The following is a 68,506-nucleotide window of genomic DNA, read 5'->3' as shown; positions in this document are numbered from 1 at the left end:
CCCAGCCCTGGCTATTACAGCCATTTGGGGAGTGAACCAGTGGATGGAAAATTCTCTCTCCCTCCCTCCCTCTCTCCCCTCCCCCCTTTCTGTGAAACTCTGCCTTTCAAATAAATAAATCTGAAAAAAAAAAGTGTATGCTGGAAGGAATGGTGGCTGTTGTTTTAATTTACAATGCTTCTATCCCCCCGTCCAGCATAATACCCAGTACATATTGAGCCTTCAACAAACGTATGTCAAATGAATAAATACTAAGACTACTGCTATTTCTAAAGAACTATAAAATGCCATGAAGCCAAATGAGAGGAAAATTTGTTGCACTGATAAGAGCTACTAAGGGAGCCGGCGGCGCCATGGCTCAATAGGCTAATCCTCCACCTTGCGGCGCCAGCACACTGGGTTCTAGTCCCAGTCAGGGCGCCGGATTCTGTCCTGGTTGCCCCTCTTCCAGGCCAGCTCTCTGCTGTGGCCCGGGAGTGCAGTGGAGGATGGCCCAAGTCCTTGGGCCCTGCACTTCTCCATGGGAGACCAGGAGAAGCACCTGGCTCCTGCCATCGGATCAGCACGGTGCGCCGGCTGCAGTGGCCATTGGAGGGTAAACCAACAGCAAAAAGGAAGACCTTTCTCTCTCTCTCTCTCTCACTGTCCACTCTGCCTGTCAAAAAAAAAAAAAAAAAAAGAGAGAGAACTACTAAGGAACAGAATAGGAGCATGAAAGAAGACTATTTCAAATGTAATGAATTCCTTTAAATACAAAGGAGTCACAGTGCCTGCTTCAGTGCCTGAGGGTGTATTACTAGGAAAGGAAATTTTGTCAGTTATCTTCTTTGTCTCAGAGTGTGTTAGGTATCCATTGTACATGTTTCACTAACCCTCACAAGCATGTATGAGGTTTATAATACTATTTGACATTTGAGAAACTGAGGAGCAGAGCAGCTAAGCAAACTGCTTAGCTAATGGAATCAGATGGTTTCCGAGCCCAGCCCTGCCTGTATGTAAGGCCTATGTTATCAACCACTGAATGTTACCCTTGGCTAGGAGAAAAGACTTAGTCGTCAGACTTCTGGGATTCAAACTGAGCAACATGTGTAATGATCGTTAAGTTATAAACTGTCTTTCTGATTTCCTCATCTGTGAAATACAGATATTAATAATGCATAACTCTGGGTGGGTATTCTGGTATAGCAGGTTAAACCACCACTTGGGATACCAGGATCCCATACCAAAGTACTAGTTCAAATCCCAGCTATTCCACTTCCAATCCAACTTGCTGCTAATGCACCTAGGAAAGCAATGGAAGATTCCTCAAGTAATTTGGTCCCTGCCACCCAATGTGGGAAATGCAGATGGAGTGCCTGGCTCCTGGCTTTAGTCTTGTCCAGCCCTGGCTGCCAAGGGCATTTGGGTAGTGACTAAGTAGATAGAGCATCTCTTTTACTCCCTCTCTTTTTCTCTCTCTCCCTTCCTGCCATCACTCTACTTTTCAAATAAACAATTAACCTTTAACAAAAAAGAATATAGACCTCATAAAGTTCTACCCAGGTTTAAGTAAGATCATTTATTCAAATCAGGAAGCTTAAAAAGAAAAGTTAATCTGAAGGTAGAATAATGATCACTAGAGACTGGAAAGGATATGGGGCTGGCGGAAAGATGGAGCCTGGATAATGCATTCCAAAGTACAGTTACATGAAAAGAGTACACTCTGGTGTTCTACAGCACAGTGAGGTGACCAGAATTCATAACAAACTATTATATATTTTATAGATAACTAGAGGAGAAGAGCACAAAGTTTCTGACCAAAAGTATTAAAAAGGAGATGAAATGCTAATTACTATGATTTGATCAGTACATATCATGTACACATATTGAAATACTACATTGTACCACTGAAATATGTTCAATTATTATGTTAATAAGAATGTTAAGAGAATGTTCAAAAAATGGAAATGCTAAGGACCCTGATTTGGTCATTATGCATTGGATACAATGTATTGAAGCATAACACTGCCCCAGAAAAGTATATAATAAAAATAATGCACTTAGAAGAGGGCCTAGCACATAAAGAGCTAGTAAGCACTCACTGCTGTCATGCACATAGAGAATGGTCAATTGTTAACCCAGAGGCAGAGAATAGCCCCTGACACCAACTACATGATTTTTTTTCTCATGGATCCACAAGTTATAACTATCAAGCAAGTTTGATAAGATTATCCAGAAAATAAACTACCCAAGGGGGAAAAAAGCGAACGAAACCCATAAAATGCCTTGATCAAGGCATTATTGCCAAGAAATCACTGTTAGTGTTGCTTAAATTTTTTTAAGAGAATGTTAAAAAAAATGTGATATATGGTGTCCGAATCAGTTTTACAAGGTTGAACTTCAACAAAATTAATGTTTACCATGTCTGGCTCAGGGGAAGTGATTTAAGAGGGTGATCACAACTTGGCAATGTAAGGGTAGATAAAGGAAGAGGGAGTTCCCCCACCCGCACTTCCTATTCTGAGAGTATTTACAGTCTGTGCCCCAAGTCTAGGAGTTCTGTATCTGCAGAGGCAGCCAACCACAGATAGAAAACACTGAAAAAAATTGCATGTCTCCACTGAGCATATAAAGTCTTTATTTCCTTGTCATAATTCTCTAAACAATATAGTTTAAAACTATTTTCATGGCATTTACTTTGCAATATATACTTTAAGTAATCTAGTGATGTTTTAAATGATGGAAGATGGAAGGATGTGCACTGCTTATATGCAAATGATGCCCCATTTTATATAAGGGACTTGAGCATCTAAGGATTTTGGTATTCACAGGGTGTCCTGGAGCCAATCTCCAATGAATACTGAACTTCAATTTTTTTTAAGATATTGTATATTACAAACTTTGCCATTGTAAATCCTTTCATTGCTTCTGAAATGTATGTTAATCTTTTTTGAAAAGGCCAACTAAGCTTCTTGCAGGCTTTACAACTAGCAATGTCTTTCAAAGCATCCCTTTGAAATGTAGCCATCCCTAGCTCTCATTTCTGTGGGAGAGCAGGAGCCTAACTGCTGGCTGCCACCTGACTGCAACTTGCAAACTTACCTCCTGTCATAAAGATATGACAAGTTTATTTTTCCTTTAGATCAAACCAATTAACTATCACAGATGGCCATCCCTATTTCTAAGTGAAAATGGGATGAACTGTGTGTGACAAGTGTTGCTATGAAGCACTTGGGAATGCAGGTTGTTTATCACGAGAGCGTGTGTGCATGTGTGTGTATCCATATATGGCTATACAAAAGGTGGAGATTTATTTCTCTTTCTGCAAACTCTTTAGATTATGGTTTAATAATTATTCAATAATAAAACTATTTCCTTTGTATAAAGGCCTTCTGGAGTGGCAGGTTTTGTTTTTAATTCTATTGCTCCAACAACAGTGAATTTAAGGCAAATTCATGGATGCTAGCCTCAAGAAACATATTGACCCCAGCCTGGACTGCTGAGTAATAAAGAACCATGCCTTCCAGAAATGGCCAGAGGGTTGCTGAGCATTGTGTTGGAAAGGAAATAGAGGTACTGGAAGATTTTTGGCTGTTTTTTTTTTTTTTTTCACTGCTAAAGAATATCAGTAACACACATCTGAAAGGGGCAGTTATGCTTACTTCTAGCGGGAAGTCTCAGACATGTGACTGGTGCATCCTTAAAAGTACAAATCAGAGTGTGAAAAGGGAGCTACAGTTGGCTATGTTCCTCCCTCTGGCCTCTGGTCCGGTATTCACTCCCATGTTGACACATCACAGGGATTGTTCAAGTGTAGTTCTCCTAAGACCTGGTCAAGTTTAGGAATGAAGGGATTCAAAGACAGCTTCACTGGCTGATAATTTTGCTATTGTCACCACTATGCTATAAATGCACTTTCTGCTAGTGGACAAAATATTCTCATCATCCTTATTTAACTAATTCATAAAATCAGGGGGTGTTTAGACTTGTGTTGTGGCACAATGGGTTAAGCCATTGCCTGCAGTGTTGGCATCCCATATAAGCACAGATTCTAGCCCAGGCTGTTCTGCTTCTGATTCAGCTCCCTACTAGTATGCCTGGGAAGGCTACAGAAGGCCCAAGTACTTGGGCCCCTGTCACTCATGTGTGAGATCCAAATGGAGATCCAGCCTCCTGGCTTGGGCCTGGCCCAGCCCTAGCTGTTGTGGCCACTTACATAGTAAACCAGTGGATGGAAGCTCTCTCTCTTTCTCTGTAACTCTGCCTTTCAAATAAATAAATAAAATCTTTAAAAAGAATTAGAGGGTGTTAGTGTAAATTATTTCTAACATCACTTGTAGGTCTAAGAATCTGTGATTTTAAAAATAAACTATATTTGGCAGAATTGTTATAAGCCACCTGGCTTGGTACAAAAGAGGTCATTGTGAAATGCTGTTAAGATAAAATAGCTGATAGATAGGTCTTTTTAAAAGAATGTTAGTGCTTATGTATCTCTGGCATTTTAATGCTTCATCTAATATACACATTTTAGATGATTACTAACCTTCAGATTTTCAAAGTGTTTTGCAATCATTAATGGGCTTCTTGAATGACTACCATAAGGAAGTCTTACCCATGATCCCATTAACAAAGCTTATTCATCATTATTCTCTAAAGTCAAGTCCTATATCAGCAATTTGGGGTCCAACATTCTTTTATCTTTAAATTAAAAAAAAGTATCACCAGTCTATTTGATTCAAATAATCCACTGATGCTTCAATTAAATCTGATTATACACAGATTAACCATATAGATACATCATGTATTTCCATATAAAGAATAAACAAGTGAGATATATAGATGTTAAATTATTCTAGTAAAATATAAAATGACTTAAGTAAAATCATTGTAGTAAAGTAGAATTAGGGTTGAAATACAAAAATAGAATTCATTCTTACAATTATCAGATCATCTTCACGATGATAAAGATACCCTTTGAGTCAACACTTGTTCTCCACATGCTCCTGACTCCCCTGGACCCTACAGATATTCACTGTTCCAATATAATTAACAGCTGGAATGAGAGGGGTAAGAAGTGCAATGAGTAAAGTCAACAAACAATTATGTGTCTGCCATGCCTCCACCACTACAGTATATTAGTGATACAAGAGTGATGTAGACAACAGGAACACAAAAAATAACTTAGCAACTGCTCCTGCCCTCATGGAATTAAAAAGAAATGAAAATTTGCTTAACACTTACCATGAGTGAGTATTATCTCATCCAAGCCTATCATTAAGCCTGCAAGGTAGCCATTAGTTATAGATGAGATAGAGATACTTTGTTGGCCATTCCTTGTGTAGTCTTAAAACAATAAAGTTGAAATCTTTACTTAGTATAGAGTTGGTCTTCTGCATATAAAGTTAATTAAAGATGAATCTTAATGAAGAATGGGATGGGAGAGGGAATAGGAGGTGGGACAAGAGGAGGGGTGAGAAGGTGGTATGAGGGTAAGAACCACTATATTCCTAAAACTATACCTATGAAATTTATATTCATTAAATAAAAGATTTTTTTAAAAATCTATACTTTAGCTTAAATTTAAGAGTTAGGAGCCAGTGTTGTGACACAGCTGATTAAGCTTTCACCAGTGACACCAGCATCCCATATGACATGTTCAAGTCACAGCTGCACCACTTCTGAGCCAGCTACCTGCTCATGCACCTGGGAAGGTACTGCAAGAAGGTCCAAGTACTTGGGCCCTTGACACTCAGTGGGAGACGGAGGAAGCTCCTGGCTCCTGGCTTCAGATCAGCGCAGCTCTGGCCGTTGCAGCCAACTGGGGAGTGAACCATCAGATGGAAGACCTCTCTCTCTCTGCCTCTCCTCTCTCTCTCTGTGTAACTCTTTCAAATAAATAAATATTTAAAAAAAAGAAAGAAAAGTTTATCAGGGCCATAGCAGGTAAAATCACCATCTGCAGTGCTAGCATACCATATGGGCACCAGTTCGAATCCTTGCTGCTCCACTTCCCATCCAGCCTCCTGGTAGTATGCCTGGCAAAGCAATAGAAGATGGTACAAAAAAAGCTTGGGTCCCTGAATACTCGTGGGAGACCTGGATGAAACTCCTGGCTCCTAGCTTCAACCTAACCCAGCTCTAGCCATTGTGGCCTTCTAGAGGGTGAATAAATGGATAGCAGATCTCTCTATATATATAATTATGACTTTCAAATAAATAAATAAATAAATCTTTTAAAAACAGAAAGAAATGTTTATCTTCTGATAGGCATAAAAGCAGAGTACAGTCAGCAATTATAAGGAAGTTTTCTATTAGTTTCCTCAATAGGGTGTGATATCATATCCTTAGAAGGAAGGCAGGGAATGATTGACTAGATTCGAGAAGTTTGGCAATGGTATGAAATACATGTAGTTCTTTAGGGTTACAAAGAATGGGTATTGTTACAAGCAGAATAAGGTACTGATGAATGGTATTCAATGGCTCAACTGATATTAGAATTTAAAGATATATACTGGCTCCACGTTATGAAGATGGACAGATTTTGCCCGGAAGCCTCAGTGGAAAAGTTTACTGTAGACTTGACTTGTGGTTGGAGGCTTGTTAGGGCTCATGTGCAAGTGAGCTACAGAAATGAAAGTGAGAGCTGAGAGATCTGAGAGCTACAGCTGAGAACTGTGAGTTGAACTGAGAGAAGAAGTTAGCAATCTGTAGATACTGGTGTCCATTCTGCCTAGGAAGGAGGGTAGAAAGAGAATGCCAATCTGAGTAAAGTTGAAGGGTCAAGTGGCTGGAGAGCTGGGTGAGGTTAAGCAGCGTGTGTTACGGGAGTGGGTATACAAGCAAGCTAGAACGTCAGGAAGCTCCCACCAGAAAGCAGGATAATAAAGGTGGGGAAGGTTCTGCAGATGTGACTAAAGTATGACCATTCCAGAGTGGAGAGAATGGGGATGAAAGTAACAGGAGCTAAGAAAGTTAGAAAAATGTGTGTAGAATGTGTTCTCTGTGTATCTTAATGATTAATTGACAATGATGGCAGAAATTGGGATGGATCAAAAAAACCTCTCATATAGGTGACAAGATGCTCAGTGAATATGGGCAGGTAGCATAGACACACTTGCTGTAAGTGTTGTACAAGGGAGCATAAAGAGTGCATAGTCATATGAAATGGTCCTGACCATTTGTTTTTTGCTAGGCGGGGAAAAGTGATACAGAATGGAAAGTAAAGGTTTGAGGACAAATTAGTAACTCTATTGAACCATAGATATTGTAGATATTGGTGGGAGACATATTGGAGCAAATTATCCTAAAACTTGTCAGGGGAAGCTATGATCTAGGTTGAGAGCCATGTAACATTTAAGGCAGATGTAGAGGGAAGTCCCTAAGGATCTAGAATGGTTTGTTTATAATAGAACAGAGGTGAGAGGAGATGCTAGCAAGCTAAACAAAGCAGAGAGCACAAAGCAATAAGCAGACCGGTTTGCTACTTGTCTTAAACCCTATTTGCATCATAACCCTTCTTTTCTATTTTTCTGGGCTTGGATTATCAGACCTCTGTGGTTGCCAAGCAACAGATAGAAGTCACTGGGTCTCGTTTTTTCTTTATCACTTTGTCACTGCCATCTATCCTCCTGGAAACCAACAGTAAATAAGGCCTGGAAGGACACGGGTCTGATAAGGGAAGGAAGTGACTTTCCCCTAAATGAGGTGCAGGAATAACCAGCTTGTACTAGCAGGAACCAGAACAGTATTTACAGGTCTATATTCTGAGGATGCTGAACAAGAAGAAAAAGGAATACATTTGGATGAGAGCAAGTTTATCAATCTGAGAGCACTCGTCATAAAGAACACCTTAGTAAGGATCCTTGGAAACATTGCCATAATGCTTGTTTATACAAAAAAAAAATCTATTTGAAAGGTAGAGAAACAGAAAGAGAGAGAAATGTCCATTCTCTGATTCACTCCCTACATGTCCATAGCAGCCCAGGGCTGAATTGGCCCAAGCCAGGAACTGGGAACTCCATCTGGGTCTCCCATGTGGGTGAAAAGAACTCAAGCACTTGAGCCATTACCTGCTGACCCCCGAGGTGCACATCAGCAGAAAACTGGAACAGGCAGCAGAGTCCGGGCTTGAACCCAGGCATTCCAAAATGCTGGTACCACCATACCAGATGCTGCCCCATAATCATAACTCTATGATACTCCAGGAGTTTTAGGAAAAGTGACTCACACTGAGAGAGTTGCATGGCAGATGGTGGGTGTAGGGATCAAAATGCTCAGAGAAGTGGGTTTGCTGGAGTAAGTCAGTTGTCAAAGTTCTGATTCAGATATTTCATTTATTAAAGTGACAAGGAATTCTCCGGTGAGGGGAACACCAGTATTACTGAGAAGCTAAGTGGCAGCTTTCCTTTTTAGGTCATGGTTGATGCTAAAATATGCTATCATAGAAGTAAATTCACAAATAACAATAGGGATAACAGAATTCAGGAATAATGGAGGACAGGTGGTAGTGGCATCAGAAAGCTACAGTTGTCCTAATGAGAGGCAAGACTGGAGCAGCAGCCAAAGCTCTTGACTCATAAAGAGCCTGAAAGATGGCTGATGGAATATGGTATCCCAATGGTAAAGAACAGATGCTGGACAACAAGGCATGCTCATTCTACACAAGGAAAAGGTGACAAGATGGATGACACAAGTCTAAGAACAGCATCTCAAAAAGCAATCAGTCTTTGACTCATTTCCTGACTTGAACTAGTTTACCAATCCAGAACCCATTTACTGAAGGAGAGTCAGGTTTCCAGAAGCCAGGACCCTGTAGCTTCATGGCAAGGATAATGATTCCACTCCCAGTCCTTTGCCCAAAGAGATCCATGGCCATTCACTTGGGAAATCATACACCAAGGACAAGGGAATAACCAAACATTTTTTTAGAAACCTTTTATTTAATGAGTATAAATTTCATAATTACAACTTTAGGAATATAGTGGTTCTTGTCCCATGCCCGCTCTCTTACCCCTACTCCCATCCCACCTCTTCCTCCCTCTCCCATCCCATTCTTCATTAAGATTTGTTTTTAATTAACTTTATATATAGAAGACCAATTCTATACTAAGATTTCAACAGTTTGCACACACACAACATATAAAGTACTGTTTGAGAACAAGTTTTTCAGTTAATTCTCACAGTGCAGCTCATTAAGGACAAAGGTTCCTCATTGGGAGTAAGTGCACAGTGACTCCTGTTATTAATTTAACAATTAACACTCTTATATATGATGTCAGTGATCACCGGAGGCTATCTACAAGAGCTGCCAAGGCTATGGAAGCCTTTGAGCCCACAATCTCCATCAGTGTTTAGACAGGGCCATAAGCAAAGTGGAATTTCTCTCTTCCCTTCAGAGAAAAGTAATTACATCCTTCTTTGATAGCCCTTACTTTCCCGTGGGGTCTCACTCACAGAGATCCTTCATGTAGGATTTTTTTCCCCACAGTGTCTTGGCTTTCCTTGCCTGAAATGCTCTCATGGGCTGTTCATCCAGTCTAGAATTCCTTAAGGGCTGATTCTGATGACCAAACATTGTGAGGATTGTTGTATGTGATCATTGCTGATATCCATGAAGCAAAAATACTAGCATAGACCCTAATAATGCAGGGAAAAGATAGTCTGTATAGTCTTCACCTGAGTCTGGTATACAGTGAATCCATTAAACATGCAGACCTATCTGGTGGTCATTTCTTCAGTTCCCAAATGCCTAACTGAAATGGACATCCTTGGTTGTTAGCACAATACCCACATGAGTTCCTTGTCCTATAGGTTAAGAACTATCAAAGAGGTAAAGGCCAACAGGGAGACTCTGAAATTGTACAACTAAAATAGTAAACTTAAAAAAATTTATAGGAGAATGACAGATACAAGACCTTTTTTGTTCTCATCAAATCTCCATTTAATTCACCATTGTAGTCCTCTAAAGACCAACAGTTCCTAGAGGAAAAAAAATTAGACTATTGCAATTCAATCAAATAATAACCCCAATTAGATTGCTGTACCAGATGTGAAATCTTTATAAGATTATAGCAACATGATCTCAGGTAACTGGTTGAGAGTGATTTGTATGATGAATGTGTACTTTCCCAACTTTATCAGAAAGTATAATCAGACTGCTCACATTCATTTGGAACAAATTATAGAAAATATTTACAGTGTTGTCCCAGAACAGTGTTGTCTCTCCTAAGCTCTGTCATAATATGTAGTGGCCCTCTGTATCTATCAGCTCTGCATCCACAGATTGAATCAACTGTGGATCAGAAATCCTCAGGGAAAAATGGTCCTGATCAGTAGACCTTTCTTCTTGTCATTAGTTCCTGAACAACACTGTACAGCAACTATTTATTTAGCATTTACATTATATGAAGTATTGTAAATAACATAGAAATGATTTTTAAAATATATAGGAGGCTTTTGGCCAGCGCCGTGGCTCATTAGGCTAATCCTCCACCTGCAGTGCCAGCTACCCCGGGTTCTAGTCCCGGTTGGGGCACTGGATTCTGTCCCGGTTGTCCCTCTTCCAGGCCAGCTCTCTGCTGTGGCCCCGGAGGGCAGTGGAGGATGGCCCAGGTCCTTGGGCCCTGTACCCGCATGGGAGACCAGGAGAAGCACCTGGCTCCTGCCTTTGGATCAGCACGATATGACAGCCATTGGAGGGTGAACCAACGGCAAAAGGAAGACCTCTCTCTCTCTCTCTCTCTCTCACACAGTCCACTCTGCCTGTCAAAAAAAAAAAAAAAAAAGACATCACTGTGGGGGCCAGACCTGTGGTGTAGTGGGTAAAGCCACCGTCTGAAGTGCCAGCATTCCATATGGGTGTCGGTTCGAGTCCCAGCTGCTCCACTTCCAATCCCGCTCTCTGCTGTGGACTGGGAAAGCAGCAGAAGATGGCCCCTGAACCTGCATGGGCCCCTGAACCCGTGTGGCAGACCCGGAGGAAGCTCCTGGCTCCTGGCTTCAGATCAGCATGGCTCCGGCCATTGCAGCCAACTGGGGAGTGAACCACAGGATGGAAGACCTCTCTATTTCTCTGCCTCTCTTTCTCTCTCCATGTAACTCTCTAACTTTCAAGTAAATAAATAAATCTTTTAAAAAAATCACTGTGGTCTACTACATTGATGGTACTATGCTGATAAACTGGATGAGTAAGGACTGGCAAGGATGTTGGAGACTTCGGTGAGATATGCATACTCCAGAATGTGAAAGAAAACTACAAATTGTTAAAGACCCAGTACATCAGAAAACTTAGATTCTGAGGTCCAGGGCACACTTTTTTGCATCCTATTTAAGAAATATTTGTCTAGGGCCAGCACTGTGGCACACTAGGTTAATCCTCTGCCTGTGGCGCTGGCATCCCATATGGGTGCTTGTTCTAGTCCCAGTTGCTCTTCTTCCAGTCCAGCTCTTTGCTGTGGACTGGGAAAACAGAAGATGGTCCAAGTCCTTGGGCCCCTGCCCTGGCGTGGGAGACCAGGAAGTAGCACCTGGCTCCTGGCTTCGGATCGGCATAGCTCCGTCTGTCACGGCCATTTGGGGAGTGAAACAACAGAAGAAAGACCTTTCTCTCTGTCTCTCTCTCTCTCATTGTCCGTAATTCTATCCGTCAAATAAAAAAAAAATAAAATAAAAGAAATATGTGTCTATTTCTCAATCATGTTTTCTTTAAAATTATTTTTATTTTGCTTTCATGTTTAAATATATGATCTATCTGGTATTGATTTTTTTGTATCTGTGTGAGGTAGGGAGTTAATCTTAATTTCTTCTTAGTGTTAATCAGTACCTCCAAGATCAATTATTAGGGAGGGGGAACAAGTTTCTCCATTGCTCTGGAGTACCATCTTGCTAAAATCAAACTATCTTATGTGTGTGGATCTTGTCTTATGTCTTTCTATTCTGATTATTGTGCCAATAGAGCCTAACCTAAAACTATCATTTTATAATTGGTTTTGATATTTTGTAGTATAACCAACCTAGCTTTGTTTTTCAAAATTGCCTTGGCTATTTTTTAATGAGTTATTTTATGAGTTTTCGTTTTTCATATAGGTTTTACAATTTGCCTGTAGATTTCTGCTCAAAAAAATCTTCTAGGAAATTATTGAAGTTGCACAGAATCTATAGATCAATTTTGGGAGAAATGGCATCTTAGTGATTCGTCAACATGGTATATTATCTTTGCATTCATTTATAACTTTTAGAAATTTCTATCAGTGATATATGTAGTGTTTTACATATTTTTGATAAATTTACCATGAAATATTTGATTTTATTGTCATTTTAGTTATTTTATATATGTTATCTTCCATTTATTTCTTGGACTAAAGGTATATTGCTAAATTTTACATCTAGATGTTGTATTCAGTGGACTTATTATAATTCACCTATTAATATGAATAGTTTGATAATAGATCCTTTTTTATGCACACAACTTTGTAATTTGTGACTAATAATTGTCACTTCTGCCTTTCAATCTGCATGCCTTTTGTTTCTTTTTCTCCTTTATTGTATTGACTATAGCATTCAATACCATGTTAAAACTAAGTGGTAAGAGTGTGTGTTTTTCATTCTTGATATCAGGGGAAATATTCAATAATTTATTTAAAGCACAATATAAGCTGTGAGTTTTCTGTAGCTGTTCTTTATTAGATCAGGGATACTCCCCCTACTTATACTTTGCAGAGAGTTTTTTTTAGTTATCGTGAATGGGTGTTGAGTTTTATCACATTTGTTACCTGAAACTATCAAGATGATCATATGATTTTTCTTTTTTAAACAATTACTCTCGTTAATTACATTGTTTTCTCCCCTTAGCATTAATCCATCCTTCTGTTTCTGGAATAAACTCCACTTAGTCATGATTATTTTTCCTATATTACTACTTGATTCAATTTGCTAATTTGTTAGGAATTTTTTCCATCATGTTGATAAAAGATAGGTAAACCAGCCTTTTCAAACATTTTTAAAATTTGACACAAACACACACACACACACACACACACACAGAGTGCTTTTGTCTGCTGGTTCATTCCTCAAATTCCTACAACAGCTAGGGATGGGCCAGGGCCAAAGTTAGGAGCCTGGAAAGCAATCCAGATTTCCCACTAGGGTGGCAGGAATCCAATCACTTGAAGTATCATCACTGTTTCCCAGGGTCTGCATTGGAAGAAGCTGGAGTCAGGATTTAGAGCCAGGAACCAAACCAGAAACTTTGATGTTAGAAGCAAGCTTCTTAATCACTAGGCTAAGTGCTGCCCCTCAGATCAGTTTTTAAGACGATATTGTTTTTCCTGTTAAAGAATTTTTGAAAACGTAGAGATTGTACAATCACAAGTGGTGCTTGTGGTACTCTCAAGTATCTGGCACTGTGCAGTCTGCAGAACAGATTAGTTTTGAAGGTGGGTGGTGATGGGTTAGAAGGGTACTTGTGTATTAGGAGGAGACTTTAAACCAATTTGGGACAGGAAGAAACAGTAAGGAGTGGTGGACTATCCATACTTAGCATATGATTAGATGACAGTGTAATATTATGAAATAGAGAAGTTAGGATAAGTTGACTTTAACATGAAAAAGAAAAGCTGTAACAACTTGACTTTGGGGTGAAATCCTTATCTTTACTGTTACCATTATTATTAAGAGCCATACAAATGATTTTAACTTATGAAATTACAAATTCATGGATCTACATGACTAGTCAGTATTTTAATGTATATTTTAATGTATATGTCTTGCATTAGAGCTATTTTTAAAAATTATTTCCAAAGCAACAGAAGATGGCCCAAGTGTTTGGGCCCCAGTCTCCCACATGGAAGACCCAGATGAAGCTCCAGGTCCCCTTGGGCCTGGCACTGCCCTGGCCTTTGCACTATCTGGGGAGTGAACCAGCAGATGGAACATTTGTCTCTGTTTCGAAAAAGGAGAGGAGAGGAGAGGAGAGGAGGAGAGAAGAGGGGAGGGGAGGAGAGGAGAGAGGAGGGGAGGGGAGGGGGGAGGGAAAGGGGAGAGGAGGGGAGAGGGGAGGGGAGAGGAGAGGAGAGGAGGGGAGGGGAGAGAGGAGAGGAGAGGAGGAGAGGAGAGGAGGAGAGGAGAGGAGAGGAGGAGAGAAGAGGGGAGGGGAGGGGGGAGGGGAGGAGGGAGGGGAGGGAAAGGGAGGGGAGGGGAGAGGAGAGGAGGGGAGGGGAGAGAGGAGAGGAGAGGAAAGGAGAGGAGAGGAGAGGAGGAGAGAAGAGGGGAGGGGAGGGGGGAGGGGAGGAGGGAGGGGAGGGAAAGGGAGGGGAGGGGAGAGGAGAGGAGGGGAGGGGAGGAGAGGGGAGGGGAGGGGAGAGGAGGGGAGGAGAGGGGAGGGGAGGGGAGAGGGGAGGGGAGGGGAGAGGAGAGGAGGGGAGGGGAGGAGAGGGGAGGGGAGGGGAGAGGAGGGGAGGAGAGAAGAGAGGAGAGGAGAGGAGAGGAGGAGAGGAGAGGAGAGGAGGAGAGGAGAGGGGAGGGGGGAGGGGAGGAGGGAGGGGAGGGAAAGGGAGGGGAGGGGAGAGGAGAGGAGGGGAGAGGAGAGGAGGGGAGGGGAGGAGAGGGGAGGGGAGGGGAGAGGAGAGGAGGGGAGGGGAGGGGAGGGGAGGGGAGAGATAAAAGAATAGAAAAGAAAAGAACAGGAAAGAAAGGAAGAAAGAAAGAAAATCTGTCCATTCGTACTCATAAAAAGCAGATAATTTTACAGTCCAAGAGCACTCAAAATGCGATTTGTACTTCATAACGTTTTAATACACGCATTTAATATAGAGTGCGCTGTTCCTTCCCAACCACCAGGTGGCGACGAGGCGCCTCAGTCGCCTCTTCTTCCCTCCGTTTCCGAAGGGGTTAGCGCGGCTCCCGGGAGCGCGCACGTCCCAGAGCTCGTGCGGATTGCCAGGCGCTGAGGCCGTGCACGTCGGCCACGCGGCCGCCGGTCGGCTCCTGGGAGCCGAGAGGGGTCGGGTCCATGTGGAAGCTACTCCCAGCTGCGGGCTCAGCCCGAGGTAAGGGCGGAAAGGAGACGACAGGGGCCCCTTTTCTGGGGCGCGGCTCCCGGGGGAATAAGCTGTGGGAACGTTGCTTCCGGTCCGTTCTCCTAGCCTTCCGGCGCCGCCTCTTCGGGCTGCGGAAGCGGGAAGGAAAGGCGGGAGCTTGGTGTCTGGGAACCGGGCTGCACAGCGACTTTGAAACCGGCTTTATATGGCCCTGTGGCGGAGGCGTGGGGCGGCGACTGCAGACGGCCCTCCCTCGTCCACGGACCGGTTCTCGGTGTCCGGAGCCGTCCTTGGCTTAGAGACCCCGGAAGTGAGCCGTGGCCGCGTGCCTGACGCAACATCTGGGCTTTTAAGCTTTCAGGGTGACAAATAACTGATTTATCCCAGATCAGACGCTCAGACACTGAGGTGGCAACGCCCCTTTGTGAAGAAGCACGTGCAGGGGGAGGCTTACTTCCGGCTTTGTCTCAGAGGCTAAAACTAAGAAAAACAACAGAAAAAGTTTTTGAAAAAGGCAGAGGACTCTTCCATCTAGTGGTTCACTCCCCACCTGCAACACCCAGAACTGGCCAGGCTGAAGCCAGGAACTCAGGGAACCAAGCACTTGAGCCCTCATGTGCTGCCTTAGCAGCAAGCTGGATTGGGGGTGGAGCCTGGACTGAATACAGGCTCTCAGGTGGGCTGCTGGTCTCCCAGGAAGCATCCTAGGGGCTGCACCAAATGCCAACCCCACTTTCTCGTCTCCATTTCTACACTTTCTGTAATAGAAGTTGTTGATTGACTGCCTGCTGTATTGGTTGATGTAAGGGTTAGCCGGTGTGCCCAAGATTGCCTGTTGTCCTCAGGAAGTTTATACTGTGGAGAAAAGGGTCTGTGAAGAGTTTAAATATTGACTGGCTTTATAAGGGAGTATGAAGAAACACCATAAACACTGAACTTGAGCCAACGCAAAGATAGAACATAAAGGATTTAGTTTAGCTCAAGAAATGGTAACCTGAAGCTGGCTCTCAGGGTTCCTTTAGACATGTTACAGGAAAACAGACTTGAGACAAATTCAGTTTGGCACAGTGTACTGGAGAAAATTAGGATTCGTGAATCAGGCAGCACCCTGAGCAGTGGAGGTTCAGAGAACACTACCCAACAACTCAGCCAGGCAGTATGTGTAGACAGAAAGAGGAGGAGAGGTGCAGAAACAGCTTGAAGGGTTACAGCTCAGTGTTTGCTGCCTTTGGGCCAGCTGTGATGAAGCCTTTGCCTTCTGTGTACATGGTCTGATGAGTTGCTGGCCTATGATCGGCTGAGACTCAGCCATCTGTTACAGGAATATACTCCTGGGGGCAAGACATTTTGTACAGTGGGCACGCTGCCACTGGAATACCTGCTTCTCATATGGGAGGGCTTGCATTGGAGCCCTCGCTCCACTCACCATTCCAGCTTCTTGCTAATGTGCCTATGGAGAGGTAGCAGGTGGTGGCTCAGAGAGTTGGGTAACTGCCACCAATGTGGGAGATCCAGTTTCTGTTCTGGGCTCCTGGCTTTTGTGTGGCTCAGCCCTGGCTGTTGCAGGCATTTGGGGAATGAACCAACAGGTGTGTGTGTGTGTGTGTGTGTGTCCTTCTGTCTTCCAAATAGGTAAAATAAAATAAATTATTATTAAAAATACAAAATAAAAATATGCTCTTCAGTTAGTTTGCAGTCTACCACATAGGCAGGGTTAAGCATAATTTATTGTATTTTAGCCAATGGTAACTGAAAGAATATGCATGTAGCACCAGTGGCAGGCATTCTTAGTTTGGGGGTGTCTCATGAACTCTTCCAGAATCAAATAGAAGCTATACACCCAGTGAAAATATGGGTGAATGGAAACAAAATTTCCTTGAAACCCATGCTTGGTTAAGAATCTGTAATGAACATGGTACTTCTGTGACTGCTTAGAATGGAGCTCAGCACTTTCTTGGACTCCTTCCTACTTCCCCTGTCTGCCTTAAGCACCCTACCACTATTTTAATGGAATACTGTGCTCTCAGACTAAACTCCACAAGTCTGAAACATAAATGCTGTTACTGCAATAACTTGTGTTACACCATTTTTTAAAAGCTAATAACCCTTTACTGATTTAAAATACTACTAGTAACATAAAAACAAAATTCTGAAAAATAATAAACGAGCAAGGGCCAGTGCTGTGGTATAGGGTAAGGCCACCACCAGCCATGCCGACATCCCATATGGGCACCTGTTTGAATACCGGCTTCTCCATTTCCAATCCAGCTCTGTGGGCTGGGAAAGCAGTAGAAGATGGCCCAAATCCTTGGGCCCCTGCATCCGCATGGGAAACCCAGAGATCGGCCCAGCTCTGGCCATTGCAGCCATTTGGAGAGTGAACCAGCAGTTGGAAGAACTCTCTCTTTCTCTCTCTCTGCCTTCATCTCTCTGTAACTGCCTTTCATATAAATAAACAAAATCTTTAAAAATAACAGTAATAAACTAGCAGCTGATCTTGACTATCTTGCATTGTTTACTCTGGTCCAATATAATTTTTTATTTTAAGATTTATTTATTTATTTGAAGGGCAGAGAGTTAGAGAAAGAGAGCCAGAGAGACAGAATGAGATCTTCCATCTGCTGGTTCACTCTCCAAATGGCCTCAACAGCTGGAGCTGAGCCTATCCGAAGCCAGGAGCCAGGAGCTTCTTCCAGGTCTCCCTTGTAGGTGCAGGAGCCTAAGTACTTGAGCTCTCTTCAGCTGCTTTCCCAGGCACACTAGCAGGAAGCTGGCACAGAAGTAGAGCTGCTGGGGCTCGAATCCGCACCCTTATGGGCTGCCAACACTGCAGGCAGAGGTTCAACCTATGCCACAGAGCTAGTACAGAGCTAGTAGCCCTTTGACTTTTTTTTTTTTTAACATTTTCACATATTTTCCTGATGAAAATTTGTTTAAGCAAGTTTCTTTCTTTCTTTCTTTCTTTTTTTTTTTTTTTTTTTGGCAGGCAGAGTGGACAGTGAGAGAGACAGAGAGAAAGGTCTTCCTTTGCCGTTGGTTCACCCTCCAATGGCCGCCGCGGCCAGCGCTCTGCAGCCGGCGCACCGCGCTGATCCGATGGCAGGAGCCAGGAGCCAGGTACTTATCCTGGTCTCCCATGGGGTGCAGGGCCCAAGCACTTGGGCCATCCTCCACTGCACTCCCTGGCCACAGCAGAGAGCTGGCCTGGAAGAGGGGCAACCGGGACAGAACCCGGTGCCCCGACCGGGACTAGAACCCGGTGTGCCAGCGCTGCAAGGTAGAGGATTAGCTTAGTGAGCCGCGGTGCCGGCCTAAGCAAGTTTCAAACATAGTATTTTCACTTTGCTTAATAACACATTATATTAATTTGGGAAGGCACTGACTCCTTTCAGTGTTGTTTTCCCTTTAAAAGAAATGGTATAGCTTTCCATTTATTTTGATAATCTTTTGTATGCTTCAGTAAGGCTTTAATAGAAAACATGAGTTTAATTTATGAGGTTGATTAGCATTTTTGATTTTTAAAAACTGTTGTATAAGTTATACAAGTTTCATGTATTTCATATATATAGCTTGAGGAACATACTGATACTTCCCTCTCTCACCCTCCCTCCTGCCCATGCTCCGTCTCTTCCTCCTCCCTCTCACATTCCTTTTCTTAATTTTCACAAAGATCTATTTTCAGTTTGCTTACTGATTGTATAGCTAACCTTACACTTAGTGAAAGAGTTCAACAAATAGTGTGGAAAAAAAAAACAAAAAACAAAAAAACAAAAAAACCCCCTGTTTCTCAATGGAAGAGCCAAGGGCTATAAACAATCATCAAATCTCCAAATGTCTATTTCATCCCAATACATGACATTTCAGGTACTGTTAGTTACCTGGGATCAGGGAAAACATGATAGGTTGATTAACATTTAAATAGCAAAATAAATATTTAAATATTTGTTATGGTTTTATTATATATACTGTACACATACATGTATGTGTGTGTGTCTTTCATTATTTTATTTCTTTTAGGAGAACCGTACAGACTTTTGACTGGTGTTGAGTACATTGTTGGAAGGAAAAACTGTGCCATACTAATTGAAGATGATCAGTCAATCAGTCGAAATCATGCAGTGTTAATTGCTAACTTTCCTGTGACCAACCTGGTATGTTACTAATTTTATTTTGCTAGCTTGTGGTTAGGGAGTTGAAATCACAAAGTACTGTCTTGATGTGAGAGAGAGCTGTTTCAGTATTTATTTTTTGTTTTGGTGATTTAGAAACTTAGAGGAAGTAGGACATATTTATATTTATTTACTTAACAAACATGTAGTAACAAACATGTAGTGAATGTTTACTGTGTGAGAGTCCCTGGGCCCAGCCTGGGAGTGCGGCAGTGATAGACCTTCATGGCTCCTACTCTTAAAGAGGTTATGTGGCTGATGGACACAAATGTTGGATATATAATGAGCTTCCACAGTGGGAATTGATAGGTGATACTAGGGAAGATAGCTGTTGCTTCTGTCCCACAGCGCTTTTGAATGGCTTCAAATGTGTTTGTTAGCTTTAATCATTTTATGGGTGGTAAAAGTGATAAAAATATATAAATGTGCTTAGGATAATGCTGATACTAATAAGCAAGTAAACCATTATTTTGTTGAAATGGTGTGGTTGTATAGTGATAGTTAGGTTTTGTGTCATATATTTTTGGTGTAGAAAAACTTTATTATGGAAATTCTTTCAGAAAAAGTAAAATTATTAATCTACGTCAGAAACTCTAGGTTTTGATCCCTTATTCTCAGTGGACCAGTGGTTACCGTGTGCTTTTCATAATAAAAAAAATAAGGAATGAAACTGTCATGTTATATTTGAAGCAAACAGTTTCAAACCAGTAAATTCTCAGATATGTGAAATGGAAGAATTGGGAAAATCATAACTGCCTTACAGAAATAAACAAAATATGTGTTCTAAGAGACGTAATCCTGGGATTAAGAGACTTCCTTAAGGGAAAATCTTTAAGTTAATTGATGGTTGAGTGCTCATTCTCTGAAGGCACTACCATCTACAGTGGTGGCAGGGTAGCCAGCTGTCTGTTCCTTTTGTCCTATTTGAAAGTTACCAGGCTTTTCTTATGAACCTTCCTCCATGGAAATTGTATGTACTGAGCGGTAAAAGACTTTAAATTATTTGTCAAATTTGCAGAGTCAAACGGATGAAATACCTGTATTGACAATCAAAGATAATTCTAAATATGGTACCTTTGTTAATGAGGAGAAAATGCAGAATAACCTTCCCCGAACTTTGAAGACAGGAGATAGAGTCACCTTTGGAGTGTTTGAAAGTAAATTCAGGTACGGACTTTTTAAATGGTATTAAAATGGATAACTTTATTTAACACTAGTCAAATTTTAAAGGAAAGAGATTAAAGGATTATAAGAAAGCAATATAATTCCTACTTAGCGCAGTAGTCAACTCTGTGCAACATATGGTTAGTGCATTTTGTCAATAATGGGTGGTGTCAAGTGAGTGAAAGTTTGAGTAGTTCCTGTAAGTCATGATAGGAGCTACATTCGCTTGATGCCTCATAAGTTAAAATATAATGTTAATGTTCTCATTGCTTTTTCTTCATTGGGACACAAGACTTAGGGAGTAAGAATTTCATAAGTTAGAAAGTTAGTAACGTGTTAAAATTAAAATATCTGTGTATGATGTAATCTTAAAGTTTTAAAGTATTGTAAGTTGTCCTGTCTGTAACTGTGATGATATAACTTTATTCTCATTCACAGGGTAGAGTATGAGCCTTTGGTTGCATGTTCTTCTTGTTTAGATGTTTCTGGGAAAACTGCTTTAAATCAAGCTGTATTGCAACTTGGAGGACTCACTGTAAACAACTGGACAGAAGAATGCACTCACCTTGTCATGATATCAGTTAAAGTTACCATTAAAGTAGGTTGAATGCCTTGTTACTATGTTAAAATAATTTCTATGAACCTAAGCATAATCACCCACTATATACAGACTATAAAAAATTCACTTTGCTGCTATCAGAACTATTAGTGGCACATTTACATATATGTGCCCCAAGCCTTTTATTTACTATTTAGTCTTAAATGGCTTTTCAGATAACTGGTTTATTATCTGAGAAAAGCAAAAGCACAGTTAGACTTCAGATTTCAATTTGGCATTCTGAAAGATCATTATCTTTTAATCAAGTACTTCCTTACACACAGCATTTTTGTTTTCTAAGAGCTAAGTGACTTAATTCACTGCCAATCCTCAAAGTTAGCATTTCCTATATCTTCTGTAAGATTGTCTTCCTCCAGTCTCTGACACTGTCTCATAATCTCATGCTCTCTTCTTCAGGCCCTAATCACAAAGACTTTTTAAGTTCTTGTAGTTTAATATTAATTTAATATATCCTTATAGTCCTTTTTTATTTTTTTTATTTTTATTTTTTGGACGGGCAGAGTTAGACAGTGAGAGAGAGAGACAGAGAGAAAGGTCTTCCTTCCGTTGTTTCACCCCCTAAATGGCTGCCACGGCCGGCGTGCTGCACCAATCCGAAGCCAGGAGCCAGGTGCTTCCTCCTGGCCTCCCATGGAGGTGCAGGGCCCAAGCACTTGGGCCATCCTCCACTGCACTCCCGGGCCACAGCTGAGAGCTGGACTGGAAGAGGAGCAACCGGGACAGAATCCGGCGCCCCAATCGGGACTAGAACCCGGTGTGCTGACACCTCAGGTGGAGGATTAACCTAGTGAGCCGCGGCGCCGGCCTTACAGTCCTGAGATACATAGATATGTACCTTTCAAAGATGTTGACTATTCATTAAAGCAGTGATATATTTTGATATGTTTTCAGATTTTGCATCTTCATCAGATTTGGTATATCTAAAGGAAATTGAAGAATGGCATTGAGAAATGATTTCCTCTCTCTTTTTTTTAAAGATTTATTTATTTATTTGAAAGAGTTACACAGAGAGAGGAGAGGTAGAGAGAGAGAGGTCTTCCATCCGATGGTTCACTCCCCAATTGGTCGCAACAGCTGGAGCTGTGCCAATCCAAAGCTAGGAGCCAGGAGTTTCTTCCGGGTCTCCCATGTAGGTGCAGGGGCCCAAGGGCTTGGGCCATCCATTGCTTTCCGGGGCCATAGCAGAGATCTGGATTGGAAGTGGAGCAGCCGGGTCTCGAACCAGTGTCCATATGGGATGCTGGCACTTCAGGCCAGGGCATTAACCCGCTGCGCTATAGTGCAGGCTTCGATTTCCTCTCATTTTAAACAAGTTGACTATGCAAAAGATATGTTTTAGGCTGAGAGCTGTAGTGAAAAGCAGCAAATACTTGGATCTCTTTATTTGATGATGCAAAAGTCTTTTAGTATTTAAAATAATTAAATTAGAATATTAACATTAGATTGAGCCTGAAGTTAAACTTGTACCTTGGTGAAGTTACCTCTGAACAAGAATATATCCATCTTGGCAAGTTTGTGAATTTGATTTTAGAGCTTCTGCAGCATGACTAGCTTCTGGACTAATTTATGCCAATAAACTCGCATGTAGTAAATTCATAAATGAGAGTGTCCATTTACAGTAGTTATGCCCCATTATTGTTACCAGAATATTTAAGTGTTAGCATAATCTCCTTTAAAATATTAAGTTACTTAAATGGAATAGGTAATCATACATGTGCTTGGAGGGTCTGAAATAAGGTCAGAGGTGGTTTGATTTTGCCAAGTTTGTGACAGAACTGGGCACTATTCTAGTAACTGGTAAGCTAATAACCACCATTAGAGACAACAGCAGGGAGTGTGGAGCATTCTTTTTCAGTATTTCTGATCAGTTGTGTGCCAAAAAAGAAATGCGTTGTTACATTATTTTTTGGTAGACTATTCAAAAGTATAGTTAGGCTTATGAGTTTTGTTTTTGTTTTGTTTTTTTTTAGGTTATTGATTGTTACAACTAGAAGAAAACATAAAAGAGTATTTAGTTCAACTTTTATTTTTTGATGAGCAAATTGAGGCTTGAAGCAATTAATGCTTTGCCCAGAGACACATGTGTTGGAGTTTACTCAGTCCTATGTTGAATTGCACTTCACTGCTTCGTGTTGGAAGTTAGTTACCTCATTCACGTAGGAAGTTGGTATCTTTCAGACTCTATAGATACCCTAACTCTGATTGCTCCTATTTAGGCAATACTCTGTGTTATTAAAAGCATATGTATATAAACTCTGTAGTTGGATTATTTCCTAGAATATGCTAGATCTTTCTTATTTTCATTTTCATTGCCCACAATAGTATCTTCTAATCTTTTTCAAATTTTGTGGATGTATTTTTCTCCTCTTTATATATATTTACCTTCAACTTTCTTTTTTTTTTTTTTAAGATTTATTTATGTATTTGAAAGTCAGAGTTACACAGAGAGAGAAGGAGAGAGAGAAAGAGAGGTATTCCATCCACTGGTTCACTCCCCAGACGGCTGCAACAACCGGAGCAACACCAATCCAAAACCAGGAGCCAGGAGCTTCCTCCGGGTCTCCCACGTGGGTGCAGGGGCCCAAGGACTTGGGCCATCTTCTACTGCTTTCCCAGGCCACAGCAGAGAGCTGGATCAGAAGTGGAGCAGCCGGGACTCAAACCGGTGCCCATTTGGGATGCCAGCACTGCAGACACCACTATGCCACGGCGCCGGCCCCACCTTGAACTTTCACTCAGCCTAAACAGTTACTCCTTTATCTGCTTTCTTGAAAAGGCTTTATCTTTTTCAGAAAGGCAGTTAGGCTGTAAAGATCTTCTCTGTCACGTTTCTCTCTCTACCTCTCTGTTTAAAAAAAAAAAAAATCATTTTTTTATTTGAGAGGTAAAGTTACAGGCAGAGAGAGAAAGAGTCAGAGAAAAAGGTCTTCCATCTATTGGTTCACGCCCCAAATACCCGCTATAGCCAGAGTTGGGCTGATCTGAAGCCAGGAGCCAGGAGCTTTCTCTGTATCTCCCACGTGAGTACAGGGGCCGAAGCACTTGGGCCATCCTCCAATGTTTTCCCAGGTCAAATGCCGGGAGCTGGATCAGAAGTGGAGCAGCCAGGACATGAACTGGTTCCCATGTGGGACACTAGCACGCAATAGCACCGACCCAAGTTTATCTCCTAATAAGAGTTTTTATCTCTGCAACAAATATGTTAGATTTCTTCAATCCTAAAATATACTCTTAGCATTTTAATGTTTTAAAAATTGGAATACAATTTTAAGATCTTCTTAAGATCTTTTTATGTTTAAAATCTTCTTCTGTTATGTTATTCTACCTACCCAAAAGTAGTTTTTTAAATTACTGTATCAATGGCTTCTGATAATTGATTAGATTGAGGTTTGTGTAGTAACACTGAGCAATGTCCAAATATGAACTTCTATTTTATAGATTGTAACTCCTCTATGAATCTAGAAAAATGAAATAAAGCCATTATAGAAAGGTGTCCTTGTAGTTTATAACTTAAATTTTTCTTTGGAAAAAAGCTATCAAATGAATATATACATTCACATGTTTTCTTCCTTTTTAGACGATTTGTGCACTCATCTGTGGACGTCCTATTGTAAAACCAGAGTATTTTACTGAATTTCTTAAGGCAGTTCAGTCCAAGAAACAGCCTCCACAAATTGAAAGGTATAGTATATGTTTCACATTCACAAGATATCACATACAAAAGATGATAGCATTGACTTTAGGTTAATTCTCTCTTTAATAAATGTTTCAGGATGTGATAGTTGCTGTGTTATAGGTCAGTGTTGTTAATGAAAATTTTTCTGTTAGTATGTAAAGAAAGAGTATCCCAAATTCTTAATTGATTATTTCTTATGTCTGTGAAACAAATGTTAAGAGCTGATGTATTAAGAAAAACAAATGAAGGACAGTAAATGGCCCTGAGGTAGGGTAAGCATTGCTAATGTGCTAGTGCCAAGGTTGTGTGAGAGATACCCCTGGAAGTGGGTGGTGTAGCAACCCACTTCCAGAGCCACAGAATTCTGGGCCAGAATATTGATGGCACTGTGACCTTGGGAATGGAACTTGTTTCTTCTCAGCTTCTGTTACCTCATTTCAAAAACGAAATTAATACCAATACATAGCTGAGTGACTTCAGTAATTAATAATTGCATATATAAAATCCGAGCACATGGCTTGCTATCATCATAGTTGCTTGTTAAAAGAAATGCTTATTGCTGCTAATTGCAACGACATCTGGAAGATTCATAGTAACTTTGCTTTATTTTATTTTGTTAGTGCTCTGTCAGATACATGAACCACCAGACTTGGAGATCGATTTATGGGTATTGTTAATGATGCTTTAAAGCAATATAAATTAGGATTGAGAGGGTATATATTTGGACTTGTTTTTCAGATTGTATGATTAAAATGCTAGGGATTATAAAGTGATAGATGTCTTTAATCAATTATGTAGCACAAGCAGTTGTTTACTCAAAATACATGTTAGTATTTTATAGTCTATCTGGCATAATAGGTTGTATGTTTAAAAGCTTATGTTGTTTCTATGGAAAAGTTTGAAATATTTGAGATGGCTTTATAAAAATGTTATGCAAATTAAGGATTTTACTAGTAATTTTATTTTTTATTAACACATTGTAATGTTACTAATTTTAAACTATTACTATCTGTTATAAGCTATTCTACTTTTATTTTTTAAGGACTATTTATACTTGATACTATATGTCTGCTTTTATAAGTAACCCAAAAAAGAAATCAGATTTTTTCTTTGTCTATAGCTTTCATCTGAGAGGTTTGTTTTATAATCTGAATAACAGATAATGTAATATTTTAGACTCTGGAAAAAGATCCTCAGATTTTAAAACAGATGATTCTTAACTTTTTGAGTCCTAGCCCCTGTGAAAATATGAGAACACTGGTCTCTCCTCAAGAAACTTCACTTATATAAAATGAACTTGCATAATATTTTCAGATTCACATTTCCCCTGAAACCTATCCATGAACCTCTCAGTGGGTCCACAAGTTTTCTAAATAATAAGACTTGCTAGGTAGTAAACCATTGTCAATTCTAGGTTACTTGTCGGTAGGGTGGTCTGGTAAGTTTTCACTATTGGTGATATGTTTTTATGGTCTTGGCATTTTTTTTAGAATTATTTGTTGATACCTTTTCTTACTCAGATTTTCAGGTATGTTTACATTAGCCCATATTTGATAATGGGAACTGATAATCAAATTTTTAATATTATGAAATTACTAAATTTAATACTACTAAATTAAATTAAAACAATAAAAAGTGATCATTTGCTTTAGTAGATTCTGTACCTATTTAGATCCATTTTGATATGCTTGTTGAAGACTAATTTGACTTAGTACTTAATTATTAATAAAAATTACCAATTTAAAAACATAAAAGAGATATAGAATAAATTGTGGTGACTTTTGATTATATAAATATTTTATTTCTGAGAAAAAAACATGATCACTACTCTTGCATTTAAATTAAGAAACATAGTGTAATATTTTTAGCCATGACAGTCATGTTTAATACAGCTACATCTGTACTTTTGCAGTATTTCCAAGAAACAGTGTAATCCAGAGTTACAGCTTCATGTACTTGACATTATCTGCAATGTTTAATTTTCCTGAATTGTCATCAATGTGCCAGTGTAGATGAAATCAGTTTTAGAAGATTTCATTAAAAAAGAGTTCTTAATTTTGATAAACTGTATTCTGATAGAGGAAGTTCATAAAATGTTATCTTAAGTGTAAGGAAATTACCCCTTAGAAAAGAGAGGAATCTGCCTTTATTTGAATTTTTAGAATCTCTCATACTCTGAGTTGTTCTTTCAATTATTTTATGTCAAACAAGTACTGTTTTGGAAGGCACCCTTAGGAGAAGGATCCTTTATGAGTATTCTGCATTTATATACAACTTGTTGGATATACCAAGAAGGCATGGCCCTAATGGCGCTTTACACAGGCTTTTTCTTAGTTACGTTCTCACTGAGAAACCTTGAGGGACAAAGAGCAGGCTTACTTACAGCTTGTTATCAACTGGTGGGAAAAAAACAAACGAAAAAACAAAGCAAACAAACAAACAAAAAAAAACTGGTGGATTCCCAAGGTCAATGTTCCCCTCTCCTGTAACACAAACACTGTACTGTCTTAAGTCATGCCCCGTGGGGCTTGATCAGGGGCGTGACCTTTTAGTAATACCCATGCTGCTTGCTTTTTCTCATACAGGAGTCTGTGTCTTCTGCCAGCATGTGTGAAACTAGAACAAGGTTAACTTAACTAGCTGGTAATCAGATTTCAGACCCAATAGACACATTAATAAGAAACAATCTGTAAATGAACATTTAGGAAGTTTATACTTGTAGAGATTAGCATATGTAATCAATTGAAACCCTGTGCAGTGCATTCTGACACATGTAAGTAAATATTTCTCCTAGATTTAGAACCTCATATTTGCAAGTTGCGGATGCCAGTTTGTCTGACCTTTTACAGATCACCTGAAAAAGCAGTATAGTAACTGGTTTTAGAAATCCTGTACATATGCTTAGAAGACTGATGGAATAAGTAGCTGTGCAGATCCTAGTGAAATAAATAATTGTTGCTTGGAATACAGTTTCCATGGTGAGAATTACACCTGTGTTTGGAAAAATTCTGTATTTTAAAAATATTGAGGGGTCCAGTGCTGTGGTGTAAAGCTGCCAGCTGCAGTGCTGGCATCCCATATGGGCACCAGTTCGAGTCCCTTCTGCTCCACTTCTCATCAAGTTCTCTGTTATGGCCTGGGAAAGCAGTGGAATGACCCAAGTCCTTGGGCCCCTGCACCCACGTGGGAGACCTGGAAGAAGTTCCAGGGTCCTAGCTTTGGATCAGCGCAGCTTCAGCCGTTGTGGCCATTTGAAGAGAAGCAGCAGAAGGAAGATGTTCTGTCTGTCTGTCTCTCTCTCCTTTTCTCCCTGTCTCCCTCTCTGTAACACTGCCTTTCAAATAAATAAATAAATCTTTAAAAAAAAAAATCTTAGAAGCAAAATGATTTTTTGAGGATTAGATGAAGTTTATTGAAGATTAGATAAAGAATTATATACAAGCCATATAATGTGAGTGGGAAAAAGTAACTATTTCTAGATATTCATTTTATAGGAGATGTAAATAATACATGCTGGTTACTAATTAAACATTTTATTTGTAGCTCTTAAAGTTTATGTACAAACAAGTCAAGTATATTTTAATATTTTTATGAGAGAAGTGAGGATCTCTTCCCATATATGACAGCCTTGTATTGAAGCAGTCTGCCTCTAACCTAAATTTCTTCAAGGTTATTTTCATGTTTTCCAGTTTTCTTACTAGCTGTCTAATCAGGAGAGCATCAGAAACACTTTGAAACTTCTTGAAAGTAATACTCCAGAAACAGTGACTTTTAATTATCTTCACAGTTCTCACTATGCTTTCTTGTTATCAGTATGCTGTATAAGATGAAAAGGCTTATCTAGGTATATAAAGTTCTAGAATATGGTATGCATGATGTTCTAAAGTAAACCCAGCTACATTGTTCTAATCCCAGAATTTTTTTTTTTTTTTTTTTTTTTTTTTTTGACAGGCAGAGTTAGACAGTGAGAGAGACAGAGAGAAAGGTCTTCCTTTTTCCGTTGGTTCACCCCCAAGTGGTCGCTATGGCTGGCGCGCTGCAGCCGGTGCACTGCACTGATCTGAAGCCAGGAGCCAGGTTCTTCCTTCGGGTTTCCCATGCAGGTGCAGGGCCCAAGGACCTGGGCCATCCTCCACTGCGCTCCTGGGCCACAGCAGAGAGCTGGACTGGAAGAGGAGCAACTGGGACAGAATCTGGCACCCCAACCGGGACTAGAACCCGGGTTGCTGGCGCCACAGGCGGAGATTAGCCTAGTGAGCCACAGCACCGGCCTAACCCCAGAATTTTAATACATAAGTTTAAATTAAGGGAGTTGAGGGATGTTTATATTTTCTACTTTTATTAGCAAAATTTTAATATATATTTTGTAATGTTAACTAATTTTATTATCAAGTGTCTGTTGAATGTCTACCACAAATCAGTCAAGATACACTTGAGGATAATAATAATTAGCCAAAAAAAGTTATAGGGACTGATGGTTTGGTGGAGCAGATTAAGCTTCTGCCAGCAACACCAACATCCTATATGGGCACCACTTTGCTTCCTGGCTTCTCCACTTCAAACCCAACTCCCTGCTAATGCCCTGGGGAAAAACAGCATATGATTGCCCAAGTACTTGGGCCCATACCACCCATGTGGGAGACCTGAAAGAAGCTCTTGGCTCCTGCTTTATCCTGGCCTAGCCCTGCCCGTAGTGGTCATTTGGGGAGTGACCCAGTGGATGGATCAATGTCTGTCTTTCTCTATCCTTTCTCTATAATTCTGACTTTCAGATAAAATAAAGCCTTAAAAAATTTTTTTTAAAAGTTACAATTTCTTCCCTCTTGGTACTTAGTGGAGGAGCCAAATACTCAAAACTCTCACAAATAAAGTTAGGACTCTGGTAGATCCATTAGAGAGACCTATAGGCATATTCTTTTGGGAACCTAGTTCAGTGTAGAACAGATGCTCAAACTTTTTTGACTAAGCTTCAGTACACTGTTCTCTCGGGTGCAGTAAATTATTATCTATAGCAAAATTTAAAATGATAGATTAATACAAAGCTGTAGGTAATTTTGAAGTCATTCTAGTTTCTTTAGAAAGCAGTTAAGAATTTCACTTCTACTTAGTCATACGTATGTTAAATACTTACCATGTTTGTTTATGATTGGCTCTATAATCTTACCTTTGTGTTACATTACTATATAGACAAATTTGTAAAGTGTTTTTGTATATAGTGAAGTACTAGTTTTTTATACTAGAAGGTTAAATATTGGAGGTTTTTTTTTTTTTTGTTAAAAGAGATAAAAGAGATTTGGAGAGATACTGAAAGGTTTTCCTTTGTAAGTGTTAGAATGTCTACTAATTTTTTAGCATTCTTATTGTAGCTGTAATTTTAATTAACATTTGGAATTGTCTGATTTTTTTCTATGTATCTCTGAAAGTAAACTATATAATTTTAAAGTCAGTTATTTAGAAAAATGAGAAATAACACAGTGACTTCCATTCTATTCTGCCAATTAAGTCTACTGTGATCCCTCCTGAAAACCCGGTAATTTGAGATAACAATTTCTGGAAATCATTATTTCAGGATAGACTTAGAGCATTCGTGGAATGGATTGGAGCAAATGCATTTGTGTTTCTCATTATCAAGAAATGTTAACTATCAAGTTCAGCTTTACTTTAGGAGATACACACATTCTTATAGGTGGGCAAGGAGAAATCAAGGTAGGGGGAGGCTCAGAGTGAGGAATGTAGGGAGATTAGTTCTACAGTCGGTTGATGACCATTCAAACTGCATTATTTTTACTATATTGGTTGCTGCTCTCTGAAGATAGTTAACACGAATGTTTATTAACTGATTGTCCAGGTTGTGAATTGTCCTCTATTACCATCATATTTGGGTTAATATTTTTACTAGAAGGTAAAGAGAAAAATTAAAAGGTTGATTGGTTGTGAACAACTGTAACAAAATATCTGATTATCCAGGAAATTGAAACTGTGGACTGATGAAAGTAATAAGAATTATCTGTTGAATTTTACTTCCTATTTTTTTCTTTCTCCTCATTTCCATGGATGATTAAGATAATATTATAGCATCATATTAAAGAGCTAAAAAGGATGTTCTTTAATCTTCTTTGATGTGGGTTTAAAATTTTATGAACTTTTCTAAAGTCATCTCTTGTGATAGTGTTCACAGAACAGAACAAGAAAATTATTAACACAAGCTGGCTCCCAAGTAAATACAAGATGCTAATAGTATTTGATGTTTATAGGATGATATCTCTCATACTTAGTAATTTGCATAAACTGAGTCATGTATGCTTCATATGTGTCTGGTCATGATTGTCTGCTTTGGATAATTTATTCTGAGGAAATGAAAACCAATCCTGTTATTTTGTGTTACTATTCACCATATTCCTCAAAAATGCATTTAGATGTTTTTGGTTATTTTGTACCAGATAGAAATCTTACATAAAAAGCAAATTAGGGCCATCACTGTGGTATAGTAGGTTAAACCTCTGCCTGCAATGCCTGCATCCAATATGGGCGCTGGTTTGAGTCCTGGCTACTCCACATTGAATCTAGCTCCTTGCTAATGCACCAGGGAAAGCAGCAGAAGATGGCTCAGGTACCTGGACTCCTGTACTTATGTGGGAGACCTGGAAGAAGCTCCTGGTTCCTGGTGTGGCCTGGCACAGCCCTGGCCATTTCAGCCATCTGGGGAGTGAACCAGTGAATGGAAGATCTTTCTATCTCTCCCTGTCTCTATTTCTGCCTTTCAAATACATAAATAAATTATAATGATATTATAGAAATTATGCCTTTCTTGTATCAGAAAGTGACCCTATTTACAAATTTAATAGTAAACATACAGAGTAGCATGTAATTACAATATACTTTAATTTTACAGTTTTTACCCACCTATTGATGAGCCAGCTATTGGAAGTAAAGATATTGATCTATCAGGACGGCAGGAAAGAAAACAGATTTTCAAAGGGAAAACATTCGTATTTTTAAATGCCAAGCAGGTAATGTTAGAAACTATATTTTCCTAAATAAAACTATAAACTAAGATGTATTATTATTCTTACATTGTTAAGGTATTTGATTTTGGGATTTTGTGTAGAAGTATGAAGCCCAGGCACTAACATCTGCCTATTGATCATGTCTTGATCATGTATATAATTATCACCTTTCTTAATATCTGTTAACTGATCTATTTTATATAAATATGTAAGTGGGGAGAACAGGAAACTTTCTCCTAACTTATTCAGTTAGTAAACATCTGTTGAATGTCTTCTGTATGCCAAAATTGGGGTTCCAACGGTTTTTGTTACAGTGGAAAAATGGTGCAGGGAAGCCCATGGTTAGTACATTGTGCCAAGTGTGGTGATGATGATGATGATGTTACTGTAGACAGTGCAATGATTCCAGGGCTGCAGAGGGACCTGTTGAACTAGGGATTTTCTCAAGATGAAATCTCAAATTGTCCACTCTAGGAGAAGAACCAGTTCTTCCTTAATTCTGCTTCTGTTTTAGTTTCCAAATCAATTCTTATATAACAAATGATCTCAGAAAATTAATTGTGGCTAATAAAACACATTCTTCTCACTTTTTAGCATAAGAAATTAAGTTCTGCAGTTGTTTTTGGAGGTGGAGAAGCTAGGTTGATAACAGAAGAAAATGAAGAAAAAGATAGCTTCTTTTCAGCTCCTGGAATTTGTGTTGTTGATGTGGGAATAACAAATACACAAATCATGATTCCTGACCCTCAGAAAAAATGGATTCATTCAATTATGGATATGCTTCAGAGGTACAGTATTATTCTTTGTTAGGTAAAGAAAATGCAAGTAGAAAGTTTTATATGACATAGTTTGGTTGCACTTCATTTAACAGTGGAAAAATACTAAAATACTTCATAAAGTTCATGGGAAAATGGTGTTAAAAGATACATTTATTTGGGGGCAAAAACATTTTTAAGTCCATGTGTAGTTTTTTCATAGTATGCAGTTTCCATGAACTTTTGAAGACCTATCCTAGATACAAGAATTATTATAAAAGTTTTGTCATCTGGTTTACCTGAAAACTGACTGTGACTTGGTATGCTAGAAATATAATGTTTTATCCATGACAGTTTTAGCTCAATATTTTCTACCTCTTTTTTTATATTAATAGAACTTGTAGACTTCACCTTTCTGACTTAAAGTCATATTAAGTTTTTCTACAGTATATGACACAGTTGAGAAGGCTAAAATTCAAAGATGATTTCCTTCTGAAATTTCTTGGAGCTGAAATGTATTTGTACCTCCATGATAACTATACATTAAAATGCATATAAAATTTCTCTCTATTTTGAGACAGCGTAAAAAATAGGTCAGCTGTCTTAGAATGGTACTTGTAGTGGGGAGGGACTCTGTAAATATGCCCAATCAAGGGTTTATGTCCATAAACTATTAATTTTAGCATTATTGAAGCTAAAAAGGATTTGAGAAATTGTGGAGAATGTCCCCAGAGCATTTGGTGGAGTCCCTTAAGACAAAGGAGGATATAGGCTCCCCAGCTATATCTAGAAATGCAGATTACCTTACCTGGGAAAACCTCATGGGTCACAGAAAACTCATCCTATCTAAGGATCTATTGCAGTTATAGGTATGCTTCTTTGATTGTAGTGCATATTCTAATAGACAGCCTTTGGCTCTCCTGCCCACTGCTCCCTTACAAACACATGGCAACAGTCACCCTAAGTAAAAAGGAATTGGTGCTGCAGGTATACCCCTCATCTGCATTGTAGCAATTGTCAGCCCCTTACCTGCCCTGCCTGCCTGTTACTTCCTTGCAGTGTGTGTTCAGAAAATCTAGCTCTGCTCACTCTCTCCCCTAGTGAGGTGTGTTTTTGTTTGTTTGTTTGACAGGTAGAATCACAGACAGTGAGAGAGACACAGAGAGAAAGGTTTTCCTTCTGTTGGTTCACTCTCCTAATGGTTGCTATGGCCAGTGCTGCGCCAATCCGAAGCCAGGAGCCAGATGCTTCCTTCTGGTCTCCCATGCGAATGCAGGGGCCCAAGCACCTGGGCCATCCTCCACTGCCCTCCTGGGCTACAGCAGAGAGCTGGACTGGAAGAGGAGCAACAGGGATAGAAACCAGTGTCCATATGGGATGGCAGCGCTGCAGGTGGAGGATTAACCAATTGAGCCATGGCATTGGCCCCTCTTGTGAGGTGTTCTTACCACCTGTGATGTCAGCCTCAATCAGTCACTTCCTGCAATAAAATATCAGGCTTGCTAGTCTGTTGACTGAATTTCTGTCCACCTGGCAAGATGCATAGTTGGGGCCTTGATTACAGATATTGCCTGCAAAGTTCATTGCTAGCTTCCTATAAAAGATTGTTTTCCTGTCCCAGGAGTCCTGATGATGGAGATTACCTTTCCTCTTACGGGTTTGCTAAAATAAAAAATAAACTGCAGTCACTTGACCCATAAATATTCTACAGAGTTATATTAACTGCTTTAGAAGAGAAAATTACTATATTACTACTATAACAAAAATTTACTGTTGTTTCATTATGCTTTTTTTTTTAAGAGTGGTTATTTATTTCTTTGAGAGGTAGAGTTACAGAGAAAGGGAGAGACAGAAAGAAAGGTCTTCCATCCACTGGTTCACTTCCCAAATAGCCACAATAGCTGGAGGTGAGCTGATCTGAAGCCAGAAGCCAGGAGCTCCTTCCAGGTCTCCCACATGAGTACAGGGGCCCAAGGACTTGGGCCATCTTCATTGCTTTCCCAGACCATAAGCAGAGAGCTGGATTGGAAGAGGAGCAGCCAAGACGAGAAACAGTACCCATCTGGGATGCTGGTGCTGCAGGCAGAGGCTAAGCCTGCTATGCCACAGTACCAGTCCCTGTTTCATTATGTTTTATGCATTGGGAATATGATAGTGAGCAAGACAGTCATGGTCCCTTCCACCGTTAGAGCCTACTGTCCAGAGAGAGAGACAGAGATATATAAAGACAAGAAAGCAGATAATTATGCAGGTGCATCAAGGAGACTGAGTAACAGGGCTAGGTGGAGAAACTTATTCTAAATTATAAGGTCCCTTTCAGGCAACATTTTACCTGTGACCAGTCTTTCAAGGAGCCAGACAGAGAATGTGCCAGGCAGAAAAGCAGCAAAAGTGTTTATAATTTAAAAATTCATAATCATATGGAGAACTTAATTTTTAGAAATCGTTCTAAGAGTATAGATATGTACAAATATTTAATCTTCATGTAGCTGTAAGTATTTGCTGTTATGGCCCCATTGTGTAGATGACATAAACTGAGGCATAAAGGGATTTGAATAAAACACATATAGTGAGCAGCCAGGATATGGACCCAGGTAGTCTGGTTCTCTCGTCTGAGCTCCTCACTGCTACATGTTTCTATTTTCAGCGTATATACATACCGAGAAGAAAGAAAGTCGCTGGAGTACAAAGTTGCTCAGACTCTGGTAGTTTGATCATAAGATGACATTTGGTTCTATAGTCTTTGGCCCCTATTAGAATTTGTTTTGGGTCAGAGTAGGGTGGAGGAGTAGTGGTGGTGGACAGGGCAGTCTTATAGTTTGAAAAAGGCTGTTAGGGCTGGTGTTGTGGCACAGCAGGTTAAGCTACTGCGTACAACACCACAGCATCCCATATGGAAGTTCTTGTTCCAGTCCTGGCTGCTCTGCTTCAGATTCAGCTTCCTTCTAAAGTGCCTGGGAAGGCAGCAGAAGATGGTCTAAGTACTTGGGCCCTTGCTACCCATGTGGAAGACCGGATGGAGTTCTAGGTTCTGCTCCTGACTTTGGCCTGGTACAGACTTGGCTGTGTGACCATTTAGAGAATGAACCAGTGAATAGAAGATGGTTATTTCTCTCCCTCTCTCTCTGCCTCTCAAATAAAAGAAAATAAATAAATAAATCTTAACTGTTTCTTAAGTCATTGACCTATCAAAGGACATTTGCATTCTTTACAGTTTTTGTTAGTAAATATGCAGTTATAAACATTCATATACAGGTGAATGTAAGTTTTTATTTCTCGTGATAAATTTCCACCAGTACACATGCTAGGACATTTTGATATTTACATGTTTCTATACTCTTGTTCATTTGTAGGAGCTTTCTATATATCCTTTCTAGTAATCCTTTTTTTTTACTTAGGCACATTGCGAATTTGTTACTTTAGTTTTTATAACATAACTTTATAGCTTTTTTAAAAAGATCTATTTTTATTTATTTGAAAGGCAGAGTTACACAGAGAGGGAGAGAGACATCTTCCATCTGCTGGTTTACTCCCTAAATGTCTGCAGTGCCCAGGACTAGGCCAGGAATGCTCATGCTGAAGCTGAAGCTAGGAACTTCACTGGGTCTCTCATATGGGTGCGGGGGACCAAGGAATTGGACCATCTGCCACTGTTTTCCCAGGTGGACTAGCATGGAGCTGGATCGGAAGTGGAGCAGCTGGGAGTCCAGCTGGTGCCCATATAGGATGCCAGTGTTATAGGTGGCATCGTGATGCCAGGACGCCAACCCTGTAACTTGTGTTTTTGGTGTGTTGATAAATAAAACCCTTTAATTTTAATATATTAAGGTTGACAACTTTTTCCTTTATAGTCAGTGATTTTTGTGTATCGTGTAAGAAATTTTTTCATATATCAAAACGATAATATGATATGTTTTATTGATTTTACTAGTATTCTCTTATTTTGTTTTTGAAAGTTGTTTTTAATCTGCCTGGAATTGATTCTGTTTTATACCAAAGTTCCTTACATGTGTGGCTGTGCTTTTTTGGCTTTATTCTGTTTCATTGATTAATCTTTCTTTGTATCAGTACCACATTTACCACATTGTCTTAATTACTGGAATTTCAGTGAGCTCCTCTCTGGTGGGATAATCTTTCTTGTCTTCTTCTGAAGCATTCCAGCTATTCCCGGACTCTTAATTTTCCATATATATATAGAATCATCATCCCAAAAACCACATTGGAGTTTTTGTAAGGAATTCCGTCGAATATGCAAATCAGCTTTGGAAATAACAGTTTTTATAATTTTAGTCATTTGTATCTGTGAATGTGGTATCTCTCTCCATTTACTTAGGTCTTTTAAAATCCCTAAATATGCTTTCTGTGTGGAAATATTTAATATCTTTTATTAGATTCATTCCTAGACAGTACATATTTCTCTGATACTATTACTAATGAATGTTATTGTCTCTTTAATTACATTTTCTGGTTGTTTGCTACTAATGTATATAAATTGCCTACATTTAAATATTCATCTTGTATCCATCCATCACCTTACACTTCTCTTTCATTCTTATTAATTTTATCCTTTTTTGTAAAAATTGTATCTATCAATAATTACATTTCTGTCCTCTCTTCTAATCCTTATGTCCGTGATATCTCTTTTTTGTTTTTTTTTTTCTCCTTTTCTCTCACTTTGTTTTATACTAACTGGGACTACCAGATCAGTGTTGAATAGATGTAGTAAAAGTAGCCACATTAATCTCATTATTGATTTTAAAAGAAATGGAGCAGACATTCAGCCTAATGTTTAATTAAGATGTTGCATCCCACATCAGAGAGCCTGGATTCAGTTCCCAGCTCTGGTTCCTGATTCCATCTTCCCAGCAGTACAGATCATGGGACGCAGCAGTGATGGATCAAGTAATTGGGTTCCTGTCATAACCATGGGAGACCTGAATTGCTTTCCCAGCTAGCCAGCTTCAAACTGGCCCAGCCCCCAACACTGCACTCATTTGAGGAGTGATCCAGTAGAGGGGAGCTCTCTGTCTCTGCCACTCAAATAAATAAATAAAGACCTTTTTACAATAATATAAAAGATGCTTCTTATGTCTCCCTAATTAGTGATACAGTTTCTGTATAGCATTATTAAATTAGTATTTACAATATTTGAGGTAACCAATCTTCAGAACTAATTTACATAATATAATTTACAGTTTCAGAAAGTTAGGGTATTTAAAAACTGGTTTTTGATTGCCTGAATTATACATAGGTATATGTTATCACTTGATTGTAATGTCTAAAAAAAGCTTCAGTGTAATAGTTACAATCGCACCTGTAGTTGAACTCTCTTTAAGATTCAATTCAGTTCATAATTGTCTTTGTTTTGCAGAATCATTCATTCACATTATAGAATAACAGAAAATTGGTTTACCTTTCTATAAGGTTCTTCTAATAAGAAGATACCTTAATACATGTAATTTTGGTAAAGGAATTTGAGGTACTGTAGTTCTAATACATGTATACCTATACCTTAAATTTAGGTCTTTATACTTTTCTCCCTCCTTCCCTTCTTTCTTCTTTTTAAGTTTTACCATCATATCTTATTCATCATAGATTAGCTTATAATACTGTTTTCTCCTCATTCTGAAAACTGTAGAAAAAAATCTATATCCTTTATTCTGACCTTTTTTTAACAGATGAAGTTATCTGAGTTACTAAAAGGTGGTAGACTTGCCTAATATAACATTGCCCCAGCATTTTTATTAGTGTAAGCTAGGATCTGTGTATTTGAAATTCTATTCATACCATAAAATTATAGTATCTGTTTGGGAGGGAAATAAGGTTGATTTAGCTTGACATTATCTTAATAAAATTGTTAGTTTTAATGTAGTATCACAAAAAACTGTTTTATTCTAATAGACAAGGTCTTCGACCTATTCCTGAAGCAGAAATTGGATTGGCAGTTATTTTCATGACTACAGAGAATTATTGTGATCCTCGGGGCCAGCCCAGTTCAGGTAATTTAAAAGTAATTTTATTGATTTCTTTAGTAACTATTTTATAAATTAATGATAGGCTGTGTGTATATTATATATGTTGTACTTACCAGGGGTAACCATATTTATCATCTTTTAAAACTCATCTATTTATACATGCATACATTTATTTATTTATGCATTCAATAAGTATTTGTGGCTGCCAGATACTAAGCACTCTTCTAGGCATTGCGGACTCATTGATGAATAAAGTAAGCCAGTTCTCATATGAATTTTAATTTTTAAAGGTCAAGAATCAGGAAGTAAACAGGCAGACTAATGGTTCACTTTCGGCAGGGCCAAGTACAAAGAAAGAGGAAGGTAAAACGAGTGGTGTAAAAGTGACTGAGAGCAAGCTCTTTTACATAGGCAGTCATGGAGAGTTTCACTGAAGCATCCGCCTTGTGCGTCCTGAGTGATGGGAAGAGGCAGCCTTGTGAGGATCTGTGTGACATATAGGGTTCTAGATAGAAGGGAATGATGAGTCTGGCATTTGTATGGAGGATGGATTCTTGGGGTCCAAAATGGAAGTGTGGATATAAGTAGAAAGCTCCTGTGCAGGCCCAGGTGAGAAAGAGCCTGGTGCTTTGGACCAGTGTGGTGGTAGTGGAAATGCAGTGACCAAATGTCCATTTTGTTTCCAGCAGTTATGATTCTTTTTTTAACCCCCCGCTTGTTCACTTATGTGATTTACAGGATTAAAGACAACAACTCCAGGGCCAAGCCTTTCACAGGCCTTATCGATTGATGAAAAGCTGAGGCCAAGTATCCCAGTGAACACTACAACATATGTAGCTGACACAGAATCACAGCAAGCAGATACATGGTAAGGCTTCTATGGTAATAAACTATTGTTAGTATGCTGTCAGTAGATAAATAGTGTAATCAAGAAGTACAGTTAGTGCCTTTATCATGTTATCTCTTCTGAGGTAAAGCATGGAAGAGTAGGATGGCAGGGAAAATGACATCTTAGAATAGGGATCAGTACATTTTCTCTAAGGGACCAGCAAGAAAATAATTTGGCTTTTTGACTGTTGATTTTTTGTTTTATCTACTCAGTTTGGCCATTATCGCTTGAAAGCAGCCACCATAGACAACGTAAAATTGAATCAGTGTGGCTATGTTCCAATAAAACTTTATAGAATTTATAAAAATAAGTGGCAGGCTAGGTTTGGCCTGCAGATTGTAGGTTCCCAATGCTTGTCTTATCAGGGATAGTTTTCTTCATTTCCTTCAAATGTAACTGGAAGACTGAAAAGAATTATATAACTTCATTTGACACTTGTGAAGTAGGTTTGACACATAGTGGTTTCCCTTTGTCCATAGTTTTGTGTTTTGGGTTTCAGTTACCCACAATCAACCATGATCCAAAAATATGTCATTGAAAATTCCAGAAACAAGCAATTTGTAAGTTTTAAATTTTGGTGCCATTCTCAGTGTGATGAATTTTTTTCCTTCCAACTCTACCCTATCCAAGATACATGTTATTCCTCCATCCAGGGGGTTCACACTGTTGATGCCACCCACCCATTAGTCATTCGGTAGCTATCTTGGTGTTATCAAATCAACTATCATGTCTTGTGGTATTTGTTTTTCAGTAAACCTTACACTGTAGACTAACACTACATCACAATGTCTCTGTTTTTCACCTCACTTCACATAAGTATTGTGTCATTTCAAATCATTGCAAAAAATAAAAAGGTTGATGTGTTAGTCTATATTCCACTACTCTAATAAAATACCTGAGGCTGCATACTTTATAAAGAAAAGAAGTGTATTTAGCTCAAAATGCTGGAAGTTTTGAGGCACAGCACCAGCATCATCTGCTCTTGTGAGGGACTCACAGCAGATGGCACCACAGTGGCAGGACAGCTCGCAGGGGGAATCAATTACATGGCAAGATAGGAAGGCAGAGAGCAATCAGCAGTCACACTCACTCTCTTGTAACAACTCTCTTGCAAGAACCAACCAAGGATCCCATTCTTTCAAGGGTGATGCTCCACTGACATAATTACCTCCAAGTGGGTGCCACCTCTTACAGGTCCCACCGCCTCTTAACATTGCCACTCTGGGAACCAGACTTTCAACACATGAAGCCTTGAAGGATAAACCATATCTAGACAGTAACAGTGCGTATAACACAATAAGGTGTTTAGAGGGAAGAGAGGAGAGAGACTGACCACATTCACATAGCTTTGTATTCTTCTGTTTTATTATTTGTTGCTGCTAATCTCATGCTGCACTTAATTTATACATTAAACTTTATCATAGATAGGTACAGATAAGAAAAAGACATATATAGGTTTTGTTACTATACACAGTTTTAGGTATCCACTGGAGGTCTTGGAATGTATCCCTTGCACATAATGGGGAGAGGGTACCTCTAGAAATATATTTGTGTTGTATGGTATTGTCTGTGAACATTACTTGTAATTTTAGCTGTCTAACCATTAGATATTTCCCTATGAAGTTTTTTTTTTAGTGCTTTTAATTGAATATGGGTTTGTGAGTTTTTTTTTTTTTTTTTTTTGCGGTGTTTTTTGAAATGCAAAAGGTTACTTGTTTGTATTCTTGATTATTTTTAAATTTAAAACAGTTTATTTTAAATATCTCACAATGAAGTATTCATATTAAGATATTTGTGATATCACTACTCATATATTGGTCTATATTTAATTGTTGCTATACCCACATTTATATTGAGGGCAAATTTAACTTTTTAAAGAGAAAAACTGTTTGGGAAGTTGCTTGAATGACAACTTTACCTCTTATTGTGTGTGTGTGTGTGTGTGTGTGTGAAAGAAATAGCAGTGGCAGTATCTATTCAACCATACGTTGTAAAACAGTGTGTTTAAAATATTTTCTGGCAGCGTGTGGAGTTGTGTTCTATTCTAGAGACTGCCATCTGGCTACAATATAAACATATCAACTCATCTAGAGTGATATAAATACCTCTTTATATGTGATACTGAAATGACAGATTATTCTGATTTTCAGTTTTTATTTTTCATTATGGCATATTTACAATAGAAATAATTCTAAATTTTAAAAAAATAAGAATTACCTAGGATTATTGCCTGCTTTACTTTATAATAAGAGACAGGTTGGTTTTCCATGGGTGGGGGCAGTGTCTGAACTAGTGCACGTCTGACAGTACTTGTAAGGCATTGCCTTTCCTCAGGGGCTTGGCTGACCCAGGAGCTGACCTCTTGGGATGGTAACATATATTCATTGAAATATTGTCTGTCAAGAATTTGCTTCTAAAGTTATCTTACATTAGATCTGTGTCAACATCATTATTTCTGGATAAAAGTTGCTATAAACTTGATTGTGTTTTTTTTCCTCCTATACTTCAGTATGGATTTGAGTGAAAGGCCAAAAGAAATCAAAATCTCCAGAATGGAACAAAAATTCATAATGGCTCGACAAGAAACATCCACTGGAAAGGAACCTCCCCAAACAAACTCTCATAATATTGTATCAAATACCCTGGGAAGGATGAAAATCTTAGACTATCAGCTTTCACCATCAAAATTTCTGAATGAAAATAAAAGTAGAAATTGGGCCTCTCAGCAGCAGACCAACTCCATCAAAAACTACTTTCAGCCACTTCCTATAAAAAGGTATATTTTTAAATAATTCATCTTGTGTCTCTGAAAAATATATTGCTATTTTTATATTATTGTACAGTGGCATTGTCTTTAGTCTTGTGTTGCTTATGTGTGCTTCTGTGATACTGCTGCTCCTGAACCAGGTTCCCTCTCCGAAATGTCCTAATCTGCTCCTCCGCTAGGGCCATGAGACAGATTTTTCCTTCACCTTTCTTCTTTGGCTTACTAACTAATACCTGAGTTTCATAATCACCATTCTGCTTGCGAACGCTGATCACCTCTCTCCTCCTGGGATCATGCTCCAGCAATTGTTTTCTCAATTTCTAGTATCTTTAATATGTCCTAGGTCTCTTTCTTCTGTTTTCAAAATTCAGTCATTCCTTTATTTTTGAAAACATTCCCTTGACTTAGTATCCTCTTTAAGCTATTGCCTTTTGTTTTTAAAGTCACTGTTAAGCTTGTCAAAAATATTATTATTGGGCCAGCATTGTGCAGTACTCTCAGGTGCTGCTTGCAACACCAGCATCCCCTGTCAGAGCACTGGATCAAGTCCTGACTGCTCTGCTTTCAATCCTGCTACCTGCTAGTGTGCCTGAAGAGGCAGTAGAAGATGACCCAAGTGCTTAGCCACCATCCACTCACATGGGAGAATTAGATAGCATTCCAAGCTTCTGACTTTGGTCATTACAGCCATTTGGGGAGTGAACTACTGGATGGAAGAGCTCTGTCTTGTCTCTCCATCCCTAAGTGTCTCTGCCTTTCAGATAAACAAACAAATATATCTTTTCTAAAAAAAAATTATTGCTGTTTCTAACATTCTGGATAACCTGTCTCTCTATTTTTTATTTTATGATTTATTTATTTGAAAGGCAGAGTTATAGAGAGAGGGAGAGAGATATAGAGAGATCTTCCATTGGCTGGTTTGTTCTCCAAATGGCTGTGGCAGCCAGGGCTGGGCCAAACTGAAACCAGGAGCCAGGAGCTTCTTCTGGGTCTCCCACATGGACACAGGGGCCCAAGGACTTTGGCCATCTTCTGCTGCTTTCCCAGGTGCATTAGCAGGGCTTTAGATCAGAAGTGGAGCAGCTGGGACTCAAACCTGCATCCATATGGGATGCTGACACTGCAAGTGGTGGTAGTTTTATGTGCTGTGCTTCAGTGCCAGCCCCATGACTTGTCATATTCAAATGACATCCTTGAAATTAATATTGACACAGTTGCCATTTGAATGGCCTTTTGCTAACATTCAACTGGTGAGTCTTTCTCCTTGTGGTAGTCTCCTCTTGGTTTTTGTGGTAGTGACCTCTCCTGGTTCTTTTGCCTCTGTAGCTTCCCTTTGTGAGGACTGGTTTACTTCTTCCTACTGTCCGATAAACTGAATGCTCTACCTTCAGGGTCATGACTCTCATAAATGATCTGTATATTTGGCCCTAATTTCTCCTTCAAGCTTCATGACCACTTTGTCCACAGGGACAAGTGCACAGGGACAAGTCTACAAATAATAGACCTAAAACTTTTTTGGTCCTTTCATTGAATGTTTGGCTGTTTGCTTTTATTTATTTATTTATTTATTTTTTGGTAGTTTACCTTGTCATCTTTGACTTCTCTGCATCACGAGTTGAATTTGTTGATTCTTATTTTCAGTATCTTTTCAGTCCATTCCTTCCTATTTGTGTTACAGCTCCCTGGTTCAAATTCTGACCACCTACAGTATTATAAAAGCCTCATATTTAGTCTGCCTGTCCTGTATCCTAACTTTAGTGTTAACGGAATATCACCTTGACTCTTCCTGTTCAACATAAACCCAATAAGAACTAGAGGAGCAGAGACCTGAGTCTTGTGTTCTCCATGAACCTCAGTGTTTACAGAAGCCTTTTAATATTTGCACTGTACAGTCAGTACCATATTCTAGATTTAGTCATTCTGGTTTGTTATCTTGAATCCAGTTCTCATTCACCTGTCAAATTATATTCCTGGGGTAATTGTTCCCTGACCACAGTTCCCTACATTACACATAAGCTGCTGTCTCCTGGCAACAAAGTATTTTTATACTTTTTTACCTTTTCCTCCATGTTGATTTATCTACTAATTCTGCTTCAGTAGAGAAAATACAGATCTCCATATTACTTAAGCCACAGGGTCCATTAATCCTATCACAACTGTAGAAATGTATGTGAATGGTGAACTGCTTTCAAGTGTCTGGTTGATTTCCAGTGATAATGTAAATTACTAAAATCAAGAGTACATTGCAAATTAGGTGGAGGGAACAGTGAATATTGCCAGGCTGAAAAATTACTTAGCTGTGTTCATGTTCTGATTTGTTCTTTTCTTTGTTTAAATCTAAGGGAAAGAGATGAAGAAAGTCAAGAAATGTCTTTATCCAAATCAGCAAGAATAGAAATGTCTTATTCTCTTTTAGAACAAACCCAACCTGCTACACTTTCAGTATCGAAAAATACAGAGCAGCCTCTAACTCAGAATGAGACTCTTGACCAAAAAACAGATAACCTAATTACAGACAAAGATTTAAAAACTGATATGAAAAATTCTGCTGATAAATCTCTTTGCACAGAAAAGGTAATAACAAAAAAAAGAAAAGAAATTGATGATTTCGCCATAGAAGATGAAGTATTGGAAGAGTTATTCAAGAACACAAAACCAGAGTTAGAAATTGAGGTGAAAGTTCAAAAGCAAGAGGAAAATGTCAATATCAGAAAAAGACCCAGGTTAGACTTAGAAACAAGCAGCACTTTTAATGATGAAACAGCACCAGAAAGTGACAAAGTATCTGTAAGTACCTTTAAAAAATTTTTCATTGATTGATTTATGTTTGTGTGACAGAAAGGGAGATTGAGAGAGATTTTCTAACTTCTGGTTCATTCTCCAAATGGCTGCAAAAGCCAGGGCTAGGCAAGCTGAAACCCACAGCCAAGAATTCTATCCAGGTCTCCCTCATGGGTGGCATGTTGACTTCCTTAGCTACATTTCAGAAAGGCAATTTCTAATATATGGTGATGGTAAAACTATTCTGGTTTTTTGTTTGTTTGTTTTTAAGATCTATGTATTTATTTGAAAGGCAGGGAGATTAAAAGAGAGATCTTCTAACTGCTAGCTCACTCCCCAGATGGTTCCAACAGCCAGGCTAAAGCCTGAAGCCAGGAATTCCATCCTGGTTTCCCACATGGGTGGCAGGGGCTTAACTCTGCTGCCTTCCCAGGCACGTTTGCAGGAAGCTGGATCGGAATCGGAGGAGACAATATTTGAACAACTGGTACTCAGATATGGAATGCTGGTGTCACAAGCTGCAGCTTAATCCACTGCGCCACAATGTCCGCCCCTAGAACTGTTATTTTCTACTTCGGGATCTAAATGTAGATTATAGTGTGTCTGTAAGATTTACCGTAAGCTGAAACTGAAAACTATGTGATATTCCTGCCAGGAGTTTATCCTTATATAAAATGATAGCTGTTCCTGAGTCATGGCTGTACTTAACAATTTTCCAGTCTCCATAGAATGCAGATGTGACTTGGGATCCTTGTTAATATTCTTCTTAGCATCATCCACTGTGTCTGTGGTGTATTTCCTCCTCACCTCATTCCACTATCTTGTCCCAAATTAAAATTTCCTTCTCACTTAATTCTCCAATGCCCAGTCATAATGCTGCTACTCATGGGATATCATCATTATATTTATAATAATCCTGCAATGAAGTAGTAAATACCCATTGAACACATGAGGAAACTTAACAATGGAAGGTATCAAGTTACTCAAAAATGTCTCATAGCTAGGTTTTTGTGTTTGTGTGGGTTTGTTTTTTTTTTTTTTTTTTTTTTTTTGACAGGCAGAGTGGATAGTGAGAGAGAGAGACAGAGAGAAAGGTCTTCCTTTTTGCTGTTGGTTCACCCTCCAATGGCCACCGCGGCTGGCGCACTGCAGCCTGCGCACCACGCTGATCTGATGGCAGGAGCCAGGTGCTTATCCTGGTCTCCCATGGGGTGCAGGGCCCAAGCACTTGGGCCATCCTCCACTGCCTTCCCGGGCCACAGCAGAGAGCTGGCCTGGAAGAGGGGCAACTGGGAAAGAGTCTGGCGCCCCGACCGGGACTAGAACCCGTTGTGCCGGCGCCGCTAGGTGGAGGATTAGCCTATTGAGCCGCGGCGCTGGCCTCATAGCTAGGTTTTGACAACTGGGACAAAAACATAGGTGTCTACCCTGTTCTATTGGTTATTGCTTTTGTCAGCTTTCTCAAAATGTCATTTATTCACTTACTTAGTTACATTAGGCATTGAGCATGCAAACATGAAAGGCAATATGAGATAGGCCTTGAGGAGAAAAAAAAAATCTCTGACTTGGTGATTGAGTTATATGAGAAATGGGAAAACATATAGAATAATTCCCAAGCCTACAGTCTGAGTATCTGCATAGGTTATGATGTGATTCTCTGAATTAGGAAATAAAAACTTTGGGGCTGGCATTATGGCATAGTACATAAGACTTATGCCTGCAACACTGGCATCCCATATGGATGCCAGGTTGTGGCCCAGCTGGTCCACTTCCAATCCAGCTCCCTGCTAATGCCCTGGGAGAAGCAACAGAAGATGGCCCAACTGTTTAGACCCCTGTTATCCATGTGGGAAACCCAGATGAAGCTTCTGGTTACAGCCTGGCCCAGCCCTGGCCATTACAGCCATCCGGGAAGTGAACCAGCAGATAGGTCTCTCTCTCTCCCTATCTCTCCATCTCTCTCTGTAACTGTGCCTTTCAAGCAAATAAATCTTTAAAATTAAAAAATAAATAAATAAAATAAAAAACTTAGGAGAGTGAGCACATTTGAGAGAGTATAGCAGAGGAGGTTAGAGAAGGTGCCTAAATGGGGTTTATGTTATGGTTGTGTATAGAGGGAAAAAAATATTCTGATGGTGGTAACTACTTGATGTATGTGAAAATACACATAGTAGGCTTGGAATGTACATATTTACTCTTAATTATTGAGTAGTAAAACATTAATTCTCTAGTTCCTAAGCAAGCACTTTTCAATCTCTTTTTAAAAATTTTTGTGAATTTTCATTGCTGTAACATTGAAAATTTTATGTAAAATGATATGCCCCCATTGTATCCAAGGGGATTATAGTTTTTACTGAAAGTATTAAAAAACTATGTAATACGGTTTTGTCTAGAATATGATCTGGATATATGAATATGAAAAATACTATAATTATATACAAGTCAATCTCCACTTTCATTGCAAACAAATATCTTGAACAGTTAAAGTGACTTAATTATTTCTTATTATAAGTGTGGCTTAAGGTTCCATTGTAACTTAAATTTAAATAGAATTCTTTTAAAGTGTTTGTTTTTCCTTTTGATTATAAAAGTAATCCATGACCATATAGAAATGTGGAAGATAAAGGAAAAAAAATTGACAATTTACTGATAATCCTGCTCTAGGAATGAAGGAACAGTTTGGCTCTGCCTTATGAAAGTTTGCTGGAATAACTGACAGAAATTTTTAAAAGGGCATATAAATATATTCATTGCAAAAGGGGAAAAATTCGCATCCCAGGGCAAGGCCACAGGAGTGTTTACCACAAACCTAGTTATTCAGAAATTTATATACTCCTTTCCACAGGAAAGGGGAGGAGTAGGGAGCATCGATGCAATGGCAAATGATTTTTAGGGGAACTCGGAGGGCTTGGAGAACTTATATAGGCCTGGACAGAGTCTGTTTGGCTTACACAATGAACAGTGGTTTCTTTCTTTTAAGATTTATTTATTTATTTGAAAGTCACAGCTACAAAGAGGCAGAGAGAGAAAGAGCTTCCATCACTTGATTCACTCCCTAAATGGCTACAGCTACTAGGTATGGGCCAGACTGAAGCCAGGAGTGTCTTCTGCGTCTCCCATGTGGATGCCGGGGACCCCTTGGGCCATCTTCTGTTGCCCTCCCAGAAGATTAGCAGGGAGCTGGATTGGTAGTGGAGTAGCCAGGATGCAAACCAGAGCCCATATAGGATACTGGCGCTACCTGCTACACCACAATGCTGGCCTCTGAACAGTGGTTTGTATATGATTCTCTTTGAAACATTGAGTGAAACAAAAACAGAAGACACTAGTGTGCCACAAAAGTCTGCCAAAATCTGTTGACAGATTTCAGTTTCTCCCTGATATAAATTGGTTAATAAAGCTCATGAAGAGAGCAGAGGTACTTCCTCCTCCTTTGTCAGCCAGACATTCAAAAGATAAGGGACCTTGGCAGAAACCACAACTTGCTTTGGGAAGCCAGGGAACAAGGAAAGATGAGAAGGACCTTGATTGTGAGGGTGATTCTAAGGCCTTTCAGCAGGTGAGAGCTGCAGTCTTTGGGGTGTTGTTTTCTGAGCTTCACTACTACCTTCTACAGACAACCAACCATAGTTAGCATTTTGATGTTTTCTTTTTAAATCTTATTTTAGGGGCCAACGCCCTGGCTCACTTGGCTCATCCTCCGCCTGTGGTGCCAGCATCCCATATGGGCGTTGGGTTCTAGTCCTGGCTGCTCCTCTTCCAGTCCAGCTCTCTGCTGTGACCTGGGAAGGCAGTGGAGGATGGCCCAAGTGCTTGGGTCGCTGCACCCGCATGGGAGACTGGGAAGAAGCACCTGGCTCCTGGCTCCGGATCGGCGCAGCGCCCATATGGGATGCTGGCACTACAAGCAGCAGCTTTATCCACTACACCACAGTGCCGGCCCCAAGTTCTGTACTCTTACATCACAGTAGATCTTTCTATATTTATTTTTATTTTCATCCTAAAATTTCTTTAGGAAATATACTTGAAGTCAGATAGCTAGGTTAGAGCACGAATATCTAAGATTTTTAGAAAAGTCCTTTTTTGGGGAGCTGGTGCTGTGGTGTATCAGATTAATCCACTGGCATTCCATATGATCACCAGTTTGAGTTGCTGCCGCTCCACTTCTGATCTAGCTCCCTGCTGATGTGCCTGGGAAAGCAGCAGAAGATGGTCCAAGTGCTTGGGCCTCTGCCACCCACTTGGGAGACCTGAATGAAGCTCCTTTCTCCTGGTTCCTGGCTCCTGGCTTTGGCCTGGCTCAACCCTGGTTATTGTGGCCAATTATAGAGAATGAACCAGCAAATAAAAGATCTTTTTTTCTCTTATCTCTCCCTCTCTCTGTGTAAGTCTGCCTTTCAAACAAATAAATTGTGTGTGTGTATGTGAAAATATATATAACTCCTATGAACAGTATTTTTTAATTTTATTATTTTAGGAAGAAAACGAAATTGGGAAGAAGTGTGTTCTCAACAAAGAGTCAGTATGGTCAACTAAAGAAGAAGTATCTGTGAGGAAATTTTTATCATATTTTCATAAATATATGACCTATAAGGACCAATTACCTTATCAGTTTATTTCATTTTACATTCTTAGAATTAATTATTTCTTTTTCTACAATTTTTTTAAAAGATTAATTTATTTATCTGAAAGACAGAGTTAGAGAGAAGCAGAGAGATGGCTGCAATGGCCAGTGCTGCACCAATCCAAAGCCAGGAACCAGGAGCTTCTTCTGGGTCTCCCACATGGGTGTAAGGGCCCAAGGACTTGGGCCATCTTCCACTGCTTTCCCAGGCTAGAGCAGAGAGCAGAGAGCTAGACTGAAAGTGGAGCAGCCGAAACTCGAACTAGAGCTGACGATGCAGGCTGGGGCTGTAACCCGCTGTGCCACAGCACCAGCCCCAACTTTTTACAATTTTGATGTGCCTCCTCTGGAAATGGATAGATACCATTGTAACCATGACAATAGAAAGTCTACAGTAATTCTCTTCCTTATTTCAGCGGTAGATATATGACCTTGAACAAGTAATTTTCATATTTGTAAACTTCAGGTCCTTTATAAAATGAAGTTGAGGGGCCGGCGCTTTGGCACAGCGGGTTAACACCCTGGCCTGAAGTGCCGGCATCCCATATGGGCGCCGGTTCTAGTCCCAGCTACTCCTCTTCTGATCCAGCTCTCTGCTATGGCCTGGGAAAACAGAAGAAGATGGCCCAAGTCCTTGGGCCCCTGCACCCACATGGGAGACCTGGAAGAAGTTCCTGGCTCCTGGTTTCAGATTGGTGCAGTTCTGGCTGTTGCAGCCAATTAGGGAGTGAACCATCGCATGGAAGACTTCTCTCTCTCTGCCTCTCTTCTCTCTGTGTAACTCTGACTTTTAAATAAATAAATAAAAAATTTAAAAAAAAATAAAATGAGATTGAAACAGGAAATGGTGGATATTGAGATATTTGTAAATTTTAGAAATATTAGACCTTTTTTTTAATTTAATTTAATTTTTTTTTATTTTTTGACAGGCAGAGTGGACAGTGAGAGAGAGAGAGACAGAAAGAAAGGTCTTCCTTTGCCGTTGGTTCACCCTCCAATGGCCGCCGCGGCCGGCGCGCTGCGGCCAGCCCACCACGCTGATCCGATGGCAGGAGCCAGGTACTTCTCCTGGTCTCCCATGGGGTGCAGGACCCAAGTACTTGGGCCATCCTCCACTGCACTCCCTGGCCACAGCAGAGAGCTGGCCTGAAAGAGGGGCAAGCGGGACAGAATCCGGCGCCCCGACCGGGACTAGAACCCGGTGTGCCGGCACCGCTAGGCGGAGGATTAGCCTAGTGAGCCGTGGAGCTGGCCACCATTGTGTTTTAATATTAAGATCTCCTGATTGCATCCTGTCTTAGGTGGAACTTTTTTGGCTTTTCCTTTTTTTCCTTTCTTTCCTGCCTGCCTTTCATCTTGATCTGTTAGAACTTTCCCTATGAATTTTATAGTTAAGGAGTTAAAGGAGCCAAGATGGTCAGCCTAGGGTGGCTATAACAATGACAGTATGTAACAAACTATAGCTAATAGTAAATGATAAAAGGAAGAATCTCTTTTAGCAATTGAAGCATAACACAAAGGAGTCTTTAAGCTGATTTTATAATTCTTCATTTGGAGTAACAAATGCCTTGTCAGGGTTGGCGCTGTGGGATGGCAGGTAAAGCCACTGCCTGCAGAACCAGCATCTCATATGGGCACTGGCTGTTCCACTTCCATTCCGGCTCTCTGCTATAGACTAGGAAAGCAGTGGAAGATGGCCCAAGTGCTCGGGCCCCTGCACCCATATGGGAGACCCAGAAGAAGCTCCTGGCTCCTGGGTTTGGATCAGTGCAGCTCTGGCTGCTGTGGCCATTTGGGAGTGAACCAGTGCATGGAAGACTTCTCTCTCTCTCTCTCTCTCTCTGCCTGTACTTCTCTGTAACTCTGACTTTCAAATAAACAAATCTTTAGAGAAAGAAAGAAAGAAAGAGAGAGAGAGAGAGAGGGAGGGAGGGAGAGGGAGGGAGGGAGGAAGAAAAGAAAGGAAGAAAAGAAAGAAGTGGCTTGTCAGTTAATGAGATAGTGTCTAGAATTTAAAATTGATTTTTTTTGAGGTTTTAAAAATACAAATTGTGAATCCACAAAAGCTTAAATATACTAGATGAAGACCTATAGAATGGATTGTATAATAATCTTTGTGAACAATTTTAACGAAAGCAGACAATGGTGAGATTTTCTATAAAGAGAAGCTATAAGAGAAGGTAAATTGCTTGTTTATTAGGACAGGATACTAAATTTAAAATACTGTCTATTTTTTAGTCTTCTGCTACAGATGTTATAAATGTTTGCAAAGTTATAAAGCAATTGAATAAATAATTTTCTGCTTTTGAAATAGGTATGATTTAATTCCAAATATAAAGTGCAGATACCAGAAATAAACTTCTTTCTGTCTTCTCAGGCATTGGAACTTCCTCTGTAAATCCCTAAATAACAAGTAATTTTCCTTCTTTTCCTTTCCTACCCATTTTAATTCCATTTGAGAACAATGATGAACTTCAGGAAAAGAGCGAGGTGCTTCCAAGTAATGTATTACTGACTGAATTTAGATCATTGGTGGTTATCTCCACTTCCAGAAATCTGTCTGATGTAAATAATGATTATGGTCAACTAAAGAATTTCAAGAAATTCAAAAAGGTAGGTATTTTTTTAAACTGTATCACAAGAGGGCAGTATTTGAAATGTTTTCAGAAATACCATTAGTGCTAACTGTTATAAAAGCAGTTTATGTTCAAAACTGATCTATTTCTTCTGCTTAAATAACAGAGCACATCCAGTAATGACAAGTATAGGCATTTTATTATTACATGCCTTTATAAAACAAAATACAAATACAGTCATGTGCCACTTAACAATGGAGAATGCCCTGAAAAGACAGTTTTGTCATTGTGCGATATAGTAGTATATAACACAGGGGTATAGCCTACTACATACCTAGGCTATATTATAATCACATGGAACCACTGTTGTATGTGTAGTACATTGTTGACGTAAATATTGTTGTAGGACACGTTACTTTGTGGACACTGAATATTACATCAGACCTGAGTATTCCTCCTTGTTAGGGAACTGACATACTGATTTTATTAGTATGGCTAAAGGAATATCTCTGATGAGTATTTTGTTATCTATTTGAGACATTTATTTCTTGATCCAGACTGAATACTAATTGCTGGTCTTTGCCTGTACATTTGGTCAGAGAACAGTAATTATTTCAGAAGCAGTCTTTGTAGGAAACTGCTTTTCTCAGTCATAGGCAGTTCTTGCCATGACTATGACGTGGTGCAGCTTTTTTCTCTAATGTGAGTATTTACTACTGTCATTTCCCGGTTCAGGTGGTTTCTACCTTTTATGATGGTATCTAAAGGGTTTGGAACTCCATTTGAGAGGAAGAAACTCTTTTGCTTCGAGCAGAAAAGATGAAAATGTCTCCCCCTTACGTGTCACCATGACACCTTTTTATTTGTGTACCTACTCTTTCCCACCTCACAATTGTGGGTCATGAATAGCACTGTGACATTCCTATTCATGCTTATTCCATGTTTAATATTGTTTTATAAAATATCATAAAGTAATCAAAACTCAAAAGATGTGGTGGTTTAGTACTGATTAAGTTACCAAAGGAAAAGCGGTATTATTCACTATCTGTATATTAATAACTCTGAAAAAGTATAAAATAGTCCAAATAACCTGGTAAGTAGTTTGAAAATGTAAAAAAAAAACATAAACAGTATGATATCCTTAATATTTTTAAAGAAAGGGGTCAAACAAAATTTATAGAAAGATATTTTACTGGATTGCCGCTAATAAAGGAATTCGAGTTTTCCTTTAAGTCTCCAAGTAAATAAAATACATTTTCATTTTTGTCATTCATTTTTAATGTGAGCTATTTATTTGTAAACAGTAAAAATGTCAATTAAAGTATAAATTAATTCCATCTCTGATATCTTTTGCCTAAAAAAACAAAACTGGAAGGTTTCTGAAAAGACTTGTATTTTTTATCAGTACTAGAAAGCATAAACTTTAGAATCTTTAAAACAAAGTATGGGCCGGTGCCGCAGCTCACTAGGCTAATCCTCCGCCTTGCGGCGCCGGCACACCGGGTTCTAGTCCCGGTCGGGGCGCCAGATTCTGTCCCGGTTGCCCCTCTTCCAGGTCAGCTCTCTGCTGTGGCCAGGGAGTGCAGTGGAGGATGGCCCAAGTACTTGGGTCCTGCACCCCATGGGAGACCAGGAGAAGTACCTGGCTCCTGCCATCGGATCAGCATGGTGGGCCGGCCGCAGGCCGCCGGCCGCGGCGGCCATTGGAGGGTGAACCAACGCCAAAGGAAGACCTTTCTCTCTCTCTCTCTCTCTCTCACTGTCCACTCTGCCTGTAAAAAATAAAAAAAATAAAAAAAAGAAAAAAAAAGTATGGTGCTTTGTATTACAGTATATGTGTTTACTTAGAGTTGCTTTAATTGCTAAGTGGTAAGCTAAAGCCATTCTTGAATTAAATACTCCACACTTAAAACTTATAATCGGGGCTAGAGCAGTAGCATAGTGGCATACTGGGTTAAACTTCTACCTGCAGTACCAGCATCCCATATGGATGCCGATTTGGCTGCTCTACCTCTGATCCAGCTCCTTGGTGATGCACTTGGGAAAGCAGTGGAAGGTGGCCCAAGTCTTTGGGCCCCTGCACCCACATGGGAGACCCAGATGAAGCTCCTGGCTTTGGCCTGGCCAGCCGTGGCCATTATAGCCATTTGAGGAGTGAACCAGCGAGTGGAAGGTCTCTCTTTCCCTCCCTCTCTCTCTCTCTCTCTCTCTCTCTAACTCTGCCTTTCAAATAAATAGAATACATCTTTAAAAAAAAATCTTAGAATCTTCTTTGCACATAAATCCTAGTGACATACCTCAATTTAGATAACAGTAATTGCTAGAAAAGATAAGGGTGAAAATAGATGCACTTAGCTCAGAGTTACCTCTTTCTGACTTTTGTTTATAGACTATAAATATCTGACATGTAAGATTTGCAATCTCCGCTTTTTAAGCTTTTTTAAAAAATAGATCATAATTTGTTAATATGTTTAACCTTACTACTTTTACTGTTTAACAGGTCACATTTCCTGGAGCAGGAAAACTGCCACACATCATCGGAGGATCAGATCTAATAGCTCATAATGCTCGAAAGAACACAGAATTAGAAGAGTGGTTAAGGCAGGAAATGGAGGTTAGTTGCAAGTGAAGCGCAGAAACTGGTTTAAATTGCATGTTTACGGTTTCTTAAGAATAAATTCTTAAACCCAGGCCAAAAAAGATAATTGAACTGATATCATTCAGGAAACTCCTTGATATATGAAGTATTAAGATTAATCTGTACTTTTCATAACACTTCTTTAAGGAAATTTTAGATTTATTTTTATTAAATTAAAAAAGTGGGACCTAAACAAGTAGATTAGTTTACATTCTAATATAAACAGGGGAAAAAACCTGAACCACAAAAGTTTAAAAGCAAACTAAAGAATAATAAAAAAGTATGGGCATGTAGTCATATTGTTAGGGCTGAAATGGCAGTGAAGAGAGATGACCTCAGTGCTTTGTCTTGTGTGAAAGAAGAATTTCCAGGAGGACAAGGCAGAGAGAAAAACGGGATTTGTGTAAGTCAGAGACCTCCTGCTGAAGCAGCCTGGAGAGGGGTTCCAAGAGACTCAGAAACCCTCTGAACTGAGAGGGTCTGAGCCTTTTTTTAATATGTTGCATAGCCTGTTTTTATTTTATTTATTTTACCTTATTTTTTATTTTATTTTATTAATACGAACTTCATATGTTTCATATATACAAATTTAGGAACATAGTGATTATTCCCACCCTTTCTCCCTCCCGTTCATACTCCTACCCTTCTTCCTCCTCCCTCTCCCATTCCATTCTTATTTTTTACAAAGCTCTTTTTGCAGTTAACTTTATACTCATAAGATTAACCCTATACTAAACAGCCCTGTCTTGACTGTTGAGGAACAGTGTTTTTTGTGTTTTTCTTTTTCCTTCATACTATTTGTTGAGGGTCTTAGTCTTTTTAAGCACACTTTGGGGGTAAAAAAAACGAGAACAGTAGCTAACAATCAGATAGAAGGTAGGGACAAAACCCATCAAAAGGCTGGATATGTAAAATTGTCTGTCCTGTCTGGCTTGCACATGATAAGACAAACAAACAAATCAGAAGGGGGATTGCTAACCTCCGTTTTCACAATTGGGAACTCAGAAGGGTGAAATCACCATTCGCTTACTATTCTCATGATAAAACTGGAAGCTCCCAAGGAGTGGGATAGGTGCTTTTGTTATTTTTAGGGGGGAAACATGCAGAGGGATTCAGCAGTTTGATCTTGCTAAAGATAACTTTTGAGAAAAGCAAGCATTGGCACCATCTTAGGGGACCAGCCTGTCTATGGACCCACTTGACTCCTCAAGGTATGTAGGTTATTACAGGTAAATTGGTGATAATATAGATAGACTGTTGCTTCTAAATCTAGGAATTTCATTAAACAAATCTGAAGATATCTCATTTACAGTTTTCCTGTATATTGTGCAGCATACCTACTGAGAAATGCGCATGAGCATACAGATGAGTGAGGGCTTTTATGTCATCTGATCACACACATAACCAACATCCAAACTGAAACAAAACATTACTAGAACCCCAAGAGTTCATGTTTTGTTGTTTCTGTGATCTTCTGGAATTCCAATTTGGCATCAGTTAAGTTTTCTCACTTGTTCACTCCCATGTATCCTGACCTGTTTTCTATATATTTCATCTCCTTATTTCACTGCATTTTATTTTTGGTAGTATCTTCAGGTTGTCATCAGTGTACAACTTCTGTCTTCAACTCTGGTTGCTATTTCCTCAATCCATTGAGTCATCGTTTAGCCTATGTATTTTTTTGTATTACTGAAAGTCTGTTACATTCTTTCTAAATTTTCTGGTTCCTTGCTGATTTTTTTAAGTTACTGTTTTCTTTGCTTTATAAGACCAATACCTAAAGTATTTGTGGCTCTATTTTCTGCTCTTAGGCTGCCTTGTTTCTGGGTATCTATTTTGTAATCTCTGTGTGAGGGATCAAAAATATAAGTCTCAGCCATTTTAGGTTCTTGCTAGGCCTGCCATCTTTCAAGAGATGAGTTCAGTCTCACATCCTGCTGTTCTTCCCCAGGTTTGGAAGCAGTCCTGTATGAAGCAGTTCATTGCCTACTGCCCCTTGCCCCCATCCCTAGCTCACCTGAGATATAAAAAAGCCCAGGCCCTGGGGTCTGGGCCCTCTGCCACATGTTCGGTCTGTGTGCATGCTGGCAGCTGGTCAACCTCTGATTGTATTTTCTTTGAATAAATTTGATCTGGCTGTGAATTAGTATCCTGTCTCCTCTTTGTTTATGTCCCCTTTTCTTTACACTGTGAATTGATCATTTTCCTTGGAATTTTATCTGTGGTATTTTCTTGAATTCTGAGTTCAGGTTTATTTCATCCAGAAAAGCTGTGTTTCTGACTGCCGGTCTTGAGTCTACTTCACAGTCTGTTGTGATTATTTTTGGGATCACTTAGGTAGGTTAGTGTGTATTTGGGAGCAGAAGCCTGAAGTGAGATTTTTCTTTCTTTCCTTTACCAAGTGCTAGAGTCAACAGGCAAGTTTCTTTGCTCTCTGTTTCTCTGTTGTGCTTTAAGGGTTTTTTTGTTTGTTTGTTTTTTTGTTTGTTTGTTTGTTTGTTTTTCCCCCACTCTGGTGCTGAGTCTTTGTTAGAGTCCTCTCCTTGGATTTTCTTCTTTGTCACTTCTACACCTTACAGGCACCCAAGAGAGCACAGGTTTTTCATGGTTTTCAGCTATCTACAGGGCAAGACAGAAGCTGGCTATCGTACTGGCTAACCTCTTAAGTTTCCTTATTTTGCTTTGTTGTGAGTGTAGTGTATCCTTTAAGAATTCATTTCTTAAAATGCTTTTATAATTGGTTTTTTTTAATAAATGTTCTTGGAAAATTCGCTTATAAAAGTAGTGTTGTTAGGAAGGTTACTTGGATTTAATGTCCAAAAATCAGAGTGGAAGTCACATTCTCCTTTCCTCTTTTGAAAGAACAGTTGACTTTATTATTTCATAAATGTACATACTAAAGAATTACGATAGTACACAAAAGACTGAATGAAGAATTAAAACTGAAACAATATTCTAGACATCTCTTTATTGATGAGGGATGAGAGGCAGAGGACTAAGAAGGGAGGGAGCTTGGTAGAAAGAAGTTAAATGGTAGGCTTTGCTGATTTTGTGTACATGTATTCTGTCTACTGAGGTCCCTCTAAGACTAGGGAAGGAAATAGGAGAAACACTGGGAGGTTGTACTCAATATTTGATTTCAAACTGTATGCTTCAGTTTTAGGCACTGTTGGCTTCCTGCCATAAAGAGGGAAGACGTTATTTGTACTGTCTGCCTCCCATCCTCTACCTTATAATAGTCCTTTTTCCACTTTCCAGGTGACTTGCATGTCTGCAGTATTCCTTCTTAAGATTGAAAATTAATAGCAATCTATTAATTGCTCAGTGATGATTGTTCTCCATTAGTTTCTCCTGGAATACCATATAGTATTTTGATTTTCAAGTATAGTTCATTAGTTTCTCCTGGAGTACCATATAGTACTTTGATTTTCAAGTATAGTTCTTCTTCATTTTAAGAACTTCTCTATTGTATCTTTTACAATATTGTTTATATTTGCTGGGCTTTCTACGTTTAAGGCATAACTTCTGTTTCTTTTGTATTCACTGGTTTTCTTAAGCTATTTTACTACATTCAGATTTCAGATGTATTCTGTTCCTTACCAAATGTGTGGCCTAGGACAAAATATCTAACTTTGTGCATCTATTTCCTCATGTACAGAGTGAGAAAAATAATAGTACCTCTATTTCATATACTTGCTCTAAGGATTAAATAACATACTATTCACAAAGCATTGGGCTGGCGCCATGGCTCACTTGGTTAATCCTCTGCCTATGGCACCGGCATCCCATATGGGCACCGGGTTCTAGTCCTGGTTGCTCCTCTTCCACTCCAGCTCTCTCATGTGGCCCGGGAAGGCAGTGGAGGATGGCCCAAGTGCTTGGGCCCCTGCACCCACATGGGAGACCAGGAGGAAGCACCTGGCTCCTGGCTTTGGATCAGCGTAGCTCCAGCTGTAGTGGCCATTTGAGGGGTGAACCAACGGAAGGAAGATCTTTCTCTCTGTCTCTCTCACTGTCTAACTCTATCTGTCAAATAAATTAAAAAATAAAAAAGTTTAAACAAAGCATTTTTATCAGTGGAAACAATGTTAACTATTCATAATTTTATTTAGTTCCGAAAGGATGTTATTATGGTTCAGTTTGTTTACTTAGCATTTCTCCTTTTTTAATTGGGGTTTTTCTAACCTAACATTTTTTCTTGTTTCACAATTTCATTAATTTTATTTATTTATTGTTCTTGAGCTGTTATTTCTTACAGACTAGGTTCTTAATCTATCTTTTGCATGTTCTGTTCCAGTATCTCTTTTTTCCCTTCTAGTATGTGGAGTAGCTTTGCAGTTTGCTTTCATCTTCAGTTTTTTAAAGTGAAATATCCTATCCAGAAATTATGTGTAAGGAAAAGGGAAACAGAACAGAGAGAAGGCAGGATAATAACTCACAGCCAAAATTAATTTATTCAAGAATAATAAACTCACAGAGGTGGAAAACTGCTGAGGTGCACCCACACTGAACACAAGGCAGAGAGCGCAATCCTCTAGGGTCCGGAGGGAGGGGTTAATAGGCAGAGGTGAGTTTCTCCATACAGGTTTTTCCTAGGCTTTCGAACTTGGAAAAAAATGCAGGGGGTAGGGTAGGGAACAGTACAGGGCATGAGGCTGAGCTGGTCTCTTGATAGAAGGCAGAAATAAGGGGTAAAATGGGATTTTATCTACTTTCAGGCAAGGAGTTAAAATGGCTGAGGCTTATGTCCCTGTTCCATCATTCTTTTTGCTGTGTAAAGAATCTGTTGTGTAAAACACCGTGTGACATTTTATGCAGGGGTTACATTCTAAAGTCAGTTTTTTTTGGGGGGAGGGTAGGGGCAGACATTGAATGTAATCAGAATTACTCTCAACTCTCTTAGCTTGTCCTTGAAGAATAGAATTACTCTGCTGCCCCACCATCAGTATGACCACCTGCTCAGTGCAAGGCACACGGTGTGTCCCATCCAGTTTCTGTTGCCTGAATGCATGGAACTGGGGAAAGGAGGCTCAGCTTGTGCTGTGTGAAGCTCTTACTGAAAGGGTGAGCTAGCTGTCTCCTGTACCAGGCAGTATTCTCTATCCCACAAAAAGAATAACCTCGCATTTTAGTATTTAGGCAATTGACCCAATTTGTCAGGTGTCCCCGGGCCTCTGCTTTTGGTCAACAACCTGTTTGCTTACCTCCCCATGCCATTGGTCATGGCTCAGCAGCCTGACAGTAGTTACTTTCCCTGCTCAGGTTACTTTTTCCTGAAATTTGAGGCACTAGTAAGAATTCTAAGTTTTGACCAGTTCTAGAGCACTATTCAGTGGTTTGGCACAATGTGAGGAATCACTTGTATCAGAATCTTTGGGTTCTTTAATTTACATAGCCATGTTTTTAAAGTCTTTGGTATAGGGTCATATTCTCCTTAATTGATCTCCACTGCTAGATATTGTTTGATTGAATGGTTTTGGAAAGGGGGGAGTTAAGAGAATGATAGTGCTGCAGCTATTTTTTTCTATTTTTATTTATTTCATTAGGAATTAAAGAAAAAGGGCTGTGTTCTAGATTTATTCTACCTAATCTCTTTTTGCCAGAATGATTTTAGGTGCTCTAAGTGAAATTTACCCTAAGACTTGACTTTTGCTGCCTAGCTATTGCTTGCATACATGAAGGAATTACTGTATTGACTGCTCGTTTCCCAAGACGCCCTCACCCATGCCCTACACACACACTCCTTTTCTGTATTCCCTATCTTTTGTTCTTTTTGAGTCATTCTTGCTCTACTTCCATTGCAAACCAGTGTTGGTTTTCATTACTGATGGAGTCAATTCCTGAAGTTTCATTCAATTTAGGATTTTTCCATTCTGCGTATCAGACATAGTAATTATCTGAACTCTGTACAAAACTGGTTTGCATTTTAAAAGTCTCTCTGAATTGGGTTCTCTCACACCATTGAAAAATGCTAGTAATATGAGGTAGTTCTATTTCTTAATGCTGTTTTGCTTAATGTTTTTCTAAAGTATATGAAATAAGACTTTTTACTTTTTTTCTTATACTGTTCTACATATTTAAAATTAGCATCCAGAAAGCTTCTAAAAATATGCAGAATAATGATACCAGCAGCTTTTTTCACAGCTGCTTTATGGAAATCATGTGTCTTTCCATTCATATTTTGTGATCCTTGTTAGAAAAAAGTGAAAAGATGTAATTTCATTTTGATGTTTCACTATATGAATAGATCTAGTTCCTACAGGTACCCTTGTAGGCTCTTTAAAAAGACTCAGCAGCAGTTTAACAGCTGACATTGTCAAATCTCATATATTCCATTTGAGTTCTTTAGCCTTTGGCAAATTAATTAACCTACAGCTTCTGTTCCTTTGGGAAAATAGTGTAAAAATAGGAATGAACTTACATGAAGATTAAATGATTTTCTTAGATAAAAACTTAAAATAATATCTGGAAGTATAAGTGTAAATTATTAATAATGAAAATAAACAGCACCTGCATTTAAGAAACAAGGTTTTTTAAGTAGAATTAGGAGTAGAAGTAGAAGTAAGAATTCTGTAGCTGAATTTGGGGGTAAGTTCTTCATAGCAGGCATTATTTTTAAATGAAAGAGATCAGGATTCCTTTTTTAAAGAAGTGATGAACATGTTCCTTGACACATAGTAGCCACTACATCATTACTGAATAAATGCACATTGTGAGATGGTAAAATGTGGAATGGAGGAAAAAGAAGGCAATCTGGGCAGAGATGGAAACATGAACGAAAGAAGAGAAAGAGTCATAAAGAAATCATGGTGATTCTGGGGTTTTGTTGCTTTTGGTTTGTGGTTCAGTTTTAAAGACATACAGGTTTGTGAAGAGTCAGATGAGAAGTGAAAAAGTGACTTGGTGCTAGATTATAAGGAGACTTTTACATTTTAAGGGTCAGACTCCAAAGTTTGTTTTCTTTAGTAGGGGGGTGGTGAAGTCATTGAAGGGTTTTGGATGGCAAATGATGGCATCACAGCTGGGTTTGAGGAAAATGTCCTCAGCACACGGTTTTTCCAGTCCCAACTTTCTAAGATGCTAGTGGCTTGATGACTTTGTGTTTACAGTTACTGTCTGGCTGGGGTAATTCAGCAGCGGCTTCAACATCCCAATTTGGGACCAAACAGAAGGGAGCCCATTTGCCAGTGGGAAAATACTGCCTTCTCAAGTCATCAGTGGTCTTACTCCAAAGCACTGACGTTTCATTTAGTAAAAGGGTTCTGCTGAAACATTGATTAGAAATTCAACGAGCTAGCAATCTGTGTTGGTTACCTGTAAGAGGAGACAGGATAATGAGAGTTGTTTGGTTAAAGCACTTGTGCAATAATCTTAGCATGAAGTGAAAACAGAAAGGATCTGTTGAAGGTGGAGACAGGATGGAGGCAAGAGCTGGAAGACATGATGACCTGCTGGTGTGGAAATCTCAAAGATAACTGTGACCTATCAATCTAGATGTTCATGAACTTTATATTCACTCTTGAGCAAATTCTGAAATTCTGTTAATTTCGACAGGTACAAATTCAGCAGGCAAAAGAAGAATCTCTTGCTGATGATCTCTTTAGGTAAAGTTTGATTTCAGCTTTCTCGTATGCTTTTCTGCTTTCAAAAATGTATGTAGATTCATTGCTATTCATAGAGATTAAATTTTTTTCCTTCTCTCCATGTAGATACCTAGTCCTTCACCAGAGGAATGTTTTATTTTTAACATAGCTATTTCCTTGTATTACTTGAGTACCTCATAACTGGGTTCACTGGATATAGCATTGCAGTTTGGGGTTGATGCAATTGTTCTGTATCACAAAGTACTTAAAATTTGTGTGGGGTCATTCAGGCAAAAGGCAGGTTACTGAGCTTGGTGAACTTGGCTTATAAACTTGTGAGGTTTTTTCAGCTCTCAGAAGCATTATGAATGAATGGGTTTTGAATTAAGACAAATAAAATGCCAGACCATTTGTTTAATTTTAATTGGCTCATGCAGAAAAACAGAAGGCTGGATTAGAGTTTCAAAGCAGATTTTTGTGGGAGGTTTTAGAGGAGTTGTAATGGGTGATTAAAATTTAATTCTGATTTAGCACATTTTCAACATTCTTGTAGGTCTAACAAATCTGACAATTATTGACACTCAGATATTAATAAAACATAGGAGGGAGAGACTATCTGAAAGTAACATTTTCCTAAACTTACTTAAGACAGAACAAAATACTATACCTTCTGCAGCCAGTTTGGTTGATTCTCTGATTTTGAAAATACTGACAGACAATATGGATTTTTTTAAGATGACAATTATTATGGCTTAGTAATGATTTTCTTAAGTAGTAAATGAGATTGTCATGTTGCCCAATTATATTTGTTTAATTGATGCTGGAGAAAATTTTTAAACCAATAATTATATTTTAGGTTCATTGTGCTCTTTTGTGCAAATGGTATACTTTTTTTTTGCAGCTGGGGGTAGAAGTATGTGGGATCTGTTTCAAGCTATGTTGTAAGAATTATAAACCCGTCCTGATTTTTAAACTGTTGCTTTCATTAATTTTAATGCTTTGTAGGATTTTTTTAAAATATTGATGATGTTCCAGTCTTAAAAATAGTCATACAAGCAACATCAAAGGAATAAATAAAAACATAATGTCAGTACTTAATATCAGATCCTAAGGATAAAATTGTTATTTTCATCCTATTGGCTAAAGTGTGGCTATAGTTTGAAAGCCCTTAGCTTTAAAAGTGAGTGACCATCCCTATCTAAATATCCTTCAATTTAATTTCTTTCCTTAACAGATATAATCCTAATGCAAAAAGGAGAAGATAACTGAAGGTTTTAAAAGGAAGCTATTGAAAAATATTTCCAGCAAGTATTTACTTCAGGCTAACTGGGATATATAAATATAGTATATAGAAGAGATTTTTAAGTTGCAAACATTTTGTGACCTAAATTTGTTAAATAAAATGCACAAAACTCTGTTCCTTTCTTGTGTGACTTTGAATATTCTTCTGTTTTCAGGCTATCATACCATCTAATTAAGCTTTTCTTTCTTTCTTTCTTTTTTTGTTTTTGGTTTTTTTTTTTTTTTTTTTGAGATTTATTTATTTATTTGAAAGAGTTACAGAGAGTACTGAGAGAGACAGAGAGAGATCTTCCATCCAGTGGTTCACTCCAAATGGCCTCAACAGCTGGAGCTGGGTTAATCTGAAGCCAGAAGCCAGGAGCTTCTTCCCGGTCTCCCATATGAGTGCAGGACCCAAGGACAAAGCCATTGTCCACTGCTTTCCCAAGTGCATTAGCAGAGAGCTGGATTGGAAATGGAGCAGCCGGGACTTGGCGCCCATATAGGATGCCAGCACTGAAGGCAGCAGCTCTACCTGTTACACCACAGCACTGGCCCCAATTTTTTCTCACTTTTAAATGTGCTTTTTATTTATTGAATTGTTAATATAGTCACAGTTCAAAAGTCTAAAAGTATGCACAGTTAAAGACCAAAATTTCCCTACCACTACAGTCCTAGTTATTTGATACCCCTCAGAAAAAAAGAAATCCATGGTACCTATTTCCTGTGAGTGTTTCCAGAGATTTTTAGTACCTATTCAAATTCCTATGCATGTAATTTTTCAGTAATTTCTTGTACAAGTAATAGGATAACATATACAGTATTCTGCACTTTGTGATTTTTCATTTAATAATTGTAAGATCATAGGCATATCAACATAATTTTTACTTTTATTTTTTTCTTGTATTATGTTGTCATCTCAAACTGAAGGGACCCAGCTGAAATGCTTCAGTAGTTGAGATGTCGGCCACATACTGTTCTAGTATTAGAAACTGAAGAATATATGGAAGACTTCATCAAGCTTGTGACTACTGTCATGAGAACGAAAAGACTTTGTATATCCCTCTGGTGGTGTTAAATGGGCTGACCATACCCTAGTAGAGATTCTTGAGTCCTGGTTTTCCTGCCTATAAAGTAGAAGTAATGAGACTCTGTTGTTGTTAAACCTTAAAGGGATATGGTAAGAAAAAAAATCAGTGTCTTCTTTCAAATTTTCTTGCATATACAAGTGACTTTCATCCCCGAACATTAGAATTTGGATGAAGTTTTAATCAACTCTGAGGCTTGAAAAAAAAGTCATTTAAACTTAAAGCTTCCTGGTCTTACATGTTCTACCACTCTAATAATTTTACCTTTTTAGGTCGTTAGACCAAGCATGGAAAATTAGAGCATAAATTAATATATATTGTTGCTTGATCTTGGTGTTCCTCCATATGCAATCAAGGCAGGTCACCACATGTAGTATCTGGCTAAAATACCTTCTACCTTTGACCAATCCTCAGAGAATTCTCTGTTTATGAAGATGGTTTATAAAATGGTAGCTCTTTTTTTTCTTTGTCATATTCTCACCCTTCATTATCTTTTCAAATATTTTGTTTAGGAAAAAGTTGCTGAAGGTACATACAAAGCATTGCCCTCCATAACACTGAAAGAATATAATGATTAATCAGAAAAAAATCTCATCTCCATGGGAACTGACAGCGTGAGTTAATACAAACCCTCTAAGTTTTACTTAGCATAAAAGGTACTATTCAGGGGCTGGCGCCATGGCTCTCTAGGTTAATCCTCCACCTGCGGCACCAGCATCCCATATGAGCACCAGGTTCTAGTCCCGGTTGCTCCTCTTCCAGTCCAGCTCTCTGCTGTGGCCTGGGAAGGTAGTGGAGGATGGCCCAAGTGCTTGGGCGCCTGCAACCACATGGGAGACCAGGAGGAAGAACCTGGCTCCTGGCTTCGGATTGGCATAGCTCTGGCCATAGTGGCCATTTTGGGGGTGAACCAATGGAAGAAAGACCTCTCTCTCTCTCTCTCTCACTGTCTAACTCTATCTGGCAAATAAAAAAAAAAAGGTACTGTTCAGTAGATGGAATTTTTTTATCATTGTGCGTGGATCTTTCAGCACTGCTCAGTCTTTACCAGGCTGTTAACTGTGTCCTGAACAACTCAGTCACAGACCTACTTGAATAGCATTATATGCCTTTTCCTCTGGCTCTAATGTGAGTTCTTTTCCTAATCTTGTATGGTTTTGGAGAAAGAAGAGGAGGAATATCCTGCCTTGTCTCTTGCTTCATTAGAGGAACTATGCCCCCTTTACTAGTCTAGGGCTTTAGCCATGGGTCAGCCCACCTTCCTGATGTCAAGGAACAGGTGCCCTTCCCTTTAGTGATAATCACAGCTGCCCATTCCCCAGCAGCCTTTCTGGATCACATCCTCTTTAATTTATTAGTAAAAATACTTGGGAGTATCTTTGTCTCACACTTCTTCCTAATGCCATAATTGAATCCTTTTGGTTGGTCCACTTAATGTAGGTCTGGTTATCAGAATTATGGTCATGACTCAAATTTCCTTGTTAAGAGATTGCAGCAAGTTGAGACTTGGGTAAAATCTGATCTTCTCTCGAGTTGAACCAGGCTGTTTGTATAACTTCCTTTTGAACATTTCTATTCTTTTTGTCAGGCTAGTATCTAAATTAATGACCATAAAACTTGAATCAACCTGTTTTCATTAATAAGACAATGGGAGGGATTTCACTGCCCAAAACATGGAGTTGAATCTCTTTTTTTTATCAGTGTAGAGGCTGATTCCAAAAACGAGGGGGGCAGTACTTTAGAATGGAGCAGCATGAGCTTTGTTAGCAAATTGAGCTACTTTAAATGCCAACCCACAAGATATGAAGTTTATTCTGCAGGCAGTAGGGGAGTTGGCAGTTTCTGACAGAACACTTCCAAATCAATGTTAATTCTGTTCAAGGTATATAAGGAAATGGAGGCCTAAGACATTTCTACTTTGAACTCTAGTTGAAGCAGAAATAGAGAAACCCATATTTTGAGCGACAGGACTTAATTCAAGGATTTAGATGCTTAAAATTGTTAGACTAGGAGCAGGTGCTAATGTGGGCCTTCAAAAAGTCCCAGAGCATTTTTAACAGACCTGCTGAAGTAGCTCCTGCCTGTAAGACCTCCTGGGAGCTCTGTGCTCACAAATACATTTATATACCTATGGGCCAAAGAGCAGTCATGAATCGCTGTAGCTACTCATTTGTCTGGAGAATGAGGAATGGAACAGTACAGCAGGGAACCGTATTTCTATTACTTACCTGGTAAACCGAAACAGCAAAGGGGAGAGGAAGCTGGCTTCCAGTCTCACAGTCACCCTGTAAATCATGGGTGAGTTAAGGAAATACAGTTAATTAAGTATTCTCAGCCTTCCTGGGAAGTGGGGATGATGTGAGCTAATTTACAGTTCCTACTTCAGGCATCAAGCTCAGTTAATACATTGAAATAATATAAACAATTTATGATAGTGGCATGACCACAGAAAGAACATGGAACACCTTAGAAATAAAATTGACAGGACTTAATTGGTGAAATGGAATAATTTGAATCTCTTAATACTGTTGCTTCATAATTATCCAGTAAACTGATGGAACAAAGAAGGGAGCTATAAGAAATTCATGGAAAATGGAATTAAAACATTTCTCTTGTGAAAAATTTTTTAGAATCTTGCATAGTTTTTCTATAATATATATTTTTCATGAACTTAAGACCCTTGTGTATGGTCACCTTTTTACAGGTTAGGAATATAATGGACAGGTTAATATTGGTCTCTGTTAGGCCCATAGTTCCTCTCAAGACTACGTACCTACACTAGTTTTGATGTTTATCAGTGTATAAATGTAATGAATGAGAGTTCTGGTAACTCCTATCTTTACAAACATCAGTACTGTAAGTGTTTTTCCATTTTAACTATTTCAAAGAGTATGTGGTGATATCTCATTTTGGTTTTAATTTGCATTTACCTAATCGGTAGCTTTGAGATCTGCAGGGAGAGAAGGCCTATACTTCTGGAAATGGAGAGTCCCTACCTGTACTTGTGGGGAAGAACAGTCCTTGTCAAGGTCCCCACGGGTGCCTAAAGGTCAACCAGTGAGGATCAGACCTGCCTCAACCTTTAACCCCCACACCCTGTATCTATAAAAGGAGCCCTCACAACCTCTGACGCGCAACTTCCCCGGCCCCTGCTCTGTTGGAACCAGGGAACCTCGCCCGGGAGCGGAATCCCAATAAAAGCTTGTGAATTAATTGATTCTGCCTGGGAAGATGTGTTATGTGCCAGACACCTTGCACTAATAAGTATAATTGAGGGGCCGGCACTGTGGTACAGTGGGTTAACGCCCTGGCCTGAAGCGTCGGCATCCCATATGGGTGCCGGTTCTAGTCCCAGCTGCTCCACTTCCCATCCAGTTCTCTGCTATGGCCTGGGAAAGCAGTAAAAATTGGCCCAAATGCTTGGGTCCCTGCACCCACGTGGGAGACCTGGAAGAAGTTCCTGGCTCCTGGCTTTGGATTGGCACAGCTCCAGCTGTTGCAGCCAATTAGGGAGTGAACCATCGGATGGAAGACCTCTCTCTCTGCCTCTCCTCTCTCTGTGTAACTCTGACTTTCAAATAAATAAATAAATCTTAAAAAAATACTGTAATTGAGTTACAGTTCTATAATTGTACAATTCTTTTATCAATACCTATGTTGAGAGTATTGTCTATGATTTGACAATGAAATTTTGATAGGCAAATTAATCAGCTTGGTATCTTTTTTATCCTAAGATATTTAACTTCAAAATTTCATATTGTATGTTTTACTGTCTAAAGTTTTATGTCTATGACCCATCTTGAATTAATTTTTGAGTATGATGTGAAGTATGGGTCAGGGTTCATTTTTTTTTCATAAGAATATCCAGTCATTCTAATATCACTTATTAAAATAATTGTG

General features: G+C 39.2%; 1 protein-coding gene across 5 annotated transcripts; it reads left to right on the top strand.

The window, feature by feature from the left end:
* The first annotated feature begins 14,827 nt into the window (after positions 1-14,827).
* NBN (nibrin) lies at positions 14,828-63,654 on the top strand. Of its 5 annotated transcripts, none has more exons than XM_051844619.2 (16): positions 14,828-15,023; positions 19,032-19,165; positions 20,202-20,350; positions 20,786-20,945; positions 24,544-24,647; positions 31,535-31,652; positions 32,244-32,437; positions 38,306-38,403; positions 39,118-39,247; positions 41,778-42,044; positions 44,378-44,822; positions 49,294-49,365; positions 51,919-52,053; positions 54,517-54,630; positions 62,209-62,258; positions 63,472-63,654. In XM_051844619.2, exons 1-16 carry the CDS (start codon positions 14,987-14,989, stop codon positions 63,500-63,502), a joined length of 2,238 nt encoding a protein of 745 aa, XP_051700579.1. In that variant the 5' UTR covers positions 14,828-14,986; the 3' UTR covers positions 63,503-63,654. The 5 variants fall into 5 exon arrangements, with proteins under 5 accessions (XP_051700579.1, XP_008253936.1, XP_008253938.1 ...); XM_008255714.4 differs by having other exon boundaries at positions 51,901-52,053; XM_008255716.4 differs by lacking the exon at positions 49,294-49,365 and having other exon boundaries at positions 51,901-52,053.
* The last annotated feature ends 4,852 nt before the right edge of the window (positions 63,655-68,506 follow it).

Source organism: Oryctolagus cuniculus, chromosome 6 (genome assembly GCF_964237555.1).
Source record: "Oryctolagus cuniculus chromosome 6, mOryCun1.1, whole genome shotgun sequence".
In the NCBI taxonomy this organism is placed as follows: domain Eukaryota; kingdom Metazoa; phylum Chordata; class Mammalia; order Lagomorpha; family Leporidae; genus Oryctolagus; species Oryctolagus cuniculus.
This window is presented reverse-complemented; position numbering and strand designations above follow the sequence as displayed.

Bases quoted from the DNA above. Each gene is read 5' to 3' on its own strand.
- NBN (XM_008255714.4), top strand. From the start codon at position 14,987: ATGTGGAAGCTACTCCCAGCTGCGGGCTCAGCCCGAG. The intron at 38,404-39,117 runs GTAATTTAAAAG...TGTGATTTACAG, and splicing joins TCGGGGCCAGCCCAGTTCAG to GATTAAAGACAACAACTCCA. The intron at 52,054-54,516 runs GTAGGTATTTTT...ACTGTTTAACAG, and splicing joins ATTTCAAGAAATTCAAAAAG to GTCACATTTCCTGGAGCAGG.